This window comes from Siphateles boraxobius, unplaced genomic scaffold (genome assembly GCF_051911475.1).
Source record: "Siphateles boraxobius isolate OS27281-9 unplaced genomic scaffold, OSU_SipBor_1 1, whole genome shotgun sequence".
Classification (NCBI taxonomy): domain Eukaryota; kingdom Metazoa; phylum Chordata; class Actinopteri; order Cypriniformes; family Leuciscidae; genus Siphateles; species Siphateles boraxobius.
In genome coordinates, this window is record NW_027508699.1 from 27,643,853 (window position 1) to 27,715,941 (window position 72,089).

Here is a 72,089-nt window from a genome sequence, read left to right on the forward strand (position 1 = left end):
AATCATATTTTCTTACCACAACTGAGATAATTATTGCAGAGATAATATCAAAATAATGTTTAACTGGAGCTGAAGTGTATTTGTGGGAAATATAAATTACACAGAACATTAACTAGGTCATTCTTTTATTTTATTAAAGCTATTTTTGACAAGTCCATCTGTTAAGATCAGGTAGAGGGGTTTTGAACTAAAATTGAAAATTGTATTTAATTATGTAGCATTACCTTCAGTTGCATATATCAATGAATGTTTTATGTATGTATGTAAAGTAATTTTTCATTAAGTGCTGTAATGATAAAAAAAGAGCAAAAAACAGTAAAAATATTATTTTATATTAAATTACTTTATAATAAAAGTAAAAGTGATAAAAAAATAGTATCTGCATTATTAAAAGTCACCTTAAATGTCTTAAAACCAACATGTGGCATCATTTTGTAAGTAGGTTAGTAGGGTGATTTGAATGAAGGGTATTAATTGAAAACATATGAAATATAGGTGGATTCTACATTAAATCTGGCAACCTGAATTATACAAAAAATTGTACAAAGCAAAAAAACAAAAACAATATGCAATTGGTGAACAACCACATGGAAAAATCTTACACTCTTTTTCCAAAAGCAACGGAGAAACACAAATGGAAATTTGTGTTCTGATACTATCCACCCCTATATGTTGTAAAACATCAGAAAAAAATTGACAGTTTTGAATATGCATTTCAAATAAAACGTTTTTTTAACGCTTCAATGTGTCTTTGACAGTCACATGCATGTCGCTTTGACCTGAATGCATTGATTGCACGATAAAATGAAATGTATGAATGCTTTAAGCTCTATTTAAAGGACTGCAGTGAACAGTTTAAAACTGCAGCAGGTGATATAATGCTGTTCTTATCGTGCAGCTCACATAATTATTATTTTACTACATGCAGAAACATACATTTTTCATGATGATGGTGCTGTAATAATGCAAGAACCCAGGCTATAAATTAAGTAAAAAAAAATGTGATTGTACACATCTGTAGAGTTCTAGTTATACAGTAATTATGTTTATGTCACCTTAAACGTCTTAAAGCTAACCTCTGGCATCATTTTGAAAGTAGGTAAGTGGGGTGATTTGAATCAAGGGTTAGTATTATTTTCCACAGGAAGCGGGCGCTGTGCAGAAATAAGACATGATGCCTAACTTCCTGCCTACGTCACAGACGTCTGTGGTTGTTTTTCTCTTGTGTGAGGCAAGCAAGACAGGATGTGTGTGTTTGCGCATGTGTGTGTGGGTGGGTGACAGAAATGAGGACAGGAAGACTGATGCATGTACATTTGCACATTTTGCAGCTTGCAGAGACAGAGAGAAATGTAGCACATGCATGATTTTGGTCTACAATATGAACCTTATAATCTGTCATCATGTAGGCCTAGTTTAACCTTCAGTACTTACTGTTAAATACAGTTAAAAAACACACTTCCTCTTTCATTAGGATTTTTCCTCTGTTGCACCTACTTTATACTTTTATTGAATTGTTCACAAACATTATTCATAACTGAAACAGAGGGTGTGATTAGTCATAAAAGCACATCAAATGTGCATCACAAAGAAAAGACACTTCAAGAGAAAGAGAGATTTAATCATTACTGTAAATGATTTTTTTCCGATGCTTAACCTTTATGCTTTCCTTGAAAGTGTGATTCATGATAAACATCTTGCTCATTTTAGTTAAATAAGTACCAGCATAACATGCACACATGTAGAAGCGTGAATAAAGGAGAAACTGTGTTGCTGTTTTAAATTCATTATTTATTCATTCCCATTTTGCATTGCATTGTTTTGTACCAATATCAAAGATATGCTCTGTTTGTATTTATTTTAAACAGTCTATAATATACACATCAGTATTTCATGATATCTTGTATGTGTACGCGCATTCATGCGCAAAACACATTCATAAAGTCTTGCACAAGATCAACAGATCTCTAAAGTGTCATCATGCATCAGTGGTTTGGACTAATTCCTCAGTAAATCTGCAGGACTGCTGAAGTGAAGACAGTGACAGAAGCCTCCAGCAGAGGGCCTACAGCAAGATGATCCTCCCAGACAAATCTAAGTACACACTGACACCTATTGTCATTATTGTAATCTGCAGTTCTGTGCTTTTAATCATATGTGTACTTCAAATGAACACTAGATGACGCCATTGCTCCATTAATCACACCTGTGTGTTAACCTAAAACTTCACTGAGTGTTCTTGAATCAGAGATTTTATATTGACATTGTGTAAAAATATTTAACGTTATCATTGGCTTATATCAATGAATTTAATATATTTACAAATTAATTAATTAGACAGCTTAATATAACTTGCCTGCATAGCAACAAGAACAATTTATTGATTGCATACATTAACATTCAGCTTTTAGGATTAGGATTGTTTAAATCACCCTTAAAGTCAGCATGAAATGAAGTTGTGATAGTCTTTTCTTCCCGATTGTGATGTTTATCTGAGTGAAACGGCTTCTAGAACATGAATAAAATGAAGGGCGGGACTTGATTTTATCCATCAGGAGTTGATTTTATCATTAGATCTTTGTGGTTTGGTATTGCTGCACGAGGGAGGGAAAGTTATTTTGATTAAAGATTACAAGGGCACATGAATAAAAAATATAATGATTTGCACTGATAAATACTGCAATATTCCATAAAAAAAAAAAGAATTGTCTGTTTTGATTTATTGGTGACTCTAAAAGGTCCTCCACATATAACACAAAATCATTTGATCCTTTCACGTCTGTAATAAGAAACATCATATTGGCCTTAAGCTTTAACAGTGTCTGGTTAAATGGTTTCCCATGAAAAAGTAAAGTAACTTATTACAGTTACTTATAATGTAATTGCATTGAATAATGTATGGACTATAGAACAATTCTATAAAACAATGATGGATTTAAATCCAAAATTTTATGTGTAGTGTTAAAAAGTATGTTTTTAATGTAACATTCTCCATTTTAAATACTTTGGTTAGTTCAAGAATAATTTATGCAATTTTATATTTATTTGAAATAATTAAAAGAGCAGTTTCATGTCTATCCTTGTATTGTTCAACTGGTCGAGGTTGATGTGGGATTTAGAAAGTAATTAGTAATAACAAGTAATGCAATTTTATTTAGAGAGAGTAATTTGTAACAATCTAATTACTCTGTTGAAGATGTAATTAGTAGCTAGCTAGCTAGTAATTCATAAAAAAATAGAGTAACTTATCCAACGTGGTATACAATTCACTATAATTTACAGTTACTAAATTTAAATTATATGTGTATAAGTATAATATAGATTGTGAAAATAAACATTTCTAATTCTTAGTGTTTTTTTTTTTAGTTAGCTTACATATACAATTCAATTACTCTAGTGTCTGTCTTTCTGTAATGTGAAAAGCGCTATACACAAATAAATATATTACTTGATGGCAAACTGCTAGACTACCTGCTTAAAATGTTTTTATTTTATCTTGTACATAGCAGCGGGATTTAGAATGCTACATAAAGCTACCACATAAAACTAAAACAACTCACGTTAGCTACAAAGTTATTGAGAGAACAGCTACTATCAGGCATACTGGGTTCCTAAAATAGGACTCATCTCTTCACCACACCGTAACCCAAACTTGCCTGTTGATGGGTACGCTCATAGGGCACGCTCTTGCTCTGGTTGATGTGTGCACACGCTCTTCCGGGAGAAGTGCCCATACAAGGAATTCCGCTCTTTATGACGTCATACAGGGCCACACTTAAAAAACTTTCCGAAACTTATACGAATCCCGAAGGAGTGTATTTGGCACAGAAATTCTCAAGTCATACGTCCAACTCGTTTTTTGAAACTTTTGCCATGTTTAGCATGAGAATCCAACTATTTAACAGTGTAAATAAGTCAGAATGCATGAAGTAGCATTAGACATTAGCATTAGAAAATGGAATAGTTCACTTCAAAATGAAAATGCTGTCTTCATTTACTCACCCTCAAGTTGTTTCAAACCTGTATGAATTTCTTTCTTCTGCTGAACACAAATGAAGATATTTTGAAGAATGTCGGTAACCAAACAGTTGATGTTTGGAGACATAATTTTAATTTTGAAGTGAACTATTCTTTTAAGAAAACCGTACCAGAGCTCTTTCACTTTGCTTTAAAACATTAAAGGTCCCATATTGTGCATATTTTGGAGTTTTATTTAAGGTTTTGATGTCCTTAAGAATATATATTTGCAGATTCAAGTAGCAAAAACCATCCCAATATATTTTTACAGCCCCTTTCTCAGGAGCTCTGCTAAGAACAGGTCGATTTTGGCCTGATATTCATGAGCCTTTCTTCTGATTGGCCTGTTGTTTTCTGAGTGACGCACTGCCAGGCCAACCACAAGTAACTAGGGTCGTGTATGCTGCCTGTTGTGGCTTGGTAATGCTCACAAGAAAGGTAAATGAAACACTAATGATGGACATTGCTGTTATAATCTATGTTAAGGTTAAGGTCGAACTAAATTGCTCTGTTATTTCCGAAATAAATGAACAGTAGCCACTGGTGATGATGAATGAACTACATAGCCACATCTGTTATCATGAAAAAAGCCAGGAAATTTCATTTTTGACTATGGGACCTTTAAGAGAAACACTCTGCTCTTTTGTAAAATCACAGTGTGTGCATCTATTCGGAATACTGAAAGTAAGAAGTATCATCATCCAAAAGTACATGACATTGTACATGATATTATCAATGTGCATGGTATGTTGTAATGTACATTTTTTTCAGTTACATTTTATATTAGGTTCTTTTATTGTGGCAAGGTGTAGTAACCAAAGGATTATTTAACACTTACCTTAGAAAATAGTCCAGAAATTACACTAAAAGTACAAAAGAAAAAACTGCAATAATTACATTTAGTGCATTTAATTAAACTGCATTAACCATATATTATTACATATTACAATGTTATTATAATTATGACGTTGTTATTATTATTATTATTACATTTTGTTCTGATTGTAAAGTATTCCCCATTTCGGTTAACAGAACAGAAAAAAAAATGTTATGGGTAATTTGAAAAATAACCCTGCACTAAAGCATTTTGAACGAAAGGTGGTGCTGTTGGCGTTTTTTAGACTAAATATCCAGCTTGATAGATATGGGCATGGTTTTCAGTAAAGAAAAAGAAAAAGAAAATTACTTTTTGGTTTCTTAGACAACAGAACTTTCTTTAACAGAATAATTCTAGATTAAATAAATAGTCAATAAACCTTTTGCCTTCTCAATTTAATACGCACATAGGCAGAATTGCCAGTCCTATGAAAGTCATCGTTACGTTATTTAGGAGTGACTTATTATTTAACCGTATTTTGTATCCGAACTTTAGTTTTCAGGATGCATGTGTGGACGGAACCGTACTAATAGTCTGTTACAATGCATACGCGTTGTCTTTCATGTGGTGTCCGTACCTTACAGAGATGGAGAAATACTGGTGTCTTCTGAAGGTTTCACTGCCATCCACCGCTGCTGCTCTGTCAGTTTTGCAGTCCGAGCGTAACTCAAACGTTCTTCTCTCTTAAGCCGCTGTAGATTTATCAAATGCGTGTAATCACGTGAACTTACATTAAAAGAGTTGTTTCAATTAAAAAACAAAGTGTCTTCTCGGATTTACATGACAAGTGTTGTTGTTCTGTCAGTGTTGCACAACTTCTGAGTAAAACGCAAAATTTGATAAACACAATGCAGAATGTCCTTTCAGGGCTCCAGACTGCGACCATTTTTCCTGCTGGTGCAACCATGGTGCGTTCACGTGCTATGGTAATTATGGTAAATACCAAAAGCCAACTTGGAAAATGCACATGAACACCCCCTCATGTGGTATTTTCCACTGGGCAGCTCTAAGAATATTTTAATGCACGAGTTGCCGAGATCGATAACCTTTGCCCTTTCAAAATGGTGGAGAGCAACGCGAGAGTCGTGAATTGTAAAAATATGTACTAGGCCTATTCATGATCTAGAAAATATACAGCATATTATTTACCGTTTGCGTTTTGATAAATCATCTTCTTGCTGTAGCAGATGACTTAAGCAATCTAAAATAGTTTTAGCTAAATAACAGGTCTGAATCTCCATCTTTTTACGACATTACGACAACAAAAGCACTTGAACGCAACACACTGGTAAATGCCAGTTCCACAAGTGGAAAATATCATATTTTCCATAGCACGTGAACGCACCATTAGGTCGCGCTGGCGCGACCGCAACATTGCCAAGTAGCGAATGCAAACAAAATGAAAGTGGAACGAAAATGCGCTACTCATTTATGCTTTACGGACCGTATATTAGTTCGGACCAGACAGCGCACTGTATGACCTTGACCCATGACCGTGACCGCCCCGAACCATAGACAGTAAAAGAAATGGACACAGCGACCCCGTTGATTTCAACGGAGAAGACTGAAGCCCGATTATTGCACTTCCTGTCTGATGGCTGAGCGACTGCGCAGGCTCAAACTGAGCTTGACAACAGTCTGACAGTTGTAAATCTTCTAGTAGCTGTGCCAAGACAGATCTGAATCACCTAATTCCTCAAAAACGTTGTTGAAATATTTTGTCCCATTGCTTTTATGGACTCTCTATCTATGGGCTTCTACCTTGACTTTATGCCTCTATGTCCCCCCGATTGCTTCATACACAGTAAAAGTTTGCCTGCGAGCTTCTCCTCCTGTCTATACGGTAATTTCTCTATTGTGCGACAGAAAGTGTTTTTACAAAAACGGCTTCTACGGGGCCATAACATAAGATACAAAGTAATGGAGCCTTTTATACATTGTTGTGTTTCTTTAGAAATAAATAATGGACAAATGAAGTCTTTGGACGCCTCAGATGTAAAGTTATTCGCTGTCAAAGTGAATGGGGTCCCAAAATGAATGGGATTCAATGGAATGCTAACAGCAGGTGAAGTTCTGCTACAATGGTGGCTCCCTCGAGGCTTCAGTTTCCGGCTGATGGATTACCCCGTTGCCCCGAACCATAGACCCGAACTTGCCAGTCGCAGGCCGATCTCAATCACGCGACACTGTTATCTACACTGGTATGGTGACAGAAATAGGCTAACGCTTACAAGTACTACACATCTTACACTTCAAAACTATACATTTTTAATGTGATGACCAACACATTTTTCTTGTTCATCCTTCAAAGATTGTCCTGAAACTAAAAATGTTAAGATGTAGGAAAACTCTTTTAAACACTATTTAATTTTTTAAATAAATAAATAAATGAATAAATAAATAAATTACCATTGTAAACAGTAGGATGCTTATTGGCTATTTTCACTCCCTAATATCAATTTTTTCACTCGTTTTGCTTTTTAATTAATATTAAGACATTATGAATGATAATAATTAAAGTTAATTTCATCTACACCCTAAATTAAGCTTAGTGCTTTATTGTCAGCCCCAGTGCTACCAGATATGTGTTGTAGAACTCAGTGTCTTGGTGCTGCTGCCCTCAAATGTTAGTCTGGAGCCCTGTGAACTTAAAATAAAACTGCACATTGTAATATCTGTACGTTAAGTCTATTTATTATTAAAGAATTTGTCAGTATTACAGTTAGTTTGGGGAAATTTGAATAATTGCATTGCAAGCTGATTTAAGGTGTGTCCCAAAATTTTCTGCTTGCGCTCCTAAAATCTTCAGTCAGGTGCTACAGCGCTCCTAGTAAAAAAAGTTAGTCTTGAGCCCTGCCCTTTATGTAGCATAGTTAATAGAAGCGTTGAGGAACTGAATGCCACGAACAGCTTTCACAGCTTATTTTTATATGATTTATAACTTTCATATAACTTTCAAGCCATGGTTTCTGTCAAGAAGTTTGGTATAAGGTACTTTTTTCTTTTTTTGTTGTTGCTGAAAACCTTTTCAAACGCTTTTCATTTCTTTTGTAAATCACAGAATGTGCACCCATTAAAAATAAACCAGCAGCACGGCATTGTATATAATATGGTATGATATTTTGCATGGTTTATCAGCATGCATGCATGGTATTTTGTAGTGTGATTGTGTAACATGTTATATCAAATAATTTATTAAGTCATGAAACGGAAGTTGAGATAGTCTTTTCTTTCCTATTGTGTGACATATATTCAAGTGGAACGGCTTCACTAACAAGAAAAAATGTAGGGCGGGACTTGATTTTGTCCATCAAGAATTGATTGGATTATTGGATAGCTGTCGTTTGCTGTTTCTGTGATCTCAAGTGAGTGACAGGTTGTTCCGCCCTCACGCCAGAAAACATTTCATCATGTGATCAAAAGATTACAAGGTCACATGACTTAAATAATGGATACATCATTTATAATAAACACTCAATAAAATATTCCATAAAAAAAACAAAACAAGAACTGTCCATTTTGATTTCATGGTGTCTTTAAAAAAGGGTATTGGTGAGTCCAGCAGGTGCTCATCTTGTGGTCTGTGTAGGTCTAATGCCCTAGTATAGTATGAGCTTGGTGTAATAAAAATTACACAAAAAAATTACACCCCCCCCCCCCCCACCCATGTTAATCGACTACACCACATTTGTCATTTGTCTCTCACCTAAATGGTGGGACTTTTGGAGCACTCATTGTAGCTGGTGTCACATTATGCAGGTTGCAGGACTCCAGAATGTGAATATGGTGGTTGAGATTGAAGTTGTATCGTTGATCTCAAAATTCAACTTCCGTGCCGAAAATCCCCTCTGGACATACAGTAATATCACATGGAAATTGCACTTACAGTAACTAAAAAGACAGAAGACAGCATCACAAAATAAAAATACCAGTTTACTTTTTACATTTAAATATGTTTATTATTTTTAAATGCACAATCCCTCTGAATTGTAGACAATAGAGGGGTTTTTGTACGGTGTGTGTGTGTTTCCTGTTACTGTGGGCCTCAAAGCACAGTAATACATAGCATAATCCATAACTGCTGCATAGGAAATTTCCAGATGAACACGGTTATGTGCTTTATGAAGTTTGATTGACAGGCGTGGGTCAGGTGAATTGGCATTTGTCACATATTCAGAAGCTTCATCAATCATTATTAGAAATTCTGATCTGGATCCGGGTTTTTGTCGGTACCAGTGCAAACTGTCTACTGAGCCTTCATATGTGCATGAGAGTGTAATGTTTTCATCCTCTATTAACACTATGGTGTTGTTATCTGATTTGATTCCATCCCCAGTAGTTTCACCTGTAAAGACATATAGATTTAGCACATATTTAGCACTGAAAGGGAAAAAAACAGAAAGGAGTTGTCTTTTTTTTTACCCAAGCACAAGAACTAAAAGCAATAAAAGCAAATTTCTTACCAAAACAGAAAAGTATGAACAGACAGAGCAACAACATTGTTTTTGTGAATATTTCTCAAGAGAACTGCTATCTCTCTACTGCCTTTGGTGGCATTGTGCCGTTCTTCTGTTTTGCAGTGCCTTTCCCCTCAGCTAGCTCCTCCCACTTATTCTCATATATTACTTTCACAGCTTTACACATACTTCAGAAGCTCTCCATGTTCTTCCTCTGTGCAAAGTTTGGTACAAAGCTACATTGTTTAACATTCAGCAGTGTATCAGGTATGTCATTTAATATACAGCATACTGTATGCTGTGAATCATCCTTGGAAGGCATAGCCATTTCTTGATATAGCCTGCATCTGATGAGAATACTGCCTTAAGTAAGCTAGAAAAAACATATGTGTTTTGTATTTAGACAGGGGTTGGACGTACTGAAATGGTGTAATTAGAGTTTGCGGTTCTATGTTCATAATTAACACCTTTAGAGCTGATAATTTGTTTTATATTAAGTTTTTAAATTTAGCATCATGATTTTCCATTTTGAATGTCATTTCTCATTCAGTTTTTGTAGGGTGCAGTTGTGTTTCCTCTCACTGTGGGCTCCAGGGCACAATAGTACATGGCAGAGTCTTTGACTTTTGTAGAAGAGATAGTCAGATTCATATGTTTGATGACTTTATCAGCTACAGCGGTCAGACGGAGAGAGGGCTCTGATTTGGGGCTGGTCTCAAAGTATAAAATGAGGTGCTCAGGTTTGGATCCGGGATACTGACGGTACCACTGCAAATTCTGAACATTGCCTGTGTAGTTGCAGATCAGTGAAACATCTTTTCCTTCCAAAACATGCTTCTGTGTGAAGATTGGTGTTATCTGGTCTGCAGCAGCATTCTCTGTTTGAAACAAATAAATGAAAAAAAAAAACTAAAAAATAAATGAAAAAAAAAATCTAATGGACAAATTTAACTGGTCAACATTATAAGAAAAATGGGGAGAAAAATTTCCACAGTAATTGTTATGAATAACTCACCTTTTAGAAGAGAAGATATAATGAATGCCAGGAGCAACATCTGCACTAATAAGAGACAATGACTTTGAGAGTCAAGACTTACAGTTTCCTCCTAGAGTATACAGTAAGTGACTCAATGTAAGTCTGTCTTCTCTGTTTTGAATCTGAACTGAGACTGAACTACAATTGGTTCTTAGAGCTCCACCTTCTGGCAGAATATAAGTGAGATCACTTTTGCTACAATATCTCATCATTTCATTTGGGATGTATCTTAAACAACAAATAAGAGCTTATCGAAAAAAAGGCCTAATAAATTATACAGTAAAAATGCTAAAGATGGTTAATTGAACAAATAATAGTATTTTCAGAAAACGTATGTGTATGTAACAATTATTTAGATTACAATTAATTGTTTAATTAGTAAGGACGGTAATGACCAGAGAGATCTGACTGATTGCACAATTTATGTTTAGTGCAAAGAATTACAAACAATTAACAAGTAAATAGTGCACTAACATTTCTCAGAAAAAGGCAACACTACACAGCAAAGGAAAGGAAAGAGGGGAAAAGACTGAGACACTGCATGGGAAGAATCTCCTCCCTCTTCGAAATATGACTATACAATTTACAAGAAACCTGTTTTTGTACAGTGTAGATGATTTTCCTGTCAGTGGGCTGCAGAGCACAGTAATACACCGCAGAGTCAGATACAGCAGCAGAGGAGATCTCCAGATCCACAAGTTTATCATGAAGTTTAATGGACATATGCGGGTGAGGTCGTTCAGCTTTGATGACATACTTGGAAGACTCAACAATCAGCAGCAGAAACTCTGGTCTTGATCCAGGCATCTGCCGGTACCAGTGGAGACTGTAAGCTGATTCATCATATGTACAGGACAGAGTGATGCTGCTTCCTTCAGTTAAAACTACAGATGGTTGGTTTGGTCTGATGACATTCCCATTCGCTTTACCTGCAAAAACATTAAAGAATCAAGCAATGTACTGGATTAAATTTAGAGCAAATCAAATGGAAATTTGTTTTATATTTTAGTGATGTTCTGGAATATTCCAACATTTTTGTGAGTAATACTACTTCTTACTGTAACTGAGGATAAATAATAAAACAGAAGTGATGAGTAACATGTTTCTGTTTGAGTTCAGATTCATCAGAATCATCAGTATGATGGTAAGTCATTGTTGTGTCTTTGTTTTATTCTGCTGTAGTCGATGAAACATTGAGCTCCTCCCACACGTACTGTACCTCCTTGAATTATCTTAGCCTACAAATAATGACTGTAAAGGAAGAAGCTCAAAAAACTAAAATTGGCATTATGTCTGATTCATCTAATATTACACTCTTTATTGAGTGGACACTAAGTTGCTACATGTTGGAATACGTTTTAAAAGCATGTTCAACTTGTAGTGTGTCGTGATTCTCTGAGATATTAACCATTAATAATATTAGAATGCTTCTTAATACAGATATGAACAGCACATTGATGCTTTAAACATTTGATATTTATACAGTGCCACTGTATATAAATCTGCATTGTGCATCATGATCATCTGCCTTAAATATAATTTCTCATTCAGTTTTTGTAGGGTGCAGTTGTGTTTCCTGTCACTGTGGGCTCCAGGGCACAATAGTACATGGCAGAGTCTTTGACTTCTGTAGAAGAGATAGTCAGATTCATATGTTTGATGACTTTATCAGCTACAGCGGTCAGACGGAGAGAGGGCTCTGATTTGGGGCTGGTCTCAAGGTATAAAATGAGGTGCTCAGGTTTGGATCCGGGATACTGACGGTACCACTGCAAATTCCGAACATTGCCTGTGTAGTTGCAGATCAGTGTAACATCTTTTCCTTCCAAAACATGCTTCTGTGTGAAGAATGGTGTTATCTGGTCTGCAGCAGCATTCTCTGTTTGAAACAAATAAATGAAAAAAAAAAAAAAAAACTCTAATGGACAAATTTAACTGGTCAACATTATAAGAAAAATGGGGAGAAATATTTCCACAGTAATTGTTATGAATCACTCACCTTTTAGAAGAGAAGATATAATGAATACCAGGAGCAACATCTGCACTAATAAGAGACAATGACTTTGAGAGTCAAGACTTACAGTTTCCTCCTAGAGTATACAGTAAGTGACTCAATGTAAGTCTGTCTTCTCTGTTTTGAATCTGAACTGAGACTAAACTACAATTGGTTCTTAGAGCTCCACCTTCTGGCAGAATATAAGTGAGATCACTTTTGCTACAATATCATCTCATCATTGCATAAGGGATTTATCTTAAACAACAAATAAGAGCTTAATGAAAAAAAAATTGGCCTAATAAATTATACAGTAAAAATGCTAAAGATGGTTAATTGAACAAATATTTGTATTTTCACAAAAAGTATGTGAATGTAACAATTATTTAGATTACAATTAACTGTTTAATTAATAAGGACGGTAATGACCAGAGAGATCTGACTGATTGCACAATTTATGTTTAGTGCAAAGAATTACAAACAATTAACAAGTAAATAGTGCACTAACATTTCTCAGAAAAAGGCAACACTACACAGCAAAGGAAAGGAAAGGAAAGAGGGGAAAAGACTGAGACACTGCATGGGAAGAATCTCCTCCCTCTTCGAAATATGACTATACAATTTACAAGAAACCTGTTTTTGTACAGTGTAGATGATTTTCCTGTCAGTGGGCTGCAGAGCACAGTAATACACCGCAGAGTCAGATACAGCAGCAGAGGAGATCTCCAGATCCACAAGTTTATCATGAAGTCTAATGGACATATGCGGGTGAGGTCGTTCAGCTTTGATGACATACTTGGAAGACTCAACAATCAGCAGCAGAAACTCTGGTCTTGATCCAGGCATCTGCCGGTACCAGTGGAGACTGTAAGCTGATTCATCATATGTACAGGACAGAGTGATGCTGCTTCCTTCAGTTAAAACTGCAGATAGTTGGTTTGGTCTGATGACATTCCCATTCGCCTTTACCTGCAAAAACATTAAAGAATCAAGCAATGTACTGGATTCAATTTAGAGCAAATCAAATGGAAATTTGTTTTATATTTTAGTGATGTTCTGGAATATTCCAACATTTTTGTGAGTAAAGGCCCGTACACACCGGGACGAATATCGGCGCGCGTTATTCGCACGCGTTTTTCAACACGTTTTTTGTGTTCACACCCAAGCGATTTTCGCTGAAGATGAGCCGAGTGAACATGCAAATTCATTCCCTGACATTAGATGGCGCTTAATGTAAAACAGAAATACCCCAGAAATAACAGAAAATGTTGGAAAAATTTACAAGCCTATGTACATGAAAGACAATTAAACTCAATTAAACTCACCATCAAGGCCCATTTGCTCTGCAATACCACTCCATAAAAGTTTCTCTTTCATCAATATTTTTGTAGTCGCTGTCGCGTTTGTCATACAGTTCCTTATGTTCCGACACCAACGAGACCAGCAGCTCTACATTTATCTTGGCTTGCATCATCCTCGTCTTCTTCCCGGCAGTGTGTAGACGCCATAGACATTTCTATGGTAGACGCTATATACTACTTCTACGCTTAATACTACTTCTAAAGGCCTGTTCACACCGGGACGAATTTCGCGTGCGATATTCGCCAACGTTTAATGCCTCGTGATTAAACAAAGGGCGCCAATGTGAGTGTGCACACCGACGCGAAAAACGCTACGCGTAAAAGCGTCATTTTTTAAAAAACGCCTCGGGTTTGTTTTTTTGGTTTGACGCGCCGCGTCAAAAACTATCCGACCAATGAGATTGGGGCTTTTGCTCACGTGTCTGGAGCTTCTGAAGTTACAGTAAACACAACTTGGGGGCGCTCAAACACAAAACGGTCTTGCCGAGCACACATACATAACGGCGAAGAAGATATATGCCAAGTAGCGTCTACCATAGACATCTATGGCGTCTACACACTGCCGGGAAGAAGAGGAGGATGATGCAAGCCAAGATAAATGTAGAGCTGCTGGTCTCGGAACATAAGGAACTGTATGACAAACGCGACTACACAGATATTGATAAAAGAGAACTGTTATGGAGTGGTATTGCAGAGCAAATGGGCCTTGATGGTGAGTTTAATTGTCTTTCATGTACATAGGCTTGTAACTTTTTCCAACATTTTCTGTTATTTCTGGGGTATTTCTGTTTTACATTAAGCGCCATCTAATGTCAGAGAATGAATTTGCATGTTCACTCGGCTCATCGTCAGCGAAAATCGCTTGGGTGTGAACATAAAAAACGCGTTGAAAAACGTGTGCGAATAACGCGCGCCGATATTCGTCCCGGTGTGTACGAGCCTTTACAGTAACTGAGGATTGATAATAAAACAGAAGTGATGAGTAACATGTTTCTGTTTGAGTTCAGATTCATCAGAATCATCAGTATGATGGTAAGTCATTGTTGTGTCTTTGTTTTATTCTGCTGTAGTCGATGAAACATTGAGCTCCTCCCACACGTACTGTACCTCCTTGAATCATCTTAGCCTACAAATACTGACTGTATAGGAAGAAGCTCAAAAAACTAAAATTGGCATTATGTCTGATTCATCTAATATTACACTCTTTATTGAGTGGACACTCAGTTGCTACATGTTGGAATAAGTTTTAAAAGCATGTTCAACTTGTAGTGTGTTGTGATTCTCTGAGATATTAATCATTAATAATATTAGAATGCATCTTAAAACAGATATGAACAGCACATTGATGCTTTAAACATTTAATATTTATACTGTACAGTGCCACTGTATATAAATCCGCATTGTGCATCATGATCATCTGCCTTAAATATAATTTCTCATTCAGTTTTTGTAGGGTGCAGTTGTGTTTCCTCTCACTGTGGGCTCCAGGGCACAATAGTACATGGCAGAGTCTTTGACTTCTGTAGAAGAGATAGTCAAATTCGTATGTTTGATGACTTTATCAGCTACAGCGGTCAGACGGAGAGAGGGCTCTGATTTGGGGCTGGTCTCAAGGTATAAAATGAGGTGCTCAGGTTTGGATCCGGGATACTGACGGTACCACTGCAAATTCCGAACATTGCCTGTGTAGTTGCAGATCAGTGTAACATCTTTTCCTTCCAAAACATGCTTCTGTGTGAAGAATGGTGTTATCTGGTCTGCAGCAGCATTCTCTGTTTGAAACAAATAAATGAAAAAAAAAATAAAAATCTAATGGACAAATTTAACTGGTCAACATTATAAGAAAAATGGGGAGAAATATTTCCACAGTAATTGTTATGAATAACTCACCTTTTAGAAGAGAAGATATAATGAATGCCAGGAGCAACATCTGCACTAATAAGAGACAATGACTTTGAGAGTCAAGACTTACAGTTTCCTCCTAGAGTATACAGTAAGTGACTCAATGTAAGTCTGTCTTCTCTGTTTTGAATTAGAACTGAGACTGAACTACAATTGGTTCTTAGAGCTCCACCTTCTGGCAGAATATAAGTGAGATCACTTTTGCTACAATATCATCATATCATTTCATAAGGGATTTATCTTAAACAACAAATAAGAGCTTAATGAAAAAAAAAATTGGCCTAATAAATTATACAGTAAAAACACTAATGATGAAATGATGAACACTAATTGAACAAATATTTGTATTTTCACAAAAAGTATGTGAATGTAACAATTATTTAGATTACAATTAATTGTTTAATTAGTAAGGACGGTAATGACCAGAGAGATCTGACTGATTGCACAATTTATGTTTAGTGCAAAGAATTACAAACAATTAACAAGTAAATAGTGCACTAACATTTCTCAGAAAAAGGCAACACTACACAGCAAAGGAAAGGAAAGAGGGGAAAAGACTGAGACACTGCATGGGAAGAATCTCCTCCCTCTTCGAAATATGACTATACAATTTACAAGAAACCTGTTTTTGTACAGTGTAGATGATTTTCCTGTCACTGTGGGCTCCAGAGCACAGTAATACACCGCAGAGTCAGATACAGCAGCAGAGGAGATCTCCAGATCCACAAGTTTATCATGAAGTTTAATGGACATATGCGGGTGAGGTCGTTCAGCTTTGATGACATACTTGGAAGACTCAACAATCAGCAGCAGAAACTCTGGTCTTGATCCAGGCATCTGCCGGTACCAGTGGAGACTGTAAGCTGATTCATCATATGTACAGGACAGAGTGATGCTGCTTCCTTCAGTTAAAACTACAGATGGTTGGTTTGGTCTGATGACATTCCCATTCGCTTTACCTGCAAAAACATTAAAGAATCAAGCAATGTACTGGATTCAATTTAGAGCAAATCAAATGGAAATTTGTTTTATATTTTAGTGATGTTCTGGAATATTCCAACATTTTTGTGAGTAATACTACTTCTTACTGTAACTGAGGATAAATAATAAAACAGAAGTGATGAGTAACATGTTTCTGTTTGAGTTCAGATTCATCAGAATCATCAGTATGATGGTAAGTCATTGTTGTGTCTTTGTTTTATTCTGCTGTAGTCGATGAAACATTGAGCTCCTCCCACACGTACTGTACCTCCTTGAATTATCTTAGCCTACAAATACTGACTGTAAAGGAAGAAGCTCAAAAAACTAAAATTGGCATTATGTCTGATTCATCTAATATTACACTCTTTATTGAGTGGACACTCAGTTGCTACATGTTGGAATACGTTTTAAAAGCATGTTCAACTTGTAGTGTGTCGTGATTCTCTGAGATATTAACCATTAATAATATTAGAATGCTTCTTAATACAGATATGAACAGCACATTGATGCTTTAAACATTTGATATTTATACAGTGCCACTGTATATAAATCTGCATTGTGCATCATGATCATCTGCCTTAAATATAATTTCTCATTCAGTTTTTGTAGGGTGCAGTTGTGTTTCCTCTCACTGTGGGCTGCAGGGCACAATAGTACATGGCAGAGTCTTTGACTTCTGTAGAAGAGATAGTCAGATTCATATGTTTGATGACTTTATCAGCTACAGCGGTCAGACGGAGAGAGGGCTCTGATTTGGGGCTGGTCTCAAAGTATAAAATGAGGTGCTCAGGTTTGGATCCGGGATACTGACGGTACCACTGCAAATTCCGAACACTGCCTGTGTAGTTGCAGATCAGTGTAACATCTTTTCCTTCCAAAACATGCTTCTGTGTGAAGAATGGTGTTATCTGGTCTGCAGCAGCATTCTCTGTTTGAAACAAATAAATGAAAAAAAAAAAAAAACTCTAATGGACAAATTTAACTGGTCAACATAATAAGAAAAATGGGGAGAAATATTTCCACAGTAATTGTTATGAATCACTCACCTTTTAGAAGAGAAGATATAATGAATACCAGGAGCAACATCTGCACTAATAAGAGACAATGACTTTGAGAGTCAAGACTTACAGTTTCCTCCTAGAGTATCAGTGGCGGTTCTAGACCATTTCAACTGGGGGGGCCAAGCTGGGGCCAGTTGTGCTGTTAGAGGGGCCAGTTGCATTTAGACCTTATTGTTGTCATATCATTTTCTGCACTGCAGGCATTAACAGGCAAAATACCATGTTTATAATCATTCAACAATGTATTTGCATTTCCATTATATTTTTACATTTGCATTACATATTCAGTATTAGTCACAGTAACTGTAATTGACATGATGTCATTCTTTCTCTCCATTTTGGTGAGAACTATAGAGCAAAAGCAATGGGGACCAAGAAGCGTATTAATTAATTTACTTGCTTGGTTACTATGTCTAACCATTTACAGGGCTCCTGCACACTTTTTAAAATCGAATTTAAGGCTTTTTAAAACCTGAAGAAATCAAAATTCATACCGTACATTAGGGGTGTGCGATATTGACAAAAATATATCTCAATATTTTCAATGTTTTGTTGATGATTAGATTAGATATTTTACTGATTGTGTTTTTGTGCTGGTGACATGGCTGGTTTAGGCCTGTTTTTGACAGCAGACTCACAAAGATATTCATATTTTTTAATATTCTATGCAGTGGTCAGTTAACAGCAGGGACCGAAATTCATTTTTTAATTAATTTAATTTGCCACCTTAAATTGATTTCCAGAGGCATTTTCACCTATATATGGACATTCTTTCTAAACTTATTTAGAGTTATGAATCACCTTTTATGTCAAATACTAACATTCAAATTATACAGTAATTATACTTATTTATACAATAATACTTAATTATACAATAATTATACAGTACCACTGTTACCAGTCAAATTAAATCATTTAATCAAAATCCATCTTTGCAGTCTAGAGGAGACACAGAAGTGGCATTAATATATTTAAACTCCATTCACAATTGCATAAAGCTATGAGATTTTTTTAAAATCAATATTTAAACATTAAATTATTTCTAATTTTAACGTTTTAATTAAAGGGTACTTTAAATATGAAACTAAAACCGCCAGTAGGCGGCGGCAAGTCACTGTCTTAATAAGTGAGTTGAAGGATTCATTCATTCAACGAATTCGTTCAAACGGCTGATTCATTCGGGAAAGAAGCAAGTGATTCCTTCAAAACGCGGATTTCAGTCAAGAAATCATCGCTGTTTGTTTTCCCTTTATTTCGCCGACTAGAATTTCAAAATGAAACCGTAGCAGAGTCTCAATGCAACAGACAGCGATATAAATATGATATAAATATAAGACATAAACTAATTTGGGGACATAGCCTACCTATGAACCGCACACAGCAGTGAAAGGACGAGAGACATATGCGATGTCAGCTCACAGTGCATCGTATACAGTTAAAACATTGATTACAATATCATAATAGACAATACACATCGCACACCCGATACGCACATAAAGAATGAACTTGCAACTGAACTGACATTTACCAGCTTTCTCCTTCTCTCCTCTCTCGCGTGCAGGAGACAGACGTTATTCTGCCGCGATTCCCGCGAATGTGACGCGAATTGTCACGTGAACAAGCAAATCCACAAAGATAGAATAATAAAAAAGTAATACGCATACAACGATAACAACGATAGCAAAAAAAAAAACAGTTTTGTAAAAATTATTTCACACTCCACATTTAGGGGGGCCACAAGGGGGGGCCAAGATTGTTGTCACAGGGGCACGGGCCCCCCTGGCCCCCCCTCTAGAACCGCCACTGTAGAGTATACAGTAAGTGACTCAATGTAAGTCTGTCTTCTCTGTTTTGAATCTGAACTGAGACTGAACTACAATTGGTTCTTAGAGCTCCACCTTCTGGCAGAATATAAGTGAGATCACTTTTGCTACAATATCATCTCATCATTTCATAAGGGATTTATCTTAAACAACAAATAAGAGCTTAATGAAAAAAAAAATTGGCCTAATAAATTATACATTAAAAATGCTAAAGATGGTTAATTGAACAAATATTTGTATTTTCACAAAAAGTATGTGAATGTAACAATTATTTAGATTACAATTAACTGTTTAATTAATAAGGACGGTAATGACCAGAGAGATCTGACTGATTGCACAATTTATGTTTAGTGCAAAGAATTACAAACAATTAACAAGTAAATAGTGCACTAACATTTCTCAGAAAAAGGCAACACTACACAGCAAAGGAAAGGAAAGAGGGGAAAAGACTGAGACACTGCATGGGAAGAATCTCCTCCCTCTTCGAAATATGACTATACAATTTACAAGAAACCTGTTTTTGTACAGTGTAGATGATTTTCCTGTCAGTGGGCTGCAGAGCACAGTAATACACCGCAGAGTCAGATACAGCAGCAGAGGAGATCTCCAGATCCACAAGTTTATCATGAAGTCTAATGGACATATGCGGGTGAGGTCGTTCAGCTTTGATGACATACTTGGAAGACTCAACAATCAGCAGCAGAAACTCTGGTCTTGATCCAGGCATCTGCCGGTACCAGTGGAGACTGTAAGCTGATTCATCATATGTACAGCAGGACAGAGTGATGCTGCTTCCTTCAGTTAAAACTGCAGATAGTTGGTTTGGTCTGATGACATTCCCATTCGCCTTTACCTGCAAAAACATTAAAGAATCAAGCAATGTACTGGATTAAATTTAGAGCAAATCAAATGGAAATTTGTTTTATATTTTAGTGATGTTCTGGAATATTCCAACATTTTTGTGAGTAAAGGCCCGTACACACCGGGACGAATATCGGCGCGCGTTATTCGCACGCGTTTTTCAACACGTTTTTTGTGTTCACACCCAAGCGATTTTCGCTGACGATGAGCCGAGTGAACATGCAAATTCATTCCCTGACATTAGATGGCGCTTAATGTAAAACAGAAATACCCCAGAAATAACAGAAAATGTTGGAAAAAGTTACAAGCCTATGTACATGAAAGACAATTAAACTCAATTAAACTCACCATCAAGGCCCATTTGCTCTGCAATACCACTCCATAAAAGTTTCTCTTTCATCAATATTTTTGTAGTCGCTGTCGCGTTTGTCACACAGTTCCTTATGTTCCGACACCAACGAGACCAGCAGCTCTACATTTATCTTGGCTTGCATCATCCTCGTCTTCTTCCCGGCAGTGTGTAGACGCCATAGACATGTCTATGGTAGACGCTATATACTACTTCTACGCTTAATACTACTTCTAAAGGCCTGTTCACACCGGGACGAATTTCGCGTGCGATATTCGCCAACGTTTAACGCCTCGTGATTAAACAAAGGGCGCCAATGTGAGTGTGCACACCGACGCGAAAAACGCCACGCGTAAAAGCGTCATTTTTTAAAAAACGCCTCGGGTTTGTTTTTTTGGTTTGACGCGCCGCGTCAAAAACTATCCGACCAATGAGATTGGGGCTTTTGCTCACGTGTCTGGAGCTTCTGAAGTTACAGTAAACACAACTTGGGGGCGCTCAAACACAAAACGGTCTTGCCGAGCACACATAGGCCTACATAACGGCGAAGAAGATATACGCCAAGTAGCGTCTACCCTTTTACTGTCTATGCGTCTACCATAGACATCTATGGCGTCTACACACTGCCGGGAAGAAGAGGAGGATGATGCAAGCCAAGATAAATGTAGAGCTGCTGGTCTCGGAACATAAGGAACTGTATGACAAACGCGACTACACAGATATTGATAAAAGAGAACTGTTATGGAGTGGTATTGCAGAGCAATGGGCCTTGATGGTGAGTTTAATTGTCTTTCATGTACATAGGCTTGTAACTTTTTCCAACATTTTCTGTTATTTCTGTTTTACATTAAGCGCCATCTAATGTCAGAGAATGAATTTGCATGTTCACTCGGCTCATCGTCAGCGAAAATCGCTTGGGTGTGAACACAAAAAACGCGTTGAAAAACGTGTGCGAATAACGCGCGCCGATATTCGTCCCGGTGTGTACGGGCCTTTACAGTAACTGAGGATTGATAATAAAACAGAAGTGATGAGTAACATGTTTCTGTTTGAGTTCAGATTCATCAGAATCATCAGTATGATGGTAAGTCATTGTTGTGTCTTTGTTTTATTCTGCTGTAGTCGATGAAACATTGTGCTCCTCCCACACATACTGTACTGTACCTCCTTGAATCATCTTACCCTACAAATACTGACTTTATAGAAAGAAGCTCAAAAAACTAAAATTGGCATTATATCTGATTCATCTAATATTACACTCTTTATTGAGTGGACACTCAGTTGCTACATGTTGGAATAAGTTTTAAAAGCATGTTCAACTTGCAGTGTGTCATGATTCTCTGAAATATTAACCATTAATAATATTAGAATACGTCTTAATATAGATATGAACTTCACATTGATGCTTTAAACATTTGATATTTGTACAGTGCCACTGTATATAAATCTGCACTGTGCATCATCATCATCTGCCTTAAATATAATTTCTCATTCAGTTTTTGTAGGGTGCAGTTGTGTTTCCTCTCACTGTGGGCTGCAGGGCACAATAGTACATGGCAGAGTCTTTGACTTCTGTAGAAGAGATAGTCAGATTCATATGTTTGATGACTTTATCAGCTACAGCGGTCAGACGGAGAGAGGGCTCTGATTTGGGGCTGGTCTCAAGGTATAAAATGAGGTGCTCCGGTTTGGATCCGGGATACTGACGGTACCACTGCAAATTCTGAACATTGCCTGTGTAGTTGCAGATCAGTGTAACATCTTTTCCTTCCAAAACATGCTTCATTGTGATTAATGGTGTTATCTGGTCTTCAGCAGCATTCTCTGTTTAAAAAAATAAATGAAAAAAATCTAATGGACAAATTTAACTGGTCAACATTATAAGAAAAATGGGAAGAAATATTTCCACAGTAATTGTTATGAATAACTCACCTTTTAGAAGAGAAGATATAATGAATACCAGGAGCAACATCTGCACTAATAAGAGACAATGACTTTGAGAGTCAAGACTTACAGTTTCCTCCTAGAGTATACAGTAAGTGACTCAATGTAAGTCTGTCTTCTCTGTTTTGAATCTGAACTGAGACTAAACTACAATTGGTTCTTAGAGCTCCACCTTCTGGCAGAATATAAGTGAGATCACTTTTGCTACAATATCTCATCATTTCATATGGGATTTATCCTAAACAACAAATAAGAGCTTACTGAAAAAAAATTGGCCTAATAAATTATACAGTAAAAACACTAATGATGGTTAATTGAACAAATATTTGTATTTTCACAAAAAGTATGTGAATGTAACAATTATTTAGCTTACAATTAACTGTTTAATTAATAAGGACGGTAATGACCAGGGAGATCTGACTGATTGCACAATTTATGTTTAGTGCAAAGAATTACAAACAATTAACAAGTAAATAGTGCACTAACATTTCTCAGATAAAGGCAACACTACACAGCAAAGGAAAGGAAAGAGGGGAAAAGACTGAGACACTGCATGGGAAGAATCTCCTCCCTCTTCGAAATATGACTATACAAGAAACCTGTTTTTGTACAGTGTAGATGATTTTCCTGTCAGTGGGCTGCAGAGCACAGTAATACACTGCAGAATCAGATACAGCAGCAGAGGAGATCTCCAGATCCACAAGTTTATCATGAAGTCTAATGGACATATGCGGGTGAGGTCGTTCAGCTTTGATGACATACTTGGAAGACTCAACAATCAGCAGCAGAAACTCTGGTCTTGATCCAGGCATCTGCCGGTACCAGTGGAGACTGTAAGCTGATTCATCATATGTACAGGACAGAGTGATGCTGCTTCCTTCAGTTAAAACTACAGATGGTTGGTTTGGTCTGATGACATTCCCATTCGCTTTACCTGCAAAAACATTAAAGAATCAAGCAATGTACTGGATTCAATTTAGAGCAAATCAAATGGAAATTTGTTTTATATTTTAGTGATGTTTTGGAATAGTCCAACATTTTTGTGAGTAATACTACTTCTTACTGTAACTGAGGATAAATAATAAAACAGAAGTGATGAGTAACATGTTTCTGTTTGAGTTCAGATTCATCAGAATCATCAGTATGATGGTAAGTCATTGTTGTGTCTTTGTTTTATTCTGCTGTAGTTGATGAAACATTGAGCTCCTCCCACACGTACTGTACCTCCTTGAATTATCTTAGCCTACAAATAATGACTGTAAAGGAAGAAGCTCAAAAAACTAAAATTGGCATTATGTCTGATTCATCTAATATTACACTCTTTATTGAGTGGAAGCTCAGTTGCTACATGTTGGAATAAGTTTTAAAAGCATGTTCAACTTGTAGTGTGTTGTGATTCTCTGAGATATTAATCATTAATAATATTAGAATGCATCTTAAAACAGATATGAACAGCACATTGATGCTTTAAACATTTGATATTGATACAGTGCCACTGTATATAAATCCGCATTGTGCATCATGATCATCTGCCTTAAATATAATTTCTCATTCATTATATATACAGTGTAGATGATTTTCCTGTCAAATACCTCTTTTCCACCAAAAAAGAACTGGTTCGGAACTGGTGCTGGTTCAAAGTTGGTTCAACTTGCGAACCTTCGCAGAACCTGTTTGTATTTTCACTGACTAGAGAGCCCAGCGAACGACGTCGTTACGTCACTGTGTACATCACCATACGTCTTAGCTTTCCCTGAAACGCTTGCGACAACTTTAAGCATAACAATTACAATGGCAGACTACATCGTCTTTCTGCAAATGTTTCTCCTGGCTTTGCCTATATTGGGGTCAGACTATCTTTCTACTAGCACTGTGTTTTTAGCAATAGCGGTCACAACCTTTCCCGTCATGTTGTTGGTCATCCCGCCACCAGCCCCTGACGTAAGCATGAATTGGTAAAAGAACGGTTCTCTGGTTCTAGTCCAGCAAAGAGTTGGTGCCGCTTTGGAACCAATTTTCCTGGCCGAGAACCGGTTCTTTGGCTGTCGAAACAGAAAGAACTGGTTCGCGAGTAGGCACCGGCTCCGAACCGGCTCTCAAAATGCTTTGGTGGAAAAGGGGTAACTGTGGGCTGCAGAGCACAGTAATACACTGCAGAATCAGATACAGCAGCAGAGGAGATCTCCAGATCCACAAGTTTATCATGAAGTCTAATGGACATATGCGGGTGAGGTCGTTCAGCTTTGATGACATACTTGGAAGACTCAACAATCAGCAGCAGAAACTCTGGTCTTGATCCAGGCATCTGCCGGTACCAGTGGAGACTGTAAGCTGATTCATCATATGTACAGGACAGAGTGATGCTGCTTCCTTCAGTTAAAACTACAGATGGTTGGTTTGGTCTGATGACATTCCCTTTCGCTTTACCTGCAAAAACATTAAAGAATCAAGCAATGTACTGGATTCAATTTAGAGCAAATCAAATGGAAATTTGTTTTATATTTTAGTGATGTTCTGGAATATTCCAACATTTTTGTGAGTAATACTACTTCTTACTGTAACTGAGGATAAATAATAAAACAGAAGTGATGAGTAACATGTTTCTGTTTGAGTTCAGATTCATCAGAATCATCAGTATGATGGTAAGTCATTGTTGTGTCTTTGTTTTATTCTGCTGTAGTTGATGAAACATTGAGCTCCTCCCACACGTACTGTACCTCCTTGAATTATCTTAGCCTACAAATACTGACTGTAAAGGAAGAAGCTCAAAAAACTAAAATTGGCATTATGTCTGATTCATCTAATATTACACTCTTTATTGAGAGGACACTCAGTTGCTACATGTTGGAATAAGTTTTAAAAGCATGTTCAACTTGTAGTGTGTTGTGATTCTCTGAGATATTAATCATTAATAATATTAGAATGCGTCTTAAAACAGATATGAACAGCACATTGATGCTTTAAACATTTGATATTTATACAGTGCCACTGTATATAATCTGCATTGTGCATTGATAATCTGCCTTAAATATAATTTCTCATTCAGTTTTTGTAGGGTGCAGTTGTGTTTCCTCTCACTGTGGGCTGCAGGGCACAATAGTACATGGCAGAGTCTTTGACTTCTGTAGAAGAGATAGTCAAATTCATATGTTTGATGACTTTATCAGCTACAGCGGTCAGACGGAGAGAGGGCTCTGATTTGGGGCTGGTCTCAAAGTATAAAATGAGGTGCTCAGGTTTGGATCCGGGATACTGACGGTACCACTGCAAATTCTGAACACTGCCTGTGTAGTTGCAGATCAGTGTAACATCTTTTCCTTCCAAAACATGCTTCTGTTTGATTAATGGTGTTATCTGGTCTGCAGCAGCATTCCCTAAAATAAAAAAATAAAAAAATGTAATGGACTAATTCAGACTGTTAACAGGATAAAGAGAAAAAAGGTAATTAGGAATCACTCACCTCTTAGAAGAGAAAATATAATGAATACCAGGAGCAACATCTGCACTAATAAGGGACAATTGAATTTGAGAGTAAAGACTTACAGTTCCCTCCTTAGTATAAGTGACTTAACATACTGTATTTCTGCTCTGCTTTTAAACAATTTAACTGTGACTAGAAGGTTTCCTAGAGCTCCACCTTCTGGCAGAATATATAGCACCTATTCCAGAATAATTATGAATGATTATTACAGTGCCAGTGTGTCTAAAATTTCAAGAGAAACAAAGGGAAATGTTAACTGGTAAATAAAAGAAATTAAAAATCTTTTCCCTGAAATAATTTAAGGTTAAAGAACAGTGAAAGTTAGTTAATGGCAATAATATATTATCATATTACTAGTATTATAATTATAATTATATGGCAAAAACTAAATAATGTGCAGATTGTGCACTGTGTGTTATTGGAACTTTTCTGCAAGTATGGACACACAACACAGCATGGGTCTTGCACTTGGCTGCATCCCGAGAAAAAAATCGTTTTTTTCTAGGCTCTTCATCAGTTGAAGTCACGAATTCTGCAAACTCCTGCTGATAGCAGTGGGAAGCTGGCAAAAACTGAATAAACTTTTATTATTTTTAAAAATCAGGCATATTAAGCAAGATGAAAAAGTAATTTAAAAACCTGAATCAACCGTGAGTGATACACCAAGAGTAAATTGCAGAGGTGGAAAGTAACAAACTACTTTAATTACAGTAGCCTACTTGGATACATTTTTTAGTACAATTAAATTGTGGTAGGTCTACTTTTAGTTTAGTTGAATATAATACTCTCAAGGATTACGAAATATGAAATTATTTTCTACCTCCAACATAGGGTTGGGAATCAAAGAATTTAAGGACACTTATTCAAATGAATCTCTCAGTTAGTTAGATATGTGCTTGATTAAAAGTACTCAATTTGGCAAGTAATTTGACTAATTTGATTGTACATTTTTGATTCATTAAAAAAAACGCTCATATGTGTCATTTGTTCTATAATCGAACTGCACAGATTGTATGTTTTTAATTCATTAAAAGGAATCAGAGGATATTGAGAAATATTATTTACTTTGTTTCTTCAGCCATTGCCTATTGTCAATCATTTCATACTCCGAGATACTCAGTTTTATTTCATTTATAAATTTAAATGTATTGAAATTTGACATTATTACTTGATTGATTCAAGTGGAGTGATCACACTCAATGTTTGTTTGAATCTGATATCTGATCTATGTCTGCTGCTCATGATGCCAGTTTTTTGTGCAGTGTTGGAGTGTTTACAGTCACCGTGGGCACCAAGGCACAGTAGTACAATGCTGAATCTTCCATTTCTGTTGAAAAGATGCTCAGATGCATCAGGTGTCCTTCCTCAGCCACAGATGAGAGCCGAAGTGCAGGCTCTGACTGGACACTAAGCTCAGTGGCAAATATGAGGTACTCTAGTCCAGATCCTGGATATTGTCAATACCACTGTAAGTTAACAATGTCAACAATACCACTGTATTGGTAGGAGAGACAAAAAATGACGATGAGAACCAATGCTGCACATTTCTTCCTAAGATATAACTGACTCAAATATTACAGGAGCTGAGTAATGAAAAATGTGAATCATGTAGCTCCTCCCTACAGGAGAATATGGTTAAGAAAAGGCTTTATGATCATTGATCTGAGAACCTTTGATTGTTTTATACTGGTGTGTGTGAGTGATATGATCTTTACTTAAAAAACTATAACAGTTTGGAAAGAGTAATTAAAAATGAGAATATGCTAAAATATCATGAAATACTTGTTAAGACTGACTATAGACTGAAATATATAGTTGAACCTGGAATATTATTATCATTAACAAATATGTCTAAAATATACTGTATATAGGTCTACGTGTTTTTATAGTTGGCCTAACCTTGGGAACAAACAAAAAATGGGCATATGCTAAAATATCATGAAATACTTGTTAACACTGACTATAGACTGAAATAGATAGTTGAACCTGGAATATTATTAGCATTAAAAAATATGTCTATAGTTTTTATAGTAGGCCTAACCTTGGGAACAATCAAATCAGTCTAGACTCTTAGCTAAATTCAATTTACTCAGTGCTTTTCGATGGGTAAAGTGAGAGGGTAAAGTTTTTATGAACAATTAAAATCTACATGTAAACCAAATGTTATTGAAACTGAACTATCTGAGCTAATTGACAATATCTTACAGATCAAATGTCAAATCACCGACCTTTAAGCAGAAAAAGTATCAGGGTCAAAATCTGATCTGCACATATATATATATATATATATATATATATATATATTTTTTTTTTATTTTTTTTTTTTTTTATAAAAACCTACAGAATAAAATTGCACAATTATTTCGTAAGATAAAACTTAAATTTAACAGGAGCTGGAGAACAGACTAAAATAATCAAGTGACAAAGTCTTAAGAGTCATAGAGCGCCACCTCCTGGCAGAATATGGTCAAGTTGAGCCTTTTCTGTACAGTTATAGTCATGGGAAGATGTAAACCCCTGTGAATATTAATGGTGTGATTTGTTCTAGTAAAAGTGAGGCTATTGTGTGGCTAGTGAGGTTTTTCCAGTGAGGCTATTCAGGTGATACATTTAGAAAGAGGACGAAGTAAATGTCTGAATATTTGTTTTTCTTGAATGATGGCATGGGAGGTTTTTGTATGATGCTGTTAGATTTCCTGTCACTGTCGGCCTCAGGGCACAGTAATACATGGCAGAATCTGCCTGTACAGCAGAGGAGATCTTCAGATCCACTTGTTTAATATCTTGATGAACTTCAGCAGAAAATCTGTCTGGTCTATCTTCACTCATAACTCCTTGTGGGAAGATGTAAAGGAGGAACTCCGGTTTGGATCTGGGATATTGTTTGTACCATTGCAAACTCTGTACATTACCCGTATAGTCTTTGTAACTGCAGGACAGAGTAACAGTGTCACCAACAAGTTTATTTTCATCCCCTGACAAGGGTTTTATTGCATCTGCCTCTGTGTGGCCTATAAATGAAGAATACATGCATGATTAGATCAAACAGTTACTTAACCATGAAAAGTATAGCAGTAAATAAGTAAAAAGTAACTGATATAGATTGGGGAGAAAAAAACTTTATCTTACCAATAAATGTCCACAAAAAACTGAGGAGAGTGAAAATAATCATGATAGCAGATATCTGAAGAAGAATCTGAAAGACTTGAGTATCATTCAGACTGGATGCCTTTGAATTCTGACAACCTCCTTCAGATGAAAATGCTTCTACATCATGATATTAAGCTCTACCTTCTGGCAAAATGATTTACTTCTGTAATAGTCTCTGGCGGCGTGTATTTATTAAAGTCCCAAATGGTCTTCATTTCTTTTTTTTTACATTTTAATGAAACTTTTGAACAAATGTACCATGTAGCATAACAATTAATTTGAGGTAAAAAAACAAAAAAACAGACTGCATAAAAATAAAAAATGAATAAGGATTAGACAATGTTGTAAAGTACATTTATATGGAGCTGAGCGTGTCACACCACAGCAGAAAAAGGTCTTAGTACAAGTATTTTATTCGTATAGATTAATCAAAATATTGTTTTTGTGTTTCTGTGTTGCAGGCTTTTCTGTCACTGTGGGCTGCAGAGTACAGTAATACACAGAGTCTGATACAGCAGCAGAGGAGATCTCCAGATACACACGTTTGTTATTATGGAGACTGATGGACATATGCAGATGAGGTGGACTAGCTGGCACTACAACTTTTGTGGATTTATCACCAGAAACTCTAACAATGATCTAGTCTTCTGTTAATACCAGTGGAGACGGTAAGCTGATTCTTCGAATGTACAGGACAGAGTTTCATTACTGCCTTCTTTTGAAGCCACAGACGCTGAATCTGGTCTGATAGGACTCTCATTAGCTTCAGCTGCAAAGAAGAAAACAATCCAGGGTTATCAAAATCATAAAGCTTTACAAGATAAGATTAAAATTGTGTCAAAGATCTTTGGCTTACCATAACTCAAGACAAATGTTTAGAAAAAGAGCAGATGAGAATCATTATTGTGTAGTTTGATTAATCCGTAAGTTTATCAAGCCTCTTCTGAACTCTACTTGTATACCACATTAAGCTCCCTCTATTTTTCTGTCACTGTGGGCTGCAGGGCACAATAATACTGTGCAGAATCTGTTACTTTAGCAGGGCTGATTTCCAGTACCATGAGCTTTCTGTGTTTGTCAACTTTAGCAGAAAACCAGTGGGCTGATGGATCTGCTTTAACTGATCTCGATTCAGTGATGGAGAGAAGAAGTTCTGGTTTGGATCTCTGATACTGACGATACCACAGCAGATTGTAAACAGCAACAATGTAGTTACAGGAGAGAGTAACACGCTTACCATCATGAGCTTCTTTTTCAGGATCATGAGATGTTATTACATCACCAAGAGGGTTTCCTGAAAAAAAAAAAAACTAATTCACTATTTTGATCGGATAAATGTAAAATTAACATGTTTAAATGAAAAGAGGTGGTGATATAATAAATAAATCTCACCTGCTAGTACTGAACATATTACAAGTGCACAGAGCAGCATGATGGAATGAAATGACAAACTCAGATGTGCCTTTTCTTCACTGTGATTTAAGTCTGGAGCTCCACCCTGTGGCAAGATTTGATCTTCCATGATGAGTCTTGAGCTCTTTGTGTACATGAGGACTACAGAAATGAGAAGAACACCCTCTTCTGAGTGAAAACAAACACATTCAGACCTTCATGAATCACCAAAGACTTGCACTGTATCTGTATTTTTAGCCTCGAAAAAGACTTATGTCACTATACAGGTTCTCACATGCATCCATCTTAAAGATTTATAGATTTTAGTTCGTAGAAAAGTGTAATAAAATCAAATAAAATTGTAAAAAAATTTAAGTTATTTTAAGTTTTTGAAGCTTTCTTTCTAAACGAGACAAACTAAAATATGTGTTTGCACATGGAAATTACTGGCACACCTCATGTGAAGATACATTGCATATTTCTTCTCGATTTTAAGAAATTGAAACCAAACATAAATTAAATTTTTTACACACACCTGAAATACAACTTAAAGAATGGGTTGGATTTATTGAGATGCCAAACTGAACTGTAAAATCAGTAACATTACAAAGGAAAATGACTGGAATCTGGGTTTTGGTACAGTGTTTCTGGGCTTTCTGTCACTGTGGGCCTCAGAGCGCAGTAGTACAGAGCAGAGTCTGACACCTCAGCAGAAGAGATTGTAAGATTCACTTGTTTTTTGTCTTTTGAGTCTTTAGCTGACAGACGAAGAGAAGACTCAGAAGACTCTGAATTTTCATTTACAAGTATCAGGAACTCCGGTCTAGATCCCACATATTTCCGATACCATTGCAGGTTATATACAAGACCACTGTAGTTACAGGACAGAGTCACATTGTCACCTCTGAAAATATGTTTTTCAGAAGACAATGGCTGTATTGTGTCAGCAAAGGAATTTCCTGTAAAAGGCATCAGTATTTATTAAACCAATACTAAGCACTTGTGCACACCATAATAAAATAATGCTTATAAAAATGTTTTAATTTAATAAAAAAGAATAAATAAGTAATGATTTACCTATGAATAATGAGAGTGGTATCCAACAAAAGAGAAACATGATGGTTTCTGATGAAGAGTGATTGTAAAGCTAACAAAGCAAGAATACTCCGACTGAACCAGCCTGTCACACATTCAAGTCTTTGTGAATTTGCTCCACCCTCTTGCTGAGACTTTTCTCTGATGAGCTGTTTTTTTCTCAAAATGAAAAACCCATCAGCGTTTTATTCATCAATAATTTATTGTAGTTGATTGGAAGCTGGCGTGTCACAATTTTTGTACAAAACAATATGTGTTAATGTACAAAGTTTTTGTACAGTGTTATAGTGTTTCCTGTCACTGTGGGCCTCAGAGCGCAGTAATATACAGCAGAGTCTTTCACTTCAGTAGAAGAGATTTCCAGATCCACTTGTGTCATTTCTTTTTTGGGTATCGCTGTGAGACGTAAAGTGGGTTCGGATGAAACAGCAGTCTCTGTATGAAAAATAAGGAACTCTGGTCTGGATTTTGGATATTGGCGATACCACTGGAAGCTGGGCCCAAGTCCACTATATTTGCAAGAGATAATAGCACTTTCTCCAACTAAAACATGCTTTACTAATGAGAGAGATTCTATTGTATATGCATCAGCACTCCCTGTAAAAGAAGAAGAGAGAAAATCTATTAAAGTAATTACTGTTCAACAGGACTGTTAAATACTTGATACAGATTATGTAACAAACTAAGTTACTGTTACATGTTTGGTCAGCTGCTGTTGACACTGATTCAACAGAATTAAAGTATTACTTACCCTTAAGCAGTGCAAATATAAACAAGACTACAGTAAACCTGGCCATTGTTCAGTAGAATGAATGCTTAAGTGTCACGCTCAACCTCCAGACTCCAGTCAATCATGCTTTATGCGTTACTCTCAACCTTGAGTCTTTCACATTTAACTAAAGCTGCTTTCTAACAACAGACTGCAGAGCTCCACCCTGTGGCAAAGAAGTGGGCGACAACAGACTTATTTTGTATTGTGACTATTCATACAGACATTGTTTTGTATGGTGAAAGATTTACTGTATAATGATGAATACAGTTATTTTCAGTGTCAGAATAAAGTAGCAGGTGGATTAGTTTAGTCATACATTACTACAGTGAAGCAGGTTCTCGGCTCAATGAATGCTTCAAACGTTTCAGCTTCATTATACAGTAGTCTCCAAGAATAAATAAATTTCTAGGCCACTAATAAAATAAAAAAAATTTGTGACTCTGTATTAAATTAAACAAAAATGTAAAAGATGCATTTTCACTGTCTCAGACTTTTTCACATCACTCTATGTAATATTGATAATACATTATGCCTCTGTGTTTTTTTCGTTCACTTATATTTATTTGGTCATGATTAGTTGATGTTGCTGTTGTTTAATTAAAAGACACTGGACAAATGTTCACAACTGAAAATTTCAATTTAGTATTTAACATCAAGTTTTTAATGCTCAGGCTTTCAAATACATGTTAAATCTGATATATCACAGGTTTTTGTACAGTGTTCTTGTGTTTCCTGTGACTGTGGGCTGCAGGGCACAGTAATACACAGCAGAGTCTGATACTTCAGCAGAGGAGATCATAAGATCAACACGTTTGTTTTCTTTTGTAGTTTTTGCTGACAGACGGAGTGAAGGATCAGGTGGATCTGAATATTCTGTGATGAGAAAGAGGTGCTCAGGTCGAGATCCAGGATACTGGCGATACCACTGGAGATTGTTTACATCAACGCTGTAGTTACAAGAAAGAATCACATTTTCGCCTCTGAAAACATGCTTTTCAGAGGATAATGGTTGTATTGTGTTTGCAGAGGAATTTCCTGTAAAAAAAAACCCGACATGCATCTTTATTCATTATAAACAGAAAACTAATTCTGGCATTAAAACATGTATCAATTGCTCCACTTCAATGCTGCTATACATGCGACATTTGTATTTTATAAATCTTTATCAAGCTTTTAAAAACGAAAACACCTACCTATAAATAAAAATGATATCCAACAAAGGAGAAACATGATGGATGGTCTACAATGAGGGAGTGATGGCAAATTCGAGTGACTCCGAGACAGCCTCTTCTTGCACATTAAACACTTTGTGAGAGAGCTCCACCCTCTGTCCCATGTGTCTTTCCTCTACCTGAAAAAAACCCCACACATTTTGATTGCTAATTTATTAGATGTAAAGTTTATTAGAATACGTTTCTTAATGGATAATGGTTATTGTGTGTTTTTAATAAGCAACATGGACTTCCATTTGTTAAAAAGGACATCTTGCACATTATGCTTATGGTAATAAAAGGCATAAGCTTGTTCCCTTGTAAAATTTAAAATACTCAAATTGTGTAGTTTGTCAAAATGGAAAAGAAAACAGGTAAAAAAAAAAATTCTGTAGAAGAAAACAAATCCTGCAAGTTTAAGAACACTGAAAGGTCAGTTTAATGCTGCTGTTGATCACAACAGATTGAGACAGTTTTGTGATATGAACTTGCAGTATCATATTTGAATCTTTTGAACGGTTGCGGAAGAGGTGTTGATGTACAGATATTTTCTGAAATGAATATCGTACTCAGGTTTTTGTACAGTGTAGAAGGTTTTCCTGTTACTGTGGGCACCAGGGCACAGTAGTATATTGCAGAGTCTGCTATTTCAGTTTTGGAGATCTCCAGATTTAGTTGTTTTTCATCCTTTCGAACTTTAGCAACATAATGGTCCTTCTGCTGTTGTCCCAAACCTTCAAAAGTTTGCAAGAGAAATTCAGGGGCTGTGTTGGAAGACTGTCTGTACCACAGAAGACTGTTAATATTGCTTCCACTGTAGTTGCAGGAAAGAGTCATCTTCTCTCCTTCTAAAGCATGCTTTCCAGTAGAGTGGGATGTTATTGCATTTGCAAGAACATTGTCTGGAAAGAAAACAACAGAAGTAAAAAATAACATTAATTCAGCATCAGAAAAATGTATTTTTATATGCTCAAAGACAACATTTATTGCTTTAAAATGAATATAAATCAATCACCTGAAAGAAGTGCCATGACTATAAAATAAAAAAAACAGCATCCTAATACTGGGATACAGAAAGAGCAAGTGCCTTCTGTGTTTCTTTTGTAGCCACACCACTGTGATCTGTGAGACTTTTCCATGTTCTCAAATCTTATTCACTTTCAAAGGCCCTACATTCAAATCTATGTGAAATCTATGAGATTTGTGTGCTGTTTTTCTGCTCCGCCTTCTTCTCCTTATATGGTGTAAAGTGTCTGATGTAAACAACTGTGGTGGACGGCAAATTTTAATTGACTTAAATTTCGGTTTGGAGAAACATGAGGGTGAGTATATTACAGGATTTTTATTTTGAGTCAATTATTTTGGCTATTTTGTATTAAGCCTGCAAACCAGTATCACTTTATTTATTATTAATGTTGGGATAAATATCATCTGCAAGCTCCAAAAATATCTCAAGTGCACACTGCAGCATGATATGTAGTACATTTACATTTAGCTGACGCTTTTATCCAAAGCGACTTACAATTGCTATATATGTCAGAGGTCGCACGCCTCTGGAGCAACTAGGGGTTAAGTGTCTTGCTCAGGGACACATTGGTGTCTCAGAGTGGATTCGAACCCGGGTCTCTCACACATGAGGCATGTGTCTTATCCACTGCACCATCACCACCCCCTAAAACACAACCCAGTCTCATATAAAAATGTACCCTGACTACGTTGGTCCAAAGTGCAAAACGTAGAGGGGTTACAATAATGGCCCTTAAATTGTATGGCTGTTACATTTTTTTTGCTTATTCTTTTCCGTCCGAGTCACGTGACTTTCAAGATTCCGGCTGTGAGAACAAAAAAACATGGCGGACATTTGTTTCATTTTTAGAGAAAAAAATCAATATTTTGAGTTATTTTCCACATAAAAATAAGTTTTGATTACATTTCTAATGAGAAATATGTATTTTATTTTCATAATATTCACTCAGTGAATGTACACAATCACTCGCTTGCTCGTTGTTGCGAATATTTTTCAGATCTCGCCAGAATAATGTGAAACTGAAACGTTTTGTTTGCTATATATATGGACGCTGCTTTCGCCAACCTTTGATTTTGTTTCTGCATGAAAACAAGTTTTGATTACATTTCTTGGGAGAAATATGTATTTTATTTTCATAAAATTCACTCAGTGAATGTACATAATCACTCGCTTGCTCATTGTTTTTTTTAAAGATTTTTTTAGATCTCGCCAGAATAATGTGAAACTGAAACGTTTTGGTTGAGTGATGGGAGGAGGACTGGTGGTGGACTGAATGGTGGAGTGGACGGGAGGACTGGTGGTGGACTGGATGGGAGGAGGACTGGTGGTGGACTGAATGGTGGACTGGATGGGAGGACTGGTGGTGGACTGGATAGGAGGAGGACTGGTGGTGGACTGGATGGAAGGACTGGATGGTGGACTGGATGGGAGGAGGACTGGTGGTGGACTGGATGGGAGGAGGACTGGTGGTGGACTGGATGGGAGGAGGACTGGTGGTAGACTGAATGGTGGACTGGATGGGAGGACTGGTGGTGGACTGGATGGGAGGACTGGATGGTGGACTGGATGGGAGGAGGACTGGTGGTGGACTGGATGGGAGGAGGACTGGTGGTGGACTGGATGGGAGGAGGACTGGTGGTGGACTGAATGGTGGACTGGATGGGTGGACTGGATGGGAGGACTGGTGGTGGACTGGATGGAAAGAGGACTGGTGGTGGACTGGATGGAAAGAGGACTGGTGGTGGGCTGGATGGTGGGCTGGATGGGAGGAGAACTGGTGGTGGACTGGATGGAAAGAGGACTGGTGGTGGGCTGGATGGTGGACTGGATGGGAGGAGGACTGGTGGTGGGCTGGATGAGGACTGGTGGTGGGCTGGATGGTGGACTGGATGGGAGGAGGACTTGTGGTGGACTGCTGGTTAGTACAACCTTTACAAATGGTACAAAAAGAGGAAATTATTTACCTCCTGTAATAAGAACAAATGTCCCCTTTTTTCAAGCAGTGACTGTGCTCCAGAAGTAAACATCCAGTACATTTGTCTTTTGTATTCTTCTGTCTATAAATGCTGCCCTATGGACTCTATGCTCTCTATCAAACTGAGGCGAGGCTGATTTTGTACTCTGGTGCAAATTGTATGATCTCATTACCCCATGTGAAGTGGAGGTATGTGTTTATAGTTTTTTTAAGTTGAATTGAGCAATGCATCTTGCTGTTGACTCTTTTGCTATGTATGGCAGACAATCAGTGATTAATCAAAACATTGTTATTGTGTTTCTGTTATGATAGCAGATCTACCCGTGACAGACCCAAGTTTTTATTGGGTATAAACTACCCAAGTGTTACTGCACTTACTACCCAAGCTCAGACAGTAGACAATTACACAACGTTTATTATAACAGAAAAACAAGGGAAAACAAAACCCACGAGTAGTGATGTTACGTCTGACACCGACGCTCTGAAGCTTGCTTCAAACTCAAACGGTCCTTGCAATGAACCACTGCTTCGGAGCTTGTATCATTACGTCACTAGTCACGTGAAAATGATGTCTGAAGCAAACACACTGGTTCACCGCTGTAGTAAACCACCTGACTGCTTTGACAGCCCAATCCAGTGTTGACAGGTTTGAAACCTGGCGGCTGTATTTCTTATAAAAGTGAAGCCAAACCATGGCAACACCGTGGGTTGTAGTAGTCGGTGTTTGGACTGGCGTTATTATACAAAAAAAAAGGAAATCGCCTTTCACCAAAGACTGTGGAGAAAATAATATTTTTGAATAAAAACCATACAATTTAATGAACACTTTGTCTAAGCCTTCTGCATGATGTACCCAAAGCACACCCAAATCTATTTTTTTATTTTTTATTATTAATTAGAGAACATATGAACATTGTTACATAAAAACATGCATCAAAGACAGAAACTTCAAAAACCCTCTGCTACATTATATAAGTACAACCAGTGACACAAGCACATCCTTTTCAACATACAAAAAATACCAGTCCCACCAGTTAACTAGTTTAGAGTTCTGCTTCCCACAGCTAAACAAGATAAAGCTTTCACACATGATACTACCCTGCTAAAAAAAAAAAAAAATCTTACAGAAATTCTCTTAGATTTAATGGTTCTCATGGGAATTTTATTGGTTGCAATGCGAATTATAGTGGTCTCTACCGATATGTGTTGGGTTATATTGATGGGGGCATTAAATCCTAATGGAATATGTCCCAAACACACTCCAAAAAAGAATTCTGTAGTGGTTTAAATGCTAAAAGCCAATGGTTCCTATTGGCATTTTAATAGAAACCATTAGAATTTCTGTGATGGTTACCAACTTTTTTTTAAGCTGGTCTGATCTTCTGTCCTTGTCTAAAGAAATACCACACACACCCCCCCCCCACCCCCCCACACACACACCCCCCCCACACACACCCCCCCCCCACACACACCCCCCCCCCACCCCCCCACACACACACCCCAACACACACACCCCCCCCCCCCACCCCCCCACACACACACCCCCCCCCCCACCCCCCCACACACACACACACCCCCCCCCACCCCCCCACACACACACCCCCCCCCCCACCCCCCCACACACACACCCCCCCCCCACCCCCCCACACACACACCCCCCCCCCCACCCCCCCACACACACCCCCCCCCCCCACCCCCCCACACACACACCCCCCCCCCCACCCCCCCACACACACACACCCCCCCCCCCCACCCCCCCACACACACACCCCCCCCCCCACCCCCCCACACACACACACCCCCCCCCCACCCCCCCACACACACACCCCCCCCCCCCACCCCCCCCCCACACACACCCCCCCCCCCACCCCCCCACACACACACCCCCCCCCCCCACCCCCCCCCCACACACACCCCCCCCCCCCACCCCCCCACACACACACCAAATACAAGATCAAGACGTTCTTCTAAGACAAGGTACTCACAATGAACCAGCCCAGGACATCAAACACAAGGGGATTATAAAGGGAGACACTAATGACAAGGACAGGTGAAGCTGACTAGACAATAATGACAAGAGGAGGATAACAAAGGGGCGGGGTAACGTAATGAGACAACACAAGCACATGGCCCAAACAAAAGGCCATGTGCTTGTACACAAAACATTGGTCTGTCATGATCCAGCCTCAAGACTAGGGAAAATCAAGGACAAGAAGGACGGATCATGACAGTTTCTGTGTTCCAGGCTTTTCTGTACGAATGTACAGGACAGAGTTTCATTACTGCCTTCTTTTGAAGCCACAGATGCTGAATCTGGTCTGATAGGACTCTCATTAGCTTCAGCTGCAAAGAAGAAAACAATCTAGGGTTATCCGAATCAAAAACCTTTACAAGATAAGATTAATATTGTGTCAAAGATCTTTGGCTTACCATAACTCAAGACAAATGTTAAGAAAAAGAGCAGATGAGAATCATTATTGTGTAGTTTGATTAATCAGTAAGTGTATCAAGCCTCTTCTGAACTCTACTTGTATACCACATTAATTTCCCTCTATTTTTGTGTGTTCTCATATGGAAATATGTGTTGTGTTAGTTCTTGTGGAATTATTAATAGATCCTAGTGTTACTGATAGCGGATTCAGTCACAGAAACAACACAGAATAAATGTGCTTGTTACGTATCAATGAAAAGCGGCTAGTATGCAGGAAGATTATGTACTGAGGAAAAGGGTTTTCTGTCACTGTGGGCTGCAGGGCACAATAATACTGTGCAGAATCTGTTACTTTAGCAGGGCTGATTTCCAGTTCCATGAGCTTTCTGTGTTTGTCAACTTTAGCAGAAAACCAGTGGGCTACATGGAAAGAAACTATATGGGGATATATGCGCATATATGAAACCTATATGCAGTTTATATGCACATATATGCTACATATATACAGCATATATGCACATATATGCTAATATATATGCTGCATATATGCGTATATATGGCACATATAGGCAAAACTGAGGTGCATATACAGGCCATATAGGTCTCCTGTATTGCTTCTTTATATCCACATATAAGCCCTATATGTGCATACATGTCTCCTAGCTCATAGCAGGATCTGGTCATTTTTTAGCTCATACCTCACTTTGGCAACTGTCATACATGATGCCTAGCTCATATTTTCTATTATCAAGGCAATACGAACTAACTAAAAAAAGAAATTATGCAAGAACTGTATGTGCAAACATGTGAAATTGGTATCACATGTAATTGGCATGTTGTAGCTAGGCCACATAAGGAAAGAATATTTTATATTGCTGTGAAGTATTTGTATAATTCTTACCAGACAGCTGTTCTTTTATAATTATTCTTCCTCGTTTGATTGCCCGGCCATGTGGTTGTGTTCCTGTTCTCTCACGTGAGAGTTTGTTCGCGGAGCTTCAGGGAATCCCCGTGACGTCAGTCTGATCAGCTGGAGTTATGACTTTCACTTCCGTTTAAAAGAGCCGGAAAGTCGGCGTTCGAGAGCAACGCTACTTTTGCTCGTTTGGGACTAGCGATCGATCGCACCACACCTTTTGTTTTTGCTCGTCATTGACTGTGATTGTTGGACTCTCTTTGCGGAAATACACCAGTGGATTATTTCACCTTGGAGATCGCTTCACAGGACAGCGCTGTTCCTCTTCCTGTGCACGGACTTTGAAAGGCTTACCGGTGAGGCCGATTCAACGCACACACTTTCACTGAACTGGAACATACACACACACTCACCGGACTTATTGCCTATTCTGTATATATTTATTTTTGGTGCTTCTATTGAATACACTTTAAGGTATTATTCCATCTTGTTTGTTGTGTTTATGTTGTGAACAAATAGAACATTTCTATTCAAAGAAAATCATATAGAGGGTATAAACCGTAGTTTTTTTTGTGTATCCTGCCTTAATTAAGCTGAGTGTTACATATTGGTGGCCCGTACGGGGACCCTTTATTATTGTTCTTTGTGTGTGTTTTTTTTTAAGATGGATGTAAGGAATACTGATACAGTGACAGAAGTTGTTAATACTGCTGATGACCTAGTTACTTTTGAAGATGGCCAGAATGATATGGAACTAACAAATGTTCAAGAGATTCCCAGGTCTTTTGTGACTAGACGTAATCCTACTGCTGAAATAACTTCAATGCTTAGTTCATTGTACATTTCTGATGCTGAACAATCTGATGATGATGATGAGAGTTGTACACAAAATGTTGAGAGGGTACAATCATTGCAATCAGAACTGACTCAATGTAAAGTTGATTTATTGGCCCTTGATAACAAAGTACATACTTTAGAACAAGATTTCAAACAGTCAATGGACAGTACATTGAATCGGGAAACCAGTTTCAGACAGGCTGTAGATACTAGCTTGGCAAGGTTGGAGGATTATTTTGCAGATGCGCTGGAAAAATTAGAAAAGGCTGTGACAAATTGTTTTCTGAGGAGAGATGCGAAATGGGAAAGTCAAATGAGAAAAATGAGGCTCACTAGCACCCCCACACTCACCAGATTACAGGCCTATTCTCCAGATTCCTCCCGATTTTCCACTGTCCCTCAACCACTTACCCCAACTCTAGTATCTAGAGAGAAAATTACCACTCATAAACCCCTCAATGATACTTATGACGTTCAACATCCGATGTATGATAGACACTCTAATGTGCTTACCTCCTCAGTAGTGGCAGGTTCATCCTCATTCTGTGCCCGACCTCCTATCCGCATCGAATTCCCCTCTTTTGGTGACTCCTGTGATACGGCGGAGGTGCTCAACTTTATCGAACAATGTGAGAACTTCCTGGAGATCCGGCCCCTTCCCAGTACTGAACTCCTAGGAACCTTGAGCACGGTGCTGAAGGGACCTGCTCTGAGCTGGTGGAAAGCGGAGAAGGTCAAGGTAATGGATTGGAAATCCTTCAAAAAGGCATTTATGGCTGCTTTTCTTTCAGATGATTACCTCTCAGAAGTGGAGGAAAAGCTGAGGACAATGGTTCAGCAGCCACAACAGCGCCTGAGGGACTTTGCATATGACTACCGGGCCCTATGTCTGAAATGGAAGCCAGAGATATCTGAGGAGGACTTAGTAAATCGAATACTTAACAACATCAACCCCAGGGTTGCGGGATGTATGAGGGGAACCGTCAACTCGGTTGAGCAGCTGGTGAAGGTTGGATCTATGGTGGAAAAGGATCACATGGGAGCCAAAGACTACTGGCAAAAAGTCAGTACTCAGAGCAGCAAAGAAAAGACCAACAAAAAATCTGCTGAACGTACCTTTCCAAAAAACCTGGCTGGAGTAACACTAGCACAACCCCATCCCATGTCCTCTCTCCTGATGGTGCCTGTAAGGGTGAATGGCAAAGAAGTGAAGGCTGTATTAGACACAGGTAGCACTTACACTTTAATGCAAGAAAGCCTGTGGAAACAGTTGAAAGGTGAGATTCCCTCAGTTGTTACCTCCAGTCCACAGAGGTTCATAATGGCGGACGGCACGATTCACCAGTCCAGAGATCTGCAAAGGATTAAGATTCAATGGCATGACCAAGATTGCAGTTTGGATACTTATATCCTAAAAGACACTCACCTCGCATTTCCTCTTATTGCTGGTCTGGATTTCCTGAGGGACACTGGAGCGGTCCTAGAAGTGGGAAGAGGCCGATATGGGTTAAGATCTGAAAAAGGAAACAACTATTACCCTTTCTTGCCATCGCAGATTCCAACAGGTCCTGTGATCCCGGCTGGTCAAGATCTTCCTCATAGGGCTGCAAAGCTGAATTTATACTATGCCCTACCATCCACTGGTAGACTTCCAGAACTCTTGTCCATTTCCCCCGAGAGCACTACGTGGGACTCTGACAATCAGGAGGAGTTGTTGAAATTGAGCTCCGCCTGGCCACGCACCACCTCCAACAACCTGGGTAAAACCTCAATAGTACGACACAAAATCACATTATCTGATGACATACCCCTAAAATCCCGGGCATACAGAGTTTCTCCTCTTAAGAAGCAGATTATAGAGGAACAAGTAGATCAGATGTTGCGAGACAATATCATTGAACCTTCTTTCTCGCCGTGGTCTTCACCTGTGGTGCTTGTCCCCAAACCTGATGGCTCTCACAGGTTCTGCGTGGATTATAGGAGGCTGAACAGCAAGACAGTGGCTGACGCTTATCCAATGCCGTTAATTCACGACATCCTTGAATCCTTGGAAGGAGCCTCTTGGTTTAGTTCCTTGGACCTGAAGTCTGGATACTGGCAGGTGGAGATGGAGGACCAGAGTAAGGAAAAAACTGCTTTTATCTCCACCAAGGGGCTATTTCAATTCAAGTCAATGCCTTTTGGGCTCAGAAATGCCGCTGCTACCTTCCAGCGTCTGATGGAGAGAGTTTTGTCTGATTTGAGGGGGAAGATTTGTTTTGTTTATATTGACGACATCATCATCTATTCAAAGTCACTAGATCAACACGTTCAACATCTCAACATGGTTCTATATAGACTTACCCAAGCCAACCTGACGTTGAACATGAAGAAAAGCCACTTCTTCAAGCGACAGCTCAAATTCCTCGGCCATATAGTCTCTGAGAGGGGAGTGGAGATTGACCGAGAGAAGACCAGCGCTGTTGCAGAGTTCCCAATCCCGCACAATCTCAAAGCCTTGCAAAGATTTCTAGGATTGGCGGGGTGGTATCATAAATTTATAGCACACTTCGCGGACATTTCTGCACCATTGAACAACTTGAAAAAGAAAGGAGTCAAGTGGGAGTGGACCACAGAATGTCAAGCAAGTATGGATGCACTGAAGCTAGCTTTACAAAACTCACCGGTGTTAATACAACCCGACACCTCCAAAGACTTCCAAGTTCACACGGATGCTAGTGAGGTAGGACTGGGCGCCATCCTCACTCAACAGTCAGAGGAGGGAGAAAAGGTGGTGGCATATGCATCACGGACCTTAACTGGAGCAGAGAAGAATTACAGCACTTCAGAAAAGGAATGTCTAGCAGTGGTTTGGGCTGTTGAAAAGTGGAGACATTACTTGGAGGGAAGAGCCTTCAACGTCTTCACTGACCATGCGGCCCTAGCCTGGGCATTCAACTGCCCTAAAACCTCCTCACGCCTAACTCGCTGGACACTCCGCCTGCAACAGTTCAACTTCCAGGTCCATCACAGAAAAGGGTGCCTCAACATGGGACCTGACGCTTTATCCCGGGTCCAGGGTACGCCTGATGCTGATGTTGCCCCTTGTCTATCCATATCACACCATGCGTCTACATTACCGCACTCTCTGGAGGAGATTACTAAAGCTCAACAATTGGACAATACCATCACTGACCTGCAATCTAACATTCCCCCTCGATCAGTCAAGGATCAAGCCATCACCTTTGAAAACCTCCAAGGGGTGTGGTACCGCAAAGTTCCTATGAAGGATAAAGGAGAGAAGTATCAGTTGGTAGTACCACTATCATTAACCGCTGACTTCATGCACTACTACCATGATAATCCGCTTGGAGGTCATCTCGGACAGTTAAAGTCTCTGCTGAAAATCTTAGACGTGGCATGGTGGCCGTCCGTTAGGAAGGACGTGTGCCAATACGTCAAAAGCTGTGAGATCTGTCAGAAATACAAACCTAGCAATACAAAACCTTCTGGATTGATGCAGAGTACACAGATCACTGAACCTGGACACACGTTGGGGGTGGATCTAATGGGACCCTTCCCCGCCAGTAAACGACAGAACACATACCTCCTTGTCATTGTTGATTATTTCACGAAGTGGGTGGAAATGTTCCCTCTGAGAGACAGCAAGACCCAGAAAGTAGTGAAAATTCTACGAGAGGAGATCTTTACACGATGGGGGGTACCCAAATACCTGGTGTCCGATAGGGGTCCCCAATTTACGTCCAGTCTTCTGAGCGATCTGTGCAAAACATGGGGTTGTGTTCAGAAACTCACAACGAGTTATCACCCACAGTCAAACCTAACAGAAAGAATCAACCGGACAGTAAAAACTATGATTGCTGCATACGTGGGTCAACATCATCAGACCTGGGACCAGTGGCTACCAGAATTCCGCTATGCCATTAACACTGCCCAGCAAGAAACCACCGGAAAAACACCAACTGTGCTCATGCTGGGTAGACAAATTCTAGGACCACTGGAACGTCTTATCCACCGACCGCCTTCACCTGATCAAGCTGCATATTCCCTGGTAGAACGACAAAACATCATGATGGAAGAAGTGAGGAATAGAATGAGGATGAGCCAAGCCAAACAAGCTAGGTATTATAATTACCGTAGAAAAAATGCGCAGTTTCATACGGGTGACCTGGTTTGGATTAAAACCCATCCTCTCTCTAATTCAGCAAACAAATTCTCTGCCAAGCTAGCGCCCAAGTGGGAGGGTCCAGCTGAAATTAAAAGTAAAACAGGGCCAATAAATTACACTGTGTGCTGGGGCAACCCACCTAGAGTCGATATATTGAATGTGGTAAACCTGAAGCGCTATTATGGACGCTCTCCTCCGATGCCGCTGGCTGGGGGGGGGGGGGGGGGGGAATATGTAGCTAGGCCACATAAGGAAAGAATATTTTATATTGCTGTGAAGTATTTGTATAATTCTTACCAGACAGCTGTTCTTTTATAATTATTCTTCCTCGTTTGATTGCCCGGCCATGTGGTTGTGTTCCTGTTCTCTCACGTGAGAGTTTGTTCGCGGAGCTTCAGGGAATCCCCGTGACGTCAGTCTGATCAGCTGGAGTTATGACTTTCACTTCCGTTTAAAAGAGCCGGAAAGTCGGCGTTCGAGAGCAACGCTACTTTTGCTCGTTTGGGACTAGCGATCGATCGCACCACACCTTTTGTTTTTGCTCGTCATTGACTGTGATTGTTGGACTCTCTTTGCGGAAATACACCAGTGGATTATTTCACCTTGGAGATCGCTTCACAGGACAGCGCTGTTCCTCTTCCTGTGCACGGACTTTGAAAGGCTTACCGGTGAGGCCGATTCAACGCACACACTTTCACTGAACTGGAACATACACACACACTCACCGGACTTATTGCCTATTCTGTATATATTTATTTTTGGTGCTTCTATTGAATACACTTTAAGGTATTATTCCATCTTGTTTGTTGTGTTTATGTTGTGAACAAATAGAACATGTCTATTCAAAGAAAATCATATAGAGGGTATAAACCGTAGTTTTTTTTGTGTATCCTGCCTTAATTAAGCTGAGTGTTACAATGTTATGGAATTTAATTATGGCAATTAAGTGAGAGGAGATGGAAAGCTATGGGAAAGCCATTTACAAGGTCAATTCTTTCTTGTATGAAGATTGTGGAAAAGAAGGAAATAACAAAATGGTTTGTCGTTTTTTTATTTTGTCAATCAAGCTCTTTTTCCAATTTCAGGTCACTTCCAGATTCACATTACAGCTCATAGGCCTACACATCCACACATTCACCGTTACATCCACCAAATGCAATGCAAAATGCAATGTTTTCTGTATTGTCTTAATGCAGTTTCTAGATGAATATGGCTGAAAGGTCATTACAGTCTAAATGCAGCAACAACAAAAAAAAAGAACATAGAACATACATTCAAGTAATCATCATCATCATCATCATCATCCAATCTATCTGAGCATTTCACTGTGGTTAATGAATTTGAAGACAAGCATGTATTTTAGTCTGTAAAGTTAAAAAAAATTCGAAAAGCCCAAAGATCTGTATCTCTGCTAAATGAATTTAATATGTTTGCGATGCCATTTATCTTTTCTTTTCTTTTCTTTTTGTCCAAATTATTGTTGTTTCAAGTTATACTTATCAAATGTGAAAATGTGTAAAAGAAATGTGTCAAGAACTTGATATAAAACTCTGTAATTTTGAAAATAAAAAAAATAAAAAATCTCCACTCTGCTGCTACCATGGCTGCTACAGCGCCGCGTAGTTGATGAGTCATGACGTCACCCGCCTGACGTTTGACGATTCGCGCCGAAAGATATCGGCTGGGAGTGAAAATGGCGATGGAGCGTTGGAGATCTGCTATGTCCTACTTATCATCAATCGTAAGTATTCCTAATTTTAATATTTATTAGCAGGGTTTTTTCTGGAGATGGATATTGCGGTGGCAGAGAAGTATAAACTTAGAAATTGTATGGGCTGAAAGTTTAACACGTGTTTGGCAAAATAAATGCTATGTTGTTAGCTGGTAGTGAGAGACACCACAGGTGTGTGTAACCCTTTTATACCTCAGATTTTTCTGTACTTATTTTACTTAAGGCTCCAACTGAGCTATAGGGATTTTTATGTTGGGATAGTTAGTGGTAATATGTAATTTACTTGCCCCATATGCATAAAATTGTTGAAGTTTTACAATTGTTGAGTTTAACAATGTTTTTCTTCTCTAACAAGACTGCAGCAACAGCTGAGACATCAGCGAAAACACTGGTGAGTAACATTATTTAGTAAGGATGGGTATAAACTGTGTGTTTGTAGGAGCCAATTAGTGTTATACGAGACAATCATCCTTTCCTCCTGCACCCCTTCGCTCCTCTCCACCCACTGTCTTTTCTCCTTACCTACTCTCCATCCAACCTCCTCCTCCAACCTCCTCCTCCCTATTATTATATTATTATTATTATTAACTATTGTGAAGCTAAAAATAAGAATCAATATGAAACATAAAAACCTTTCTAAAAGTTGCCAATAAATTAATATTGTGATGTGAAATTATTTTTCAGATTGAAGTTATAAAGGGCTCTGGGGTGTTTTGCCAGGCCTTGCCACCTCTGCTACTGCCATGGTGTGGAATCTGCTGCTGGGCACCTTTTGATTTGGAGACTTTGCTAAAAACCTGAATGGTACAAAACAACATGTTCCTTATCTCTTCTGTCCTTGAAAAAACAACAACAAGTCAGTCATATTCTGTGGAATAAATTATGTTTGTGTGCGGGCATACCATTGCTTTTTTACTTGCCATTTTTGTATTTCCTTGCACCTCAAATAAAAGTGATGTGTATATAAAAAATATCTCTTGTTTTCACCACCTTCATTTTACCATCCCCTTTCATAATAATTTTGAAATATTACTTTAAGGTGGGAAGCCAACCAGAGGGGATGGGGAGCAGCTGGTCGCCCTTGACCAAATTAAAAAGGCAGCCATTATTGGTGAGTAAATGCATAATGCGTTGAGAGGGGAAAACAAAACATTTAAGACTTTATAAGTTCACTACTTTAACCATAGCCTACTTGTATCAATGTTTATTAGGTATCAATGGAGACTGTATTAGATAGGGCACTAGGGGTGGGCGATATAGCCTCAAAGTTATATCACGATATTTCAAGAATATTTGCGATAATGATATTTTTGACGATATAGACATTTTTTTTGTTGTTGTTGAAAATTTTCTTATTATGTTTATCTCGCCTAAATGTTTGCTCACTCATTGCGTTTTTAAAATGTGGTAATTTTGTTGTTAAGAGTTTACACAACACAAGGAAGCTTGATTTCAATCTTTGAATTAAATGTTAAATGTGTGTAGGTCTAACACCAGTATTCTGAAATACTACAGAAACATAATAAAGTAATCAAATGTAAAATAACACATAGTCTTTTAGTTCTGTTTCCTGATTAAATTAAATACATAGGCTAATAATTCTCCTTCATTACAATTAAAGCTATCTTTTGTTGTTTTGACGACAACATTAATGACAGACTTGCATAGCCTATGGCTGCTGTCACTTTTACAGCTAGTGCACGGATCCATTGCTGTTTTCATTATACTGTCTGTCACACTGTCACATGCGTTTTATACATAACCGACTGTGTTTATGAGTATACTTACCAAAACCGGAAGTTTTACACAATTTTGCGTTTTTCCCCCCATTAAAGCGATATAATCCGCAAAAAATAACTTTAGTTTCTCGCGAGCTGTAGGCTACTCTATGTATGCACGCAGTGCAACTCTCTCAGAGAGTGCGCGAGTAGCTTACTGGATAGTTTAAAACCGCTTGAATGTTTAAACTGATAAGAATTAAGAAGACTTGAAAATTATAAACTTAAGTTACGATGCACTGATGGCCCGATTGTGCAAGAGACCATTCAGTCATGTCCCGACTCCTAAACGCACGCGACGCGCGTCGGCAGCCCCGCTGAACATTCAAGCTGTTTGTGAAATTGCTAAATCGTCATCGTAGGCTGACAGGCTGCTCTCGCGCTCAGACGGGTGTTGTTGTTGTTGTGCGTGCTAGGGAACGTAAATGCGCCATACGTCATTGCGTCGCTATATCATTGATATTGCGATATGACACTTTTTTTATCATGTAAAAATGTATACCGGTATTATCGTGGACGGTATGATATGGCACACCCCTATAGGGCACCCATTATTGTTACTGTATCTGCTTGTAACCTATATTACTAATTCATTGCTTGCTCATTTCTTGATCCTACCTTTCCTTTTCTAAAGCCACATTTCTGAATTTTTCCTATCCATGAATTTTCTCTGCTTTGGATGCACATGATTGACCGTGTGACTGTTAACAATGCAGTCCCCATGACGGACGTGCATATGAAAGAACGATGCCGCTAGAAAAAAAGGGGGGGTGATGTTTCCAATCAGAATTTCTTTCAGATTTAGCAGAATCCAATCAGAATCTTCCAATTGACGTGTTTACGTGACGCATTTTTTATTATGATCAGCCCTTTATCCAAAATATGTGTCCAATCGCAGCTGTACTGTAAGCACTTTGGGTTCCTGATGAAGCACTATATTATTATTATTATACTGTCTTATTATTTTTGTCTTCTCTAGATGCTACATTGAAGAAGTGGCCGGCACCCAGCCGAGGACAGATCTATCAATTCGAAGCTCACAGAGCTGAGATGATCAACAAGATAAATTGGGTTTTTTTCTGTTCAGTTTTTTGTCTTATTTTTGTTCTTGTAATATTTGATTGTTCTTAAGTAAATAAATAATTAATTTCTACATCTTGGGCTATTATTTATGTTGCCTAGTAGCTATGGATTTTAATAATTATACTAATATATAGGTAACATATAGCTGCATATATGCAGCTGCACATATAGCTGCACATATAGCTGCATATATGCACCTTTATAGGTACATATATGCACATATATATGCACCTATATAGGTACATATATATGCACCTATATAGGTACATATATATGCACCTATATAGGTACATATATATGCACCTATATAGGTACATATATATGCACCTATATAGGTACATATATATGCACCTATATAGGTACATATATATGCACCTATATAGGTACATATATGCACCTATATAGGTACATATATGCACCTATATAGGTACATATATGCACCTATATATGTGTACATATATGCACCTATATATGTGTACATATATGCACCTATATATGTGTACATATATGCACCTATATATGTGTACATATATGCACCTATATATGTGTACATATATGCACCTATATATGTGTACATATATGTACCTATATATGTGTACATATATGTACACATATGTGTACATATATGTACACATATATGCACATATAATAAAGGAAAACGGCCAATTTTATATATGTCACTTAATTAAAATCCTATATCAAAACCTATATTAAAACATACATGTTTATATAGGTTTTTTCCATGTGATGGATCTGCTTTAACTGGATCTCCCAATAGTATCCAGCTGCAGACCCGCAGCACCACCAGTTTCAGAACCCCAGCGCCAGAACCGGAAGTAAGGGGCGGAGCTTACGTTCTAACCAAGGGGGTAATCCATCAGGCGGAAGTTGAAGCTGCCTCCGGGGGCCGCCATTGTAGCTGGCTATCACCTGCTGTTAGCATCCCATTGACTCCCATTCATTTTGGCATCACTTTGACAGCGAATAACTTTACATCTGAGGCGTCCAAAGACTTCATTTGTCCATTATTTATTTCTAAAGAAACACGACAATGTATAAAAGGCTCCATTACTTTGTATCTTACGTTATGGCCCCGTAGAAGCCATTCTTGTAAAAATAGGCTAAAAATTGCGTCATAACCACGCGACTTCATGTCGCACAATAGAGACATTACCGTATAGACAGGAGGAGAAGCTCGCACAGTCTCGCAGGCGTACTGACGTTAAATTTTAAATAAATAAATATTAAGCAAAATGACAAAATAATTAATCAGAATACTTACCAAAAGTTGCTGCAGGTCGCGCTTCACCGTCTCTGTGCACGATTAACGTTGGGTGACTGTCTATGGGTGATTCAGATTTGTCTTGGCACAGCTACTAGAAGATTTACAACTGTCAGTCAGGTTGCTCACGTGACATCTACGTCATCAAGCTCAGTTAGAGCCTGCGCAGAACGCTTGGCTATCAGGAAGTGAGTGCCCATGTTCGGCTTCAACTCTCTCCGTTGAAATCAATGAGGTCGCTGTGTCCATTTCTTTTACTGTCTATGGTTCTAACACCAGCGCCAGGACCGGAAGTGAGGGGCGGAGCTTACGTTCTAAACCGAGTAACGCCACCTAACGTTTTGGAGCGTAATTTGCTTAGACACGAAACGTCATTATTACACACGAAATGTCATACTTTATACCTATTATAATGATACATTAAGGTATAGTACAATAAGCATTTAAAACATTGATTTTGTGTAATATAATTCTATATAGTTATCCGTTTTATTGTATTATGAGTTACTTCCTGATCGTGAAAATAATGCTTGAAACTTATGGTCATTTTATATAAAATATACTTTATTTCACAAGAACATGTGCAGCATGCATTTTTCTTTATGTAAAATAATGTCAAAAATCTAAAAAGAGAGAGAAAATCCAGCATTGTTTTAAAAGAAACCATGAAAATGTACCGTACTTCAAATAATAGCAGAGTCCCAAATAGACGATTGTCTCTTTACACGCCTGGTGTGGCTGCAGGTCTGGGTAAATATAAGTCCGGTCTCAAATAGAGGTCGGGTCTGTTTTTTAGTTTCAGGTTGTATTAAATCTTCTAAAACCCGTCAGATCGTCCGCTTTTTGGCGGAATAGAATGACTGCTGCGCATGACAGGGCGCTTAACGAGCAGAGAGAGAGAGAGCCCCGGCCGCGCGCGCGCACTCACGTCTTCAAACAACACGAGCACTGTCTTGCTCTTTATTTGTCACATACCAGTTATAGTTCATACAACGAGCAGTGACTCACTGTGTAATAAAAACATACCCTAAATATTATTTAAAAGGTGCAACAATTTTTAATATTTTTAAATACTTGCAAAAATAACCATGCTTGTGTCATTGTAAATAATTCCGCCCCTCCCTCACTTCCGGTTCTGGCGCTGGGGTTCTGAAACTGGTGGTGCTGCGGGTCTGCAGCTGGATATATCTCGGATCTCCAGATTCAGTGATGGAGAGAAGGAGTTCTGGTTTGGATCTCTGATACTGACGATACCACAGTAGATTGTAAACAGCAACACTGTAGTTACAGGAGAGAGTAACACTGTTACCATCATGAGCTTCTTCTTCAGGATCATGAGATGTTATTACATTACCAAGAGGGTTTCCTGAAAAAAAAAAAACTATTTCACTATTTTGATCGGATAAATGTAAAATTAACATGCTGAAATGAAAAGAGGTGGTGATAAATAAAATAAATTAATCTCACCTGCTAGTACTGAACATATTACAAGTGCACAGAGCAGCATGATGGAATGAAATGACAAACTCAGAAGTGCCTTTTCTTCACTGTGATTTAAGTCTGGAGCTCCACCCTGTGGCAAGATTTGATCTTCCATGATGAGTCTTGAGCTCTTTGTGTACATGAGGACTACAGAAATGAGAAGAACACCCTCTTCTGGGTGAAAACAAACACATTCAGACCTTCATGAATCACCAAAGACTTGCACTATATCTGTGTTTTTAGCCTCTAAAAAGACTTCTGTCACGATACAGGTTCTAACATGCATCCATCTTAAAGCTGTTTGCAAGATTTATAGATTTTAGTTTGTAGAAACGTGTAATCAAATAAATTGTAAAAAAAATTGAAAACATTTATTTTAATTTTTTGAAGCTTTCTTTCTAAACGAGACAAACTAAAATATGCGTTTGCACATGAGAATTACTGGCACACCTCATGTGAAGATACATTGCATATTTCTTCTCGATTTTAAGAAATTGAAACCAAACATAAATTACAATTTTAACACGCACCTGGGGCTCGTTCTTCGTACGTTGCTTAAAACATCCGAGATCAAATGAGACATCCAAGATGATATCATCGTGCTAATCATGATCCGGCTAATTGGGTTCTTCGAACACACCTGTTGTTTATGATTAGTATCGCTGGATTGAGTTATCTGAGATAATTGCGCGTTCATGCGCTGGGTTAAAAGGGGATATGTATCGATAGTAGAAACAATGATCAGCAACGCTGCTATTGGCTGTTCAGCATGGCCAAAGAACGCGCCCAGTTTTTCTCCCAAGGAGAATAAGATTTTTTAATGGAAGGTTATGCCGAATTTGAATCTTTAATTAAAACGACAGGGAACACCTCGAAGTCTGCAAAATCCAGGAGAGAGGGCTGGCAAAAAGTAGCAGACAAATTAAATGCGTAAGTGCTGTCCATGGTAGATGTTTCTATCACTTTCTACAGTATGTATTTTTGCATTTTAATAATTTCATATTTATTTTGTTCTTTTATGTCAGAGCCTCCGCGGGACCCACTAGAACATGGGGACAAGTAAAAGTGAAGTACAAGAATATTCTACAAAATGGTAGCCTTTAATTCTTATACTGTCTTTATTTTAAAAAGCCAATTTTTTCCTCTTTTTAAAAGCCACTGTTAAATGTGTTTGTCTGTTTATAACAGCCACCAAGAAAAAGGCTGAAAAAAAAAAAAAACAGGTGGTGGTCCTGCACCACCACAATGTACCCCAGCAGAGGAGCTGGCCCTTGGGTTGAATGAAAACCGACCCATTGTGGAGGGCATCCCTGGGGGCAGCTCTTCCTCAGACCCAAAGCCAGGGACCAGTAGCAGCAACACCTTTATTACTGGTAGGCTAAATGAGTTTTCAATTCTCTTAGTACACTGTAAAATTATTTGTTGCTGCATTAAATGAAGTATAATCCAAATGGCTTGTACAGTAATTTAAACCGTTTGTGAAAGTGAAAACTTCTAAACTTTTAGTTAATATAAAATATATTGCCATGAGTTATTGATCACATTATATTTTTTACAGTGTAGTTAATTGTAATGACAATTTTTTTTGTTCCCCTCTTTTGTGCAGTTTTACATAATACACAACACTTTTACCTGTTCCCAAGCAAGTGGTGGCTGAAGCATATGCAGTAAGTTGTGTACTTTTTCTAACTTGCTTAAAGGGAAGAAAGTGCAACACTTTGTAATACCCATTTATTTCCATTGCACAGGACAGTGAAGAAACCCTCTCAGATGACTGTCCTTTGGAGGAAGAACCTGTAAGTGCATAAATAACTTTACACTAATTTGTATATACTTGTGTACCTATTCTTTCTGTCTGCAATATGAGTTGCAGGAGTCCACACCTACAGAAAGGCCTACAGAAGAGTCTGCACAAAGAACTGATACAGAGGTGGACAGTGTTGTACTTTTACTTTTTACTTTTGTTGCATGAGGCATGTTTTGACCCTTTTTCTTTCACAAAATGACACAGGGTGACATCCGTTCCCTATATAAACGGCATCTTCAACAAAAAATCGAGTATTTTGACCTGAAAAAACACAAATTAAGAGGAGAAATTGAACTTGACAACTTGAAAAAGAGAAAAATTGCACTAGAGATAGTTGCTTCAAAAGGACCTTCAGAGTAAGTGCTAATACATCATTTGACACATAGTAGTATTGCTGACTTTACATAACTATCTCTTATTGCAGGCAAAGGATGACTTGCTGGCTTTTCTTTATAAAGAATTGTTTAAATAAAACTCCAGGAACTAAGCATTTTTGTCTTGTCTTTTATTACACATTCAAAAATGGTGTTCCACAATTCTGTCCCGTGCAGCTCTGCCACTAGGTTGGTCCAAGTGCACTGGCTGGAGGTCATCATCAGGCTGCACCCCCACCACAGGGGTCCTCTCCTTTCTGATAGTGGCAATGTTATGCAATATGGCACATGCAACAATTATGTCACAGGCCCTGTCAGGTGCAACCCTCAGACCCTTCAGACACTGAAATCTTTCCTTTAGTTGCCCAAAGGTCATTTCAATGCGTGCCCTTGTCCTGGCTAGAGCTGCATTGTAACGGGTTTGTGGTCCAGGGTTTGGGTCAGGGAATGGCGTCATGAAGTACTGCCTGCAGGCATAGCCCCGGTCACCAAGCAGGGCCCCGTCAAAATTCCCTGTATAATGGAAAAATGCAGTTTTGTTAGGCTCAGCATAAGTGTGTGTAATACTGTGAGCTTGACATTTATAAGTTTCCTTACCACGTTCAAATAATGTGCATAAATGTGACTCTCTGAAAATTCTTGAGTCATGCACTGATCCTGGCCATTTTGCTTCCACATTTGTTATATGGAACATAGAGTCACACACCATCTAAGAGATTTTAGTCAGTCAACTGCATACTTTTTGATTACATTCATTTTTTTATGTAATATATTACTAATCTGGAATATTATAAATTGTAATAGTAACTTGCCTGCACATTTACACAGTGAACCCCCTTTCGGTTCACAAAATCCCCTTCATTGGGCCGTGGTGGGGCCTTGATGGGGACGTGTGTGCAGTCTATGGCACCAATCACGTTAGGGAAGCCTGAAGGACACATACTGTTAGTCATACTTTTTGGCATGGTCATGATTGCATGTCATTAACAATTATAAATGTACCTGCAATAGCAAAAAAATTCTGCTTTACAACCTGGGGTCTTAAGTGGCTTGGAAATACCACAAACCCCCCTAAAAACTGCTTGAGTGCCAAGTAAACTTTGCGAATGAAACGACAGACAGCACTTTTCACTAAGTTCTCTGCATCTCCAACAGTGTAAAGGAACGTGCCACTCGCAAAGAATCTCAGGGCAATGCACACAGTCTGTGCAGTTGTCAAAGCCCGACTCCTCCGTGTTGAACATTTAATGTGTGGTTCCAGCAAATTAATGATGTAAATAACACCCTCACGAGAAAAACGATATCTCTCAAAAATTACACTGTCGCGCTGCGCTAAAGGATCCTGTCTATCCTGCAATACGCGATTAATTCGAAAAGCTCTGCGAATTATCCTCGCACCGGCAGACTTCCCAGTTCACCACTGCGGTCAAGCCAGCCGCGGTTTGAAAATACACGGTCAAGCCAGCCGCCCAAAAAAGGTGTGTGCGCCTATTACTATGAATACGGTAATTTCAGTAACAGACGCGAGAGGGAACGTGCTCTCTCCACTATGGCGCTCGCTCGCTCTCTCTCTCTCTCTCTCTCTCTCTCTCTCTCTCTCTCTCTCTCTCTCTCTCTCTCTCTCTCTCTCTCTCTCTCTCTCTCTCTTTTTCTTTCTTTCTATTTCTTCCTTTTTTCTTTCTTTCTTTCTTTCTTTCTTTCTTTCTTTCTTTCTATATCTTTTTCTCTATTTCTTTCTCTTAATTTTTTCTTTCTTTCTACCTTTTCTCTATTTCTTCTTTCTTTCTTTCTCTCTTTCTTCCTTTTTTCTTTCTTTCTATCTTTTTCTCTCTTTCTTTCTCTCTTTCTTCCTTTTTTTCTTTCTTTCTATCTTTTTCTCTCTTTCTTTCTTTCTTCCCTTTTCTTTCTTTCTATCTTTTTTTCTCTCTCTTTCTTTATCTCTTTCTTCCTTTTTTCTTTCTATCTTTTTCTCTCTCTCTTTCTTTCTTTCTTTCTTTCTCTCTTTCTTCCTTTTTTCTTTCTATCTTTTACTCTCTTTCTTTCTTTCTGTCTCTCTTTCTTCCTTTTTTCTTTCTATCTTTTTCTTTCTTTCTTCCTATCTTTCTTTCTCTCTTTCTTCATTTTCTCTCTTTCTTTCTTTCTCTCTTTCTTCCTTTTTTATTTTTCTTTCTTTCTCTTTCTTCCTTTTCTTTCTTTCTATCTTTTTCTCTCTTTCTTCTTTCTTTCTTTCTCTTTCTTTCTTTCTTTCGTGTTAGTTGCACATATTTGTGAGAGACAATGTAACAAGATGCTTTCTTTTTTCTCTCTTTTTATAGTTCACATCTCAAGAAATAGTTTTATGTAAATGTTTACAGCACAAGAAGACAAAATAAAGTATTCACTCTTTCTAAATACATTTACTGCATATGGTTTACTGTTCTCTTGTATTCAATGTGCCATACAGTATACAAACCCCATGCGAAACACAATGGACATTTTCGACTTCAGAGGCCCTTAAAGACCTCATTTCTAATAAGTAGAAAAAAATAACAGTCAGGTTTAATACAGGACGTCCCATACAGTACACACACCTCATATCAAACCATTTTACTGTAGCATTTTGGAGATAAGCCACTTTAATTGACTTCAAAGGTGTATAAAGACCTCATTTCTAATAAGTAGAAAAAAATAACGGTCAGGTTTAATACAGGACGTCCCATACAGTTTACACACCTCATATCAAACCATTTTACTGTAGCATTTTGGAGATATGTCACTTTAATTGACTTCAGAGGTGTATAAAGACCTCACTTCTAATAAGTAGAAAAAAATAACGGTCAGGTTTAATACAGGACGTCCCATACAGTACACACACCTCATATCAATCCATTTTACTGTAGCATTTTGGAGATATGTCACTTTAATTGACTTCAGAGGTGTATAAAGACCTCATTTCTAATAAGTAGAAAAAAATAACGGTCAGGTTTAATACAGGACGTCCCATACAGTACACACACCTCATATCTAACCATCTTACTGCAGCATTTTGGTGATATATGTCATTATTCTACTTTAAACACCTATAAAAACCTAATCACTAATAAGTAGAAAAAAACAATGGTCAGTTTCTATACCGGACGTCCCATACAGTGTGCACACCTCATATCTAACCATTTTACTGCAGTGTTTTGGAGATATGTCACTTTAATTGAATTCAGAGGTGTATAAATACCACATTTCTAATAAGTAGAAAAAAATAACAGTAAGGTTTAATACGGGACGTCCCATACAGTACACACACCTCATATCAAACCATTTTACTGTAGCATTTTGGAGATATGCCACTTTAATTGACTTCAGAGGTGTATAAAGACCTCATTTCTAATAAGTAGAAAAAAATAACGGTCAGGTTTAATACAGGACGTCCCATACAGTACACACACCTCATATCAATCCATTTTACTGTAGCATTTTGGAGATATGCCACTTTAATTGACTTCAGAGGTGTATAAATACCACATTTCTAATAAGTAGAAAAAAATAACAGTCAGGTTTAATACAGGACGTCCCATACAGTTTACACACCTCATATTAATCCATTTTACTGTAGCATTTTGGAGATATGCCACTTTAATTGACTTCAGAGGTGTATAAATACCACATTTCTAATAAGTAGAAAAAAATAACGGTCAGGTTTAATACAGGACGTCCCATACAGTACACACACCTCATATTAATCCATTTTACTGTAGCATTTTGGAGATATGCCACTTTAATTGAATTCAGAGGTGTATAAATGCCACATTTCTAATAAGTAGAAAAAAATAACGGTCAGGTTTAATACAGGACGTCCCATACAGTACACACACCTCATATTAATCCATTTTACTGTAGCATTTTGGAGATATGCCACTTTAATTGACTTCAGAGGTGTATAAATACCACATTTCTAATAAGTAGAAAAAAATAACGGTCAGTTTCTATACGGGACGTCCCATACAGTACACACACCTCATATCAAACCATTTTACTGTAGCATTTCGGAGATATGTCACTTTAATTGACTTCAGAGGTGTATAAATACCCCATTTCTAATAAGTAGAAAAAAATAACGGTCAGGTTTAATACAGGACGTCCCATACAGTGCACACACCTCATATCAATCCATTTTACTGTAGCATTTTGGAGATATGTCACTTTAATTGACTTCAGAGGTGCATAAATAACTCATTTCTAATAAGTAGAAAAAAACAATGGTCAGTTTCTATACGGGACGTCCCATACAGTACATACACCTTATATCTAACCATTTTACTGCAGCATTTTGGAGATATATGTCATTATTCTACTTTAAACACCTATAAAAAACTAATCACTAATAAGTAGAAAAAAACAATGGTCAGTTTCTATACGGGACGTCCCATACAGTGTGCACACCTCATATCTAACCATTTTACTGCAGTGTTTTGGAGATATGTCACTTTAATTGACTTCAGAGGTGTATAAAGACCTCATTTCTAATAAGTAGAAAAAAATAACGGTCAGGTTTAATACAGGACGTCCCATACAGTACACACACATCATATCAAAACATTTTACTGTAGCATTTTGGAGATATGTCACTTTAATTGACTTCAGAGGTGTATAAAAACCTCATTTCTAATAAGTAGAAAAAAATAACAGTCAGGTTTAATACAGGACGTCCCATACAGTACACACACCTCATATCAAACCATTTTACTGTAGCATTTTGGAGATATGCCACTTTAATTGAATTCAGAGGTGTATAAATGCCACATTTCTAATAAGTAGAAAAAAATAACGGTCAGGTTTTATACAGGACGTCCCATACAGTACACACACCTCATATTAATCCATTTTACTGTAGCATTTTGGAGATATGTCACTTTAATTGACTTCAGAGGTGTATAAATACCACATTTCTAATAAGTAGAAAAAAATAACGGTCAGTTTCTATACGGGACGTCCCATACAGTACACACACCTCATATCAAACCATTTTACTGTAGCATTTCGGAGATATGTCACTTTAATTGACTTCAGAGGTGTATAAATACCACATTTCTAATAAGTAGAAAAAAATAACGGTCAGGTTTAATACAGGACGTCCCATACAGTGCACACACCTCATATCAATCCATTTTACTGTAGCATTTTGGAGATATGTCACTTTAATTGACTTCAGAGGTGCATAAATAACTCATTACTAATAAGTAGAAAAAAACAATGGTCAGTTTCTATACGGGACGTCCCATACAGTGTGCACACCTCATGTCTAACCATTTTACTGCAGTGTTTTGGAGATATATGTCATTATTCTACTTTTAAACACCTATAAAAACCTAATTTCTAATAAATAGAAAAAACAATGGTCAATTTCTATACGGGACGTCCCATACAGTACACACACCTCATATCTAACCATTTTACTGCAGCGTTTTTGAGATATATGTCACTTTATTCATATTTATACACCTATAAAAAACGAATTTCTAATAAGTAGAAAAAAACAATGGTCAGTTTCTATAGGGGACGTCCCATACAGTACACACACCTTATATCTAACCATTTTACTGCAGCATTTTCGAGATATGTCATATTTTTCTACTTCAGAGGCCTATAAAGATCTAATTTATAATAAGTAGAAAAAACTAATGGCCAGTTTATATAGGGGACGTCCCATGCAGTACACACACCTCATATCAAACCATTTTACTGTAGCTTTTTGGAGATATGTCACATTATTCCTATTTATATACCTATAGAGACGTCATTTCTAATAAGCAGAAAAACTAACGGTCAGCATTTTAGGGGACATCCCATAGAGTGTGTACAACTCTTATCAAACCATTTTACTGCAGCGTTTTGGAGATATATGTCACTTTATTCATATTTATACACCTACAAAAAACTAATTTCTAATAAGTAGAAAAAAGCAATGGTCAGTTTCTATAGGGGACGTCCCCATACAGTGTGCACACCTCATATCTAACCATTTTACTGCAGCATTTTCGAGATATGTCATATTTTTCTACTTCAGAGGCCTATAAAGATCTAATTTATAATAAGTAGAAAAAACTAATGGTCAGTTTTTATAGGGGACGTCCCATGCAGTACACACACCTCATATCAAACCATTTTACTGCAGCATTTTAAAGATATGTTATATTTTACTACTTCAACGTCCCATACTATATGCATGTCACAGATTGTGTTGTAGAACGCAGATGAACACGATGATGAAGGCAAAGGCGCTACCTCCTGGAAGGCGCGACCTCGCACCAGTAGATGGATAGAGGCGGCTTAGCTGGAGGACAAGGAAGCCGGAGAGAGCCATACAAAACCGTCCAGGGTGTTGCAGATGGTGGTGACAGCCAGGGGATGGCCTTGAACAGGGAAGAGCAGACGGAGACCCAGGCCACAGCCAGGACTGCCTCCCACGGCGGTGGCGCAGGAGGGAAAAGCCATGGAGTGAAGAGTCCCGACACCACCATGGGGACTAACGGAGGTGACGACGGTGATTGAGGTGGAGCACACCGCGTAGCCAGAGAAGCGATGAGGCAGTGAGACACAAAGACCTAGGCGACCGCGACTGGGCCGCAGCGTCGAACCCCTGAGGTGGAAGCAGGGATCCTGAGGTTAGTGGCTGAGCTGGAGCGACCATAGGTGGAGGTGTAAGGGGTGGAGCTAGCCAAAGCCGAAGAGGTGCAGGGCCGCAGGGCAGCGAATGGGCTGCAAGTCCATGGCGAAGGTGGTCAATGTCTAACCCAAGTGGAGCTGACATACCCTGCGAGCCCGGCAAGGCCGAATGGCCGATGGTCCACGCTGGAGTCGAGAGTGGTAAGAGCACAGGTGCCAGAGGGACAGGTAGAGGTGGAGCGGAGGCGGAGCACTCAGAGGCTGGAGGCGGAGCCACAGTCTCAACACTCGCAGGAGGAGATGGCTCCCAGCAGGCACAAGATGTAGCCGTGCCACTGAGAGGAGGCTGAGTTGCACTGCGGGACTGATGGGAGGAAGAGATGACTGGGTGGCAGGAGTGTCTTGGGACTGCAGAGACAGACAGATGGGGAGAGGGAGGTTGGGCGGGACCAGCTGATTCACTCTCGCTGCTTGCGGTGGGCTCATGCAGTTGATCCTCACAGTCTGGGTGGTCTTGGCTGGGAACTGGGTTGTGAGTGGGACTGGCGTTGTTGTCTTCAGTTCCGACTGTGAGTGGCGATCCACAAGACTCCAGCACCCACTCCACAAATTCTGAATTTCTACTTATTTGAAACAAGGTCTTTATACACCCCTGAAGTCAATTAATGTGATGTATCTCCAAAATGCTGCAGTAAAATGGTTAGATATGAGGTGTGCACACTGTATGGGACGTCCTGTATAGAAACTGACCATTGTTTTTTTCTACTTATTAGAAATGTGGCATTTATACACCTCTGAATTCAATTAAAGTGACATATCTCCAAAATGCTACATTAAAATGTTTTGATATGAGGTGTGTGTACTGTATGGGACGTCCTGTATTAAACCTGACCGTTATTTTTTTCTACTTATTAGAAATGAGGTCTTTATACACCTCTGAAGTCAATTAAAGTGGCATATCTCCAAAATGCTACAGTAAAATGGTTTGATATGAGGTGTGTGTACTGTATGGGACGTCCCGTATATAAACTGACCATTCTTTTTTTCTACTTATTAGAAATGAGGTATTTATAGGTGTTTAAATTAGAATAATGGCATATATCTCCAAAATGCTACAGTAAAATGGTTTGATATGAGGTGTGTGTACTGTATGGGACGTCCTGTATTAAACCTGACCGTTATTTTTTTCTACTTATTAGAAATTAGGTATTTATAGGTGTATAAATTAGAATAATGGCATATATCTCCAAAATGCTGCAGTAAAATGGTTAGATATGAGGTGCGTGTACTGTATGGGACGTCCCGTATAAAAACTGACCATTGTTTTTTTCTACTTATTAGAAATTAGGTTTTTATAGGCCTCTGAACTAGTAAAATGTGACATATCTCCAAAATGCTACACTAAAATGGATTAATATGAGGTGTGTGTACTGTTTGGGACGTCCTGTATTAAACCTGACCGTTATTTTTTTCTACTTATTAGAAATGAGTTATTTATGCACCTCTGAAGTCAATTAAAGTGGCATATCTCCAAAATGCGACAGTAAAATGGATTGATATGAGGTGTGTGTACTGTTTGGGACGTCCTGTATTAAACCTGACCGTTATTTTTTTCTACTTATTAGAAATGAGGTCTTTATACACTTCTGAAGTCAATTAAAGTGACATATCTCCAAAATGCTACAGTAAAATGGTTTGATATGAGGTGTGTGTACTGTATGGGATGTCCTGTATTAAACCTGACCGTTATTTTTTCTACTTATTAGAAATGTGGTATTTATACACCTCTGAATTCAATTAAAGTGACATATCTCCAAAATGCTACAGTAAAATGGTTTGATATGAGGTGTGTGTACTGTATGGGACATCCTGTATTAAACCTGACTGTTATTTTTTTCTACTTATTAGAAATTAGGTCTTTATACACCTTTGAAGTCAATTAAAGTGACATATCTCCAAAATGCGACAGTAAAATGGATTGATATGAGGTGTGTGTACTGTATGGGACGTCCTGTATTAAACCTGACCGCTTTTTTTTTCTACTTATTAGAAATGTGGTATTTATACACCTCTGAAGTCAATTAAAGTGGCATATCTCCAAAATGCTACAGTAAAATGGTTTGATATGAGGTGTGTGTACTGTATGGGACGTCCTGTATTAAACATGACTGTTATTTTTTTCTACTTATTAGAAATGAGGTCTTTAAGGGCCTCTGAAGTCGAAAATGTCCATTGTGTTTCGCATGGGGTTTGTATACTGTATGGCACATTGAATACAAGAGAACAGTAAACCATATGCAGTAAATGTATTTAGAAAGAGTGAATACTCTATTTTGTCTTCTTGTGCTGTAAACATTTACATAAAACTATTTCTTGAGATGTGAACTATAAAAAGAGAGAAAAAAGAAAGCATCTTGTTACATTGTCTCTTACAAATATGTGCAATTAACATGAAAGAAAGAAAGAAAGAAAGAGAGAAAGAAGAAAGAGAGAAAAATATAGAAAGAAAGAAAAGGAAGAAAGAGAAAGAAAGAAAAAAGAGAGAAAAGGAAGAAAGAGATAAAGAAAGAAGAAAACGATAGAAAGAAAAAAGGAAGAAAGAGAAAGAAAGAAAGAAAGAAAGAAAGAGAGAAAAAATAGAAAGAAAAAAGTTAGAAAGAGAGAAGGAAAGAAAGAAAGAAAGAAAGAAAGAAAGAAAGAAAGAAGAAATAGAGAAAAGGTAGAAAGAAAGAAAAAAGGAAGAAAGAGAAAGAAAGTGACAAAAGGATAGAAAGAAAGAAAGAAAAAAGGAAGAAACAGAAAGAAAGAAAGACAGAAGAAGAAGATAGAAAAAGATAGAAAGAAAGAAAGAAAAAAGGAAGAGAGAGAGAGAGAAAGAGAGAGAGCGAGCGAGCGAGCGCCATAGTGGAGAGAGCACGTTCCCTCTCGCGTCTGTTACTGAAATTACCGTATTCATAGTAATAGGCGCACACACCTTTTTTTGGCGGCTGGCTTGACCGTGTATTTTCAAACCGCGGCTGGCTTGACCGCAGTGTATCACTTCCGCTTATAAAGCCGCAATCTAATCCTGTTTACATGAAATAAGCCTGCTCGCGAGCAGGTTCAAGCTGGCGCACCTGTTGCTATGACAGCAAGTCTAGGATGAGCTTCGAAGAACCAAACGATCCAAGATCATGCCAAATCGCCAACAATCAAATCCAGCTAACTGAGTTAGCGACGTACGAAGAACAGGCCCCTGAAATACAACTTAAAGAAGGGGTTGGATTTATTGAGGTGCCAAACTGAACTGTAAAATCAGTAACATTTGTGACGGTCTCGGACCTGTCAGCTCCTCCTCCTTTGCGGTTTGCCTGTTCATTACGTCTCCCCTATAGGTGAGAGGAGCGCAGGTGTGGCGTGTTGCAGGTGATTGCTCAAGGACCGCGTGTGGTTGCTTCCAGTATCCTGGGTGTTTAAAGACTCACCAGACTTGGTTGCAGGAGGACGCCGTTTCTCCTTCTCTCTTGCACCGGTTTGCTGATTTTGTTTCTTTTTGCATGACACTTCACATACCCTGATTGCATCTTGTTTTCGGTTTGAGTTGAACAATTATACTGACTTTAATTATTTTAGGTTGTTCCTTTTTCTTTTTGTCTTTAATAAATACCAATTTTTCTTGATCAAATAATCCGCGTGGTCTCTCCTCTCTGTTGCATAGGCCGGCACAGGCCGTATGTAACAGATTGGTGGCTCGTCAAAGGATTTGGAACGTCCGGGATCTGAAACGACATACAGACCGGGGGGCTCGTCAAAATAAGGATTTGAAACGACATCGGTAAATATATATTTTGATGCTTATAACTAGGTTTTGAATGGCCTGGGCGTTGGAAGCTTTAAAAATATTAGGACCGTTTCATTCAGATACGTTTGATTTGGAATGCGCTTTAATAGTTCATTGAGTTGAACGTTTTGTTTTGAATCATTGGGAAGACGCATGTGGATTAGTTTGAAAATTAGTTGCGTTTAAAATTATTTAATTATTTATTTTTGTTGGTGCGGTGTTGAGTTATATGTTCTCATTAACTATTATTTTATGTTTCTTACTGTTATTTTGTTTTTACTTTATGCTATTGACTGCTGTATACTAAAAATGTGCAAAAGTTCATTGTGCGCATCTGTGAACAAACGGGGACTTTTATTTTGACTCAACTTGTGTTCCTTCCTTAAAAAAAAAAAAAAAGAAATAAGAATGTCGTGCTGCTGCTCCCTCGTGCACTGATGTTATGCTAGTGCATTGAGATGAAAACTAACAAATAAATAACACTGAGAAATTGTATCTGGATTGTTCTTTAGTGGATGGATGATCGCAACATATTGTGCATGGACATGACGGACGGAAATGAAAACTTAACAGGTTATGGGCCCAGGCGCGCAAATGCTACAGGAGGAAGATGGCAGAGGCTAGTCTTCGACGGAGACGAGAATAACTACGAACTATGGGAAGTAAAACTTCTTGGTCATCTGAGAATAATGGGTTTAAAAGAAACAATACTGTCTACTGGGGATATAGACGAGGAAAAGAATGAGGAGTGCTACGCTGAACTAATCCAGTTTCTTGACGACAAAAGCTTGTCACTGGTGATGCGAGAGGCGACTGATGACGGCCGAAAAGCTCTACAAATACTTCGAGATCACTACGCCAGTCAGGGTAAGCCCAGAATTATCGCCCTATACACTGAACTAACTTCGTTAAAGAAGGAATCTGACGAGACGATAACAGACTACATTATCCGAGCCGAGAAAGCGGTGACTTCCCTAAGAAACGCAAAAGAAGTAATAAGTGACGGACTTATAATAGCTATGATCCTAAAGGGTCTGCCGGATTCCTACAAACCTTTCGCTATCCATACTACACAGAGTAGTGAAGAATTGACTTTCACCCAGTTCAAGAGCAAACTAAGAAGCTATGAAGAGACAGAAAAATTTGATGATAAACCCAAATCTGACAATGTGATGAAAGTGCACATATCATCCGTGACCTGCTACGGATGTGGAAACCGCGGTCATATTGCGCGCGATTGCCGCCAAAAAGGCGTACCTAAGTGGTGCAGCTACCATAGAAGTACAACACACAGTGATGAGACATGCCGCCGGAGAAAGGACGGGCACAAAGATGAAGCAAAACAAGCTGCAGAAAAACAAGAGAAGCATGAGAAAGAACAAACATTTGTGTTCAAAGTCAGTCAAACATTTCTTCCAGACAATATTACGAAAAATGGACTGATGGTAGACTGTGCATCCCACATTTTAACAGAGAAGAGCGATTTCTCGAAATTTGACGAGAGTTTCGACCCAGAGTCACACTACATGGAGCTGGCGGATGGAGCCAGGATGAACAACGTCGCATTAAAGCGGGGCGACGCAGAGGTGTTACTGCTGGACGTGGAAGGGAAATGCGTAAGAATGCCTAAAGAAGGCCTTGTTCATACCATCATACCCACAGAACATCATCTCCGTTCAAGCTGCTACAACAGATGGGGCCAGGGTGATCTTCCAGGAAGGACAGAATGAACTGATAAGCAAGGATGGGACTGTATTCCGCATAGAAGAGCACGAGAGACTGTACTACCTGAAAACGGTAAATAACAACAAACAATGTGTTGATGCGTCAGTTACTGATATAAGGTCCAGGGACAAAGTGAGTCTAACTTGTGACGTTAAAACGTGGCATGAGATCATGGGACATTGTAATGTTAGTGATGTGTTGAAATTACCTGAAGTGGTGGAGGGTATGGAAATCACAGGTAATACCAAACTAGACTGTAATGTTTGTACTGAGGGAAAGTTCATCAACAGCAGAAATAGGAAAACTGACACAAAAGCTAGTGAGGCCCTAGAATTGGTACACACTGACTTAGCAGGTCCCATTGAACCAACTTCTTAAGATGGATATAAGTATGCCATTTCATTCACAGATGATTTTTCAGGGGCAGTATCTGTTTACTTCCTTAAGAACAAGAGTGACACTACTCTAGCGACAGAGAAGTTCCTTGCAGACAGTGCACCATACGGTAGAGTCAAATGCATAAGATCAGACAATGGCACAGAATACACAGGTAATGCATTTCAGTCACTTTTACGAGAAAAAGGTATAAGACATGATACATCATCTCCGTACTCTCCTCATCAAAATGGTACAGCTGAGAGACAATGGCGAACTATCTTTGAAATGGGAAGGTGTCTGCTAATAGAGAAGGGATTACCAAAGGATCTGTGGCCTTATGCTGTTCAAACTGCAACTCACATCCGTAATAGATGCTATAATGACAGAACTAAGAATACTCCATACTTCATGTTGACAGGAAGAAAGCCAGACCTTTCTAAAATGTGGGTTTTTGGATCAGAATGCTATGCGTACAAACACAATCATAAGAAATTAGACCCTAGATGTGAGAAGGGAATATTTGTGGGGTATAGTAAAAATAGCCCAGCTTATCTGGTATACAATCCACAGACAGGAAATGTGTCAAAACATAGATTGGTGAAATTCATTAGGAAGAGCAGTGCTGAACAACAGACACAAACCGATGAAGATTACTTAGAAATTCAAGGCTACAGAGCAAGGAAAAAGGATAGTGAGAAAAGTAGTGATGTCCCACAAAGTGAGGAAAGTACAGAGAATCAGGTCCTAGATGGAGACGTGGAGAGTAGTGATACAGACAATACAGAGGTGTCAGAACATGGTGGAACTATGGAAAAAGTAGACACAGAAGACAACAAAAACAGTTCAGGTCCAACAGTCACGGCTAGTCAAAAGCATTACCATTCGAAAAGAGAAAAGAGAACCCCAAAATATCTAGAAGATTACCTGACAAACTCCGAAGATGATGTAACCAATGTGAGTGTTGATTATTGTTACAGGGCAGTGTGTGGAGTCCCCCAAACCTATAGAGAGGCCCTTATGTCGCCTGAGGCTCCCGGATGGGAACATGCTATGAAGGAAGAAATGGACTCACTTAAAGTAAATGACACATTTGAATTGACAACTCTACCAGAAGGCAGAAAGACAGTAGGGGGAAGATGGGTATATGCCCTTAAAGAAAATTCAGAAACAGGAGAAATCTTCAAGGCTAGGTATGTTGCAAAGGGATACAATCAAACTGAAGGCATAGATTATCATGAGACATTTGCTCCTACAGCAAATCTCACCTCAGTACGGGCATTAATGCAGATAGCTGCTCAGAACAATTTCTTAGTTCATCAGATGGACGTCAAAACAGCATATTTACATGCTCCAATAGAGGAAGACATATACTTAGAACAACCAGAGGGTTTTGAAGAGACATCTGACATAGGAGACAAGTTAGTATGCAAGTTGAAGAAATCTCTGTATGGTCTAAAACAGTCTGGGAGAAACTGGTACGAACTTTTAAATGATCATTTAGAACAAAACAACTTCGAGAGAAATCAGTCTGATCACTGTGTGTATAGGAAGCAGGTTGAAAATGAGACAATCATTGTGATCATCTGGGTAGATGATTTGATAATTGCAGCGAACAGTGAGGATCAGCTCAACAGTTTTAAAGAAATAATGAAGTCCAAATTTAACATGAAGGATCTAGGAAAAATATCCTTTTTTTTGGGGATTCAGTTTGAGCAAAAAGAGGGAGAAATTAAAATGAATCAGAAAAAGTACATTCTCAAAATGCTTGAAAGGTTTGGAATGTCAAACTGTAAACCAAAAGCTACCCCGAGTGAGTTAAAAGTGGAGTGTAATAGGAATGAGGAAGAAAACAGCAACGAGATTAAGAACCCCAAAGAATACCGTGAAATTGTTGGAAGCTTGATCTATGCAATGACCTGTACCAGACCAGACATTAGCTGGATAGTCAGTAAACTGTCACAAACCCTTGCAAAGCCTAAAACACACGACTTAGTAGCTGCTAAACATGTCCTGAGATACCTAAAAGGTACTGTTGACTATGAACTGTGTTTCAAGAAAACAGAAAAGACTTTAAGTCTAATAGCTTTCAGTGATTCTGACTGGGCATCTTCTGTAGAAGATAGGCGTAGCACATCAGGATACTGTTTCAGCATGACCGAACAAGGACCTGCCATTTCATGGAAGTCTAAGAAACAGCCAACAGTGGCACTGTCGACCTGCGAAGCTGAATACATTGGTCTAGCAAACACTACTCAGGAAAGTATGTATCTAACTCAACTGCTAAATGGCATGGACATTAGTGTTTACACTTGCACCACGATGTACGGTGATAACCAGGGTGCTATTGCACTGAGTAGAAATCCAGTAAATAGATCTAGATCTAAACACATTGATGTGAAATATCACTTTATCCGTGATGCTGTCAGTGAGGGAAGAATAAATATTGTGTACTGCGCGACAGAAGACATGGTGGCAGATATTTTGACAAAATCTGTATCAAAAATGAAAATTCTAAAGTTCAAAGGTTTTCTGTTTGGGAACTAAATATTTGTGATGACACTGTACATGACTAAAGAGGATGAGAACAAGTGGGGGTGTTGAGTTATATGTTCTCATTAACTATTATTTTATGTTTCTTACTGTTATTTTGTTTTTACTTTATGCTATTGACTGCTGTATACTAAAAATGTGCAAAAGTTCATTGTGCGCATGTGTGAACAAACGGGGACTTTTATTTTGACTCAACTTGTGTTCCTTCCTTAAAAAAAAAAAAAAGAAATAAGAATGTCGTGCTGCTGCTCCCTCGTGCACTGATGTTATGCTAGTGCATTGAGATGAAAACTAACAAATAAATAACACTGAGAAATTGTATCTGGATTGTTCTTTAGTGGATGGATGATCGCAACATATTGTGCATGGACATGACGGACGGAAATGAAAACTTAACATGCGGAGAGGAGAATATTTTTGTTAAATTTGTGCCTGGGCTGTTTTTGAAGTAAGCCAGGTTGAAGAGTTTGCGGTGAGCCATTGTCTGGTGGGTGTGGGTCTGCACTGTGCGTGCAAGATTGAGGTTATTGATAAAGTATTCGATAAGATAACTATGGGAGCTTTGCGAGTGCCCGTCAAGATTTAAATGTTTGTTTGTTATTTTAGTTTGTTATTTTTGTGCTATCCTGGGCAGAGGGCACCGTCGTGGATGCCTGCTTTAACGGCATTTTGTTGGGGGAGTTAAGGCACCGCTGATATTGTGTATTAAAAATCTCTGTCCTTGGGATATGCATGAAGAGGATCGCTGTTTTTCTTGTTTGTGTTTGTTTGTTTGTTTGTTTTTACAGGGCAACTCCGTTTTGCCTCGTCTTGATGCCAGTGGCGTATCCAGGACATTTTTTTGGGGGGTGGCCAAGATGGGACACAAAGCTAGTGTGGGGTGGCCATGGCATAGCAAAGTTAATGTGTATATGTACGCAGCCGACCATGGTTCGAATCCCGGTCCTTTGCTGCATGTCACATCCTCTCTCTCTCCCATGACTTCCTGTCTCATAACTGTCAAATAAAGGTGACTATCCTGTTAAAAACAGTCCTAACCACCTATCACAGTCCCCAAGTATCTCTGGTTATTTTAACATGTCTATTTTTAATCAGTAATTATGGTCAGGATAGGGTAAACATTTTCTAAGAGCTATTTTCTTGTAGTGGATTAACTTGTCTCTTCATAAGTTAGATTAGAGTAGCAAAATAAACTGCTCTTAAATCATCCTATATAGAATAACATGCATCAGTCATCAACTCATCATCTGTGTCACCTGTATTGTTACCTGAGTTTGCTTTACTAATTGAGGCACCATCTTGTGGTTACATAAAAACACAGAAATCCAACAGGACAAACCAAAATGCTTAAAGATAGGACCTTACCTGTAAAAGCAAAAGAAAAACTAAGCTTGTAAGAAAAAAAACATAAATATATGTTGTTCTTTACATGCTTAGTATATGTTATTATTTAGCTTAGATATAATTTGTTAGAGATACTGGAATTTGAATTTCTTAATTTGTTCTTTACCAGGTGTGTTTTTATTTAACCACAAGAGGGGACTTAAACTAGTAAAGCAAACACGGGTAACAGGTAGCACAGAGGATGGCCTGATGACTGAATAATATCATTAGGATGCCTTGTGATGTATGAAAATGTGCAAAAAGTGGTTTTCAACTAAGACAGTATTCATATCCAAGGCCCCGATGAAGGTATAAATTTAAACATTGGCTTTGATTCAGCATACATTAATAAGTTAATTTAAGTGAAGATGAGCTAACTGATACAACAAAAACAGCCCTTAAATAACAGAGCAAATAAATAAGTCACAGCTTGTTCTTGTGTTATAACTTAAATCTAGACTGTCACACTATATTTCACACACGGGTTGGCCAAAAATATAACATTAGCTCTATTGAACACACACATCTGCAAAAAACACCCTCAAGTCTTCAGTCCAGAAAATAGCATTCCATGGCGGTGTAACGAGTGGGAATAAGGTGTGGCCCCTTTAAGAGCTGCGCGCGCGCCCTCTTCAAATGTCTGCACTCTTAACTTGGTTTGCAGGCTGCTAAGCTAGCTAGTACAGTGTAGTTCTTTTTTTTTCAGTTTTCCTACACATTCAGAGGGAACTACGATATAACTAAACATTAAATTACCATACCTCTATATCTACAGATTCCAGCGTTTTAATCATTGTTGCTGTTGTAACTGTGACCGACCGTCCTCCTGTTGCACGTAGCAGCAGCAGCCAGCGCCCTCATCTCATGGGTCACCTGACCTGCATGGCCAAACGTCCGCTGAGCAGAAATCAGCTCTAACAGCCTCAGTACGACCATTAC

The 72,089-nt window shown here is 38.4% G+C and overlaps 1 protein-coding gene, 1 long non-coding RNA gene and 1 gene segment (V, D, J or C); 1 reads left to right on the forward strand and 2 right to left on the reverse strand.

The window, feature by feature from the left end:
• Positions 1-16,421: 16,421 nt before the first annotated feature.
• On the reverse strand, positions 16,422-17,760 carry LOC143739512 (T cell receptor alpha variable 17-like). The segment is given in 3 exon segments: positions 16,422-16,602; positions 17,257-17,552; positions 17,671-17,760. Coding segments are annotated over 3 exon segments (381 nt in total).
• Positions 17,761-29,744: 11,984 nt separating this feature from the next.
• Positions 29,745-30,939, reverse strand: LOC143739671 (uncharacterized). The gene is made up of 3 exons (XM_077231990.1): positions 30,686-30,939; positions 30,531-30,587; positions 29,745-30,062 (listed from the first exon to the last, which is right to left on the reverse strand). The coding sequence occupies exons 1-3, from the start codon at positions 30,840-30,842 to the stop codon at positions 29,944-29,946; spliced, it is 333 nt and encodes a 110-aa protein (XP_077088105.1). The 5' UTR covers positions 30,843-30,939; the 3' UTR covers positions 29,745-29,943.
• A 22,070-nt stretch (positions 30,940-53,009) lies between these two features.
• Positions 53,010-54,768, forward strand: LOC143739316 (uncharacterized). Of its 3 annotated transcripts, none has more exons than XR_013204171.1 (6): positions 53,273-53,404; positions 53,500-53,567; positions 53,663-53,847; positions 54,081-54,141; positions 54,223-54,404; positions 54,486-54,768. It is a non-coding gene; the product is annotated as an uncharacterized LOC143739316 (long non-coding RNA). The 3 variants fall into 3 exon arrangements; XR_013204170.1 differs by having other exon boundaries at positions 53,274-53,404; positions 54,223-54,637; positions 54,706-54,768; XR_013204169.1 differs by having other exon boundaries at positions 53,010-53,404; positions 54,223-54,768.
• The last annotated feature ends 17,321 nt before the right edge of the window (positions 54,769-72,089 follow it).

Excerpts from the sequence above, each read along its gene's own strand:
- LOC143739671 (XM_077231990.1), bottom strand. The coding sequence starts at position 30,842 with ATGTACACAAAGAGCTCAAGACTCATCATGGAAGATCAAATCTTGCCA. Across the intron at positions 30,588-30,685 it reads AATATGTTCAGTACTAGCAG|GAAACCCTCTTGGTGATGTA; the intron begins GTGAGATTTATT and ends TTTTTTTTTCAG. Across the intron at positions 30,063-30,530 it reads TGAAAAAGAAGCTCATGATG|CTGAAGCTAATGAGAGTCCT; the intron begins GTAAGCGTGTTA and ends TCTTCTTTGCAG.